Below are 69,974 nucleotides of genomic sequence, written 5' to 3'. Positions count from 1 at the left end.
ACCTAACCTGGAAGATGAGCTATAGAATAGAAGAATATCCATGTATTTTTGGTACACGACAAATGCATAACATTTACTGGCGTTGCACTGGCAGCATGTGGTTCCCTATATTGATCAAATGCATAACATTTACTGGCGTTGCACTGGCAGCATGTGGTTCCCTATATTGATCCTACACCACCGATCATCCCCATCCTGACCAACCATTGTTTCGTTTTCCTTAACCAGAAATGCCACGTGAAGAACAAGGACATCAGGAAGTTCCTGGACGGAATCTACGTCAGCGACAAGGGCGCCATCAAGGAAGAGTAGTGTTGTCGCGACCTATCCTTCCGCAGCCCCTTTGTAGCTGGTAGCAGAAACTGTCCTAGAGTTCTTGGAGCTTGTCGAAACCAAGATCAGAAGCTGTCTCTTCTTCTTTTTTTTTGGCTCGAGTGAATCAACAAAAGTTTGCTGTAGTTTTGTACCGGATCAATTTATCAGGGATGCCATGTAACTGGAGCTTGGAGATGCTGTCTTTACCTGCCTATAAGACCTCTTGTTATCTATGCTGGTTCTGCTTGACTTCATGCTGTCTGCTTTGCCTGTCACTGGCTCCTGGTTCTGTTTTTGTGGAATTCTTCCCTGAGATTTTCATAAGGATAATCAGTAGGTTGGTGTCTATTATCTGTGCTTGTGGGCCCTGTAGTTTTATTTCAAGGAATTGTGGGCCGTATAGTTGGGCTGTATGGGCTGGTGCGAGGTCAGGTGAGTGTTTTCCAGCCAAGAATGAAGAGCAGAGCATGGTCCGTGCTTTGGTGAAACCAGCCAGTCTCCAGCGGGCGGGCGATGACCTGTAGCGTCAGTCGCCGCCGTTGTCCCTGCCCAGCCGGGGAATTTTGACTCATCGGAGTGTTTTGCAGCCGGAGAATTTGACTCATCGGAGTGTTTTGCAGGCCGGGGAATTTGACTCATCGGAGTGTCAGTCGCCGTCGTCCCTCCCTGGAACCAAAGGGCATTTCCCCTAGGCGTGTAAGCTTAAACTATATGGGCGCACTGATTCCTGTGGCAAAACTGAGCAATAGGAACCACCTTCATAAACCAACCAGTATCTTCTCAATGTGAAATTGTGTACATGGAAGACCTATTTACAGTTAAATTTTCTCGTTCAGTGAGCTATGAATATGATAGTATCTTATCTTTCTTTGTCAACTACAACTACAGCGCCACATCATGGACAGTGGGTGAAGCACACATTGTATAATTCAACTATTGTCAGTGATCCACAAAGTTAACGATAAGGAGGGCCCCATGTCATTGTCATGTCATCCTTGAAATCGAAGTTGGTCAATTTTACCGGCGCGTGGCGCTTTCCATTTCCAATAATAGCAGCAATACTGTTTTTTTGTTTTGGAGGTTATCTGGCCCTTTCATTTTCAACGATAGATTAAAGTTGACTGAATCAACTAGTGTTTTTTAGGTCGGCAGACGAAATGCCTATATAAGGCTCATGCTTGGAGACCAAAGTGTATAAGCTGCCTCTGTTCTCCAACCAAAGCGCACGACGTTCTTCCTCATACAAGAGGAAGAGGTGCACAGGCACTGTGAGTTTGCATACTCAGGTACTGTACCATTTATTTGCTGAAGCATTTCTGTAAAGGGGAGGAGAAATGTATTGTTTGCTGTGAAAATCGGATGACATGCTCACACTGTTTAATTTTAGATCCCTGCCTATAGCTGTTGCCCAAATGCCAAAAGCTAGCTGATGGAATGATGGCAGCCTAGCTTAAGGCTGATGGAATGATCCCTGCCTATATTCTCCATCGGCAGTAGGTGTTTGTAATTGTAAGTAGTCTTTTATGAGGATTTTATTTTTGTGTGTGTGCATTAGCAAGCTCCTTAAATATACCTGCGTGCAAGAATTTTAAAGAAACCGTCCGATTTGTCAGGTATCATATGCTGAATTTACACGATGCTGTTTTCTCGCAGTCACTTCGCCTTGCACTCCCTCCGTTCCTAAATATAAGTCTTTTTTAGAGATTCTAATATAGACTACAGAGGGAGCAAAATGAGTGAATCTACACTCTAAAATATGTCTATATACATACGTATGTAGTCCAAATTGAAATCCCTAAAAAGACATATAGGTAGTATTTTTTTAGCATCATATTAATTCATGAATAACCAGCATATATGTGATAGGAAAACAACTGATTAAGTCTTATGAAATTGCAGGAGTTTGAAGAAATATTGCTACTCAGACTGGAAGACAATAGTTATAGTACTTGCTGAAGGAACTTTGAGCATATTCAGATTCCACAAAGAAGGAAACTCTCAAGTGCAACAAAATAATCTGCTCTGCTGCCAGGTACATCACATACCACAAATGGATTCTGCTAAGCGCCTAGTTGGTTACTACCTAAAATCTTCCTTGTTTTTATCTCTGCATATAGTTAACCACGGTCAGTTGAGCAAAGATGCCTGGCCATCCATGCATGATGGTCACTACAGCACGACAGTTTGTGATGGTGCTCATGGTGGCTTACAGTGTGCAGACCATGATCTGTAGTTCTTTGCATGGAAACGAGACCGATCGGCTGTCGCTACTTGAATTCAAGAAGGGGGTCATGCTTGACCCACAACAAGCCTTGATGTCGTGGAACGATAGCACCCACTTCTGCCACTGGGAAGGTGTCTCGTGTGGGACGACAACCATCCCTCCTCGTGTTATTTCGCTCAATCTTACAAAACGAGGTTTAGCAGGGCAAATATCTCCTTCTCTTGGAAACCTTACATTTCTACAGTCTCTATTCCTACCAAATAATTCATTCTCCGGAGAGATCCCTCCATCCCTTGGTCATATGCATAACCTCCAAACCATCTACTTGAATTTTAACAGATTGCAAGGAAGGATACCTAATCTTTCCAAACCAGCCTAATGATGCTTCGGCTGGTTGGGAATAATCTAGCTGGTAAATTTCCTAATTTACCTAGTCATCTGCAAGAGCTGCGCCTCTCTGGCAATGATCTCATTGGAACCATCCCTTCTTCTCTTGCCAATATTACAACACTAAGAGGTATCACTTTCACGTTTAATCACATTGAGGGCAATATCCCAAATGACTTCGCAAAGCTGCACAAGCTGCAGGTCCTATTAGGGGCTGTCAATAAGTTGACGGGCACGTTCCCACATGCCATCTTAAATCTTTCTGCTCTCAATGTTCTTAGCCTTGCCTTCAATTATCTAGGTGGGGAGGTACCAACCTACCTCGGTAACCATCTCCCTAACCTCCAACTTCTTGGATTGGCTGACAACTTCTTCCATGGGCATATTCCCTATTCATTGATAAATTGTTCTGAGCTGCACTACGTCGACATGTCAAGTAATAATCTTACTGGTGTAGTACATAGTACCATCGGCAAACTTAACAAACTGTCCTACTTGAATCTTGAATTCAACCACTTCCACGCTCGTAACAAGCAGGAATGGGAGTTTATGAGCAGCTTAACCAATTGCACCGAGCTACAGAGTTTCTCAATGAAAGGGAATCACCTACAAGGAAATGTACCAAATTCATTGGGAAACCTTTCTGATCAGCTTCAGAATCTCCTTTTGGGAACAAATAAATTATCAGGAGGTTTTCCTTCTGGCATAGCAAATCTGCGAGGCCTATTCAAATTAGGGTTAGAAGAAAATCAGTTTACAGGTGTTTTGCCAGAATGGCTTGGAACTCTGCACAATTTACAAGGAATAGAGCTAGCTAACAACTCCTTTACAGGGGTTATTCCATCATCCCTTGCAAACTTATCTCAGCTGATAGAACTCTTTCTAGAATCTAACCATTTATATGGAAATATACCCCCAAGTTTGGGAAACCTTAAGGTCCTTGAAAAATTGAGCATTTCCAACAACAATCTTCATGGCAGCATACCAAAAGAGATCTTCAACATTCCTACAATAAGTCGAATTGGGTTATATTCCAATAAACTAGATGGTGCACTTCCTATAGAAATAGGACATGCCAAGCAACTGCTGTATCTGCTAATTTCATCAAATAACCTATCTGGTGTCATCCCTGAGACACTCGATGGCTGCGAAAGTTTGGAAGTCATCGAGTTTGATCAGAATTCTCTTAGTGGAAGAATTCCAACTTCATTAGGAAACATAAGCAACTTGGAGGTGCTTACTGTGTCTCACAACCACTTATCTGGATCCATACCGAAGTCCATTGCTGCTCTGAAATACCTTCAACAACTAGATATGTCATTCAACCGTCTTGATGGTGAAGTTCCAGAAGAAGGTGTCTTCAAGAACACAACTGCCATACGCATCGGCGGAAATCATGGGCTCTGTGGTGGAGTCCTAGAGCTACACCTACCTGCATGCCCTGTTACAATTTCAAGCCCGTCCAAGCACACTTGGCCACTATGTTTCAAAGTGATGATTCCACTAGCTAGCATGGTGCTACTTGCCGGTTTCGTGTCCATGCTACTTTTCTGGAGGAAAAAACAAAGGAGAGAATCGATGTCTCTACCTTCTTTTGGTAGAAAATTTCCCAAAGTTTCTTATGATGATATCGCCAAAGCAACTGAAGGGTTCTCCTTGTCCAACGTAATCGGCAGTGGAAGGTACAGTTCGGTATATAAAGCCAAACTGTTTCGAGATGGAAATGTGGCTGCTGTGAAGGTCTTTGCTCTCGAGACAAGGGGAGCACAAAAAAGCTTCATCACAGAATGCAATGCTTTGAGGAACGTGCGGCACCGCAATCTAGTCCATATCCTTACTGCATGCTCTAGCATTGATCCTAGAGGAATCGACTTCAAAGCACTAGTCTATGAGTTCATGCCACAAGGGGACTTGCATAAATTTCTACACTCTGCTCGGGGTGACGAAAGCTCTTCAGATTCGAACTGCATTTCACTGGCTCAAAGGTTGAGCATCGTGGCAGATGTATCAGATGCAGTGGCGTACCTTCACCAAGAGGGTATTGTTCATTGTGATCTGAAACCTAGCAACATTCTCCTAGACGATGATATGGTAGCTCATGTTGGGGACTTCGGACTGGCAAGGTTGCCGATTCATACCACAACATCGTCTTCTGAATCAACTTCGACGTCTTCGGTTGCAATAAAGGGAACCATAGGATATGTTGCTCCAGGTACCGTCCGTCCTTGCATTGGTTTTTCTTTCTTCATATGAACATTGACAATTCGCCCATGCAAATGAATCGGAACTAAAATCTTGCTGGATCTACAGAATGTGCAGGGGGCAGTCAGGTTTCAACTGCTGCGGATGTTTACAGCTTTGGAGTCGTCCTCCTTGAAGTATTCATCCGAAGGAGGCCAACGGATGCCATGTTCAAGGACGGATTGAGCATTGAAAAGTTTGCAGAGATCAACTTCCCCCATAAAGTGCTGCAGATTCTTGACCCAGAACTGCTGCAGGAGCTGAACCTCTGCCGGGAAACTCCGATGGATGCTGTCGAGAAAAATGGAGCGCAGAGTCTCATTTCTGTGATTAGTATTGGGCTGTGTTGCACCAGGTCGTCCCCAAGTGAGCGCATCAGCATGCAGGAAGTGGCTGCCAAGCTGCATGGGATCAGAGATGCGTATCTCTTTACACAAGATTGAGACGAAAGCTAGATAAGGATTTGTCTATATAATTTATATGTCAAATATAACAACGAGTGTTTGCCTTCTCTTACTATATTTGGTCCTTTGTTTGCTCGAAATGAGAAACTAAGCATGTAACCGATTGGGAAAGAATGGTACTAGTATTTCTTGGTAAAGTTTTGATATTACTTTTCCCAAACAGACCCTTATTGTTATTCTTCTTTTGACTTTCACCATCACTAATTGATTCACCATGATCGAACCACCTTGTATAGGTACTGGACATACCATTGTTTAGGTGAGTCTTAACTATCCTTGAATTATGCCGCATCAAATCCTGGCATTGGATGCATGAGCACAAGATGGCACAAGATTGAATCACCTTCATTGTTGTGTTCACGTGTGAATTTCATAAACTCCTTAACACGATTTATGTATGGCGGGGTAAGCTTGATTAATTTAGTCATTCAATCTCGATCCATAGCCTGCAAAACATTATTGGCATAACAATGTGTGTCAACTAATCGAGCAGATCGAAACACTTTTGCTATGATGTATGTTAATAACTGGATCACACCTGAAATCGCTTGTGCTTCGCCGTGCCGTCCTCGCGTCGGGGACATGGTCGTTGGTCTTTCCGTAGGCCAATATGGGGATGTTCCCAATTCCTTTCTTTACAAGGGAACTGAACGATCCCTATTCCATGCAATTTTTGTCTATTAACAATGGACATGCCACAAAATAATTCAGCTACAAATATAATCACTAATTTTCTATTATATTTCCTTTATTAACCCATCCAAGATACTCCGTGCCACTGAAAATCGTCACCGAATAAGTACATATCTTGTGATAGTGAACATGCGTCACCTAAAACCAGAGCAAATGGTCACCAAAAGTGCTGAGGAGGGAGGGGGGGGGGGGGGGGGGGCTGCCTTGGGAGCCCATCAGCTACAGATGGTCACCGTCACCGAAAATGTTTTTAGGGATCGTTAAAACTTACTCACCAGGATTTTCATCACAACAAATAGGGATTTTACAGTGACATCTTTGATCATTCAAATGACAAGGTGTAAGTCGGTGGCGGGTGGGAGTTTTCATGGTAGTTGGGGGTTACTGGAGGAACGGTATTCTCTTCCTAGATATGTAGGGGGAATGGGATTGACCGGAGGTTCGTAGAAGAGGGAGGTGAGTAAGAGGAGGCTTGGACTCTATTTTGTTTGTTTTTACTAAAAAAAACCTAATGTATGGGATAGAGACAGTAAATAGTTGGAGTTGTTGTCCACAACCAGAAGATCATCCTCTTGGACTCAATACAAGATCCGACACTAAATACATATCCACGAGAATATCATGTATATCTATTAAAAAGCTTGTACAGTGGTGCGCCCGCCAAATAGGGGGTGGAGAAAAAAATAACTTGATTCGCAATTGACGAGTCGCCCCCTACATTGTCGCATGGAGATCATGGTGGTCCTTTCACGCCTCTTCTCTCGACCTGCTAGCAACACCTCAGTGATGCTGATGTGGCTACCTCCTGACGCTGGTTCGGCAAAAGCGACAGAGGGATGGGGTTCAATGGTACTATGGTAGGAGAGAAGGCGTCCGCCGCAATTAAGGTTGGGGGGGGGGACCCCAGATGGAAGAACGACAGATGGGAGGAACCACGATGGCATCTTCATCACCGATGCAAGGGAGGACATGTTCTATATCCCGTACTGCCTTCCCCGGCTCACTGGATGCCGATGCAACCACGGCGCCTGCCGATCCGAAGATGACGCCGATTTGGGAACCTATGGGCGGGACATGCATGGAGCTACCGTCCAACTCAGAGGACACTCGAGGTCTTCATCGTCAAGGGTTTCATGGTGCTCTAGACATGCGAGGTCGAGCATGTGGAGGCGCGAATCCTACTCTTATCCGGAGTAGTGTCCTATGACTGACACCGACATGCCTACAAGAATGAGGGGCTAATGCAGGTCTTGGCAGTAAGGCCATGGTGTGGGTTGGATCTGGCGACACGACTCTGTATTAGAAGGATAAATCACATTGATTGGGGCGATGGTAGACGACGCTAGGGTGGTGGCCCCGGGGACATGGTGGGAAGATCCGTGAGGTGGCTGCAACGACGACAATCTACATGGTGGTTGTAATGGTGATTGGATCTGAAGACCATCCTACGTCCAAGAGACTCTTACTCTCCCATCATCAGGGATTGAAGGAGGTGCGACGGTAACCAGAAGTAAGACGGCATGGTCCTCAACCTGCATCCACCATCCTCTTGAGCGGTGCGGGATGGCTTTGGGCTGTCTCGGTGCTAGGATTTGGCTAGCGAGACGGCGTCATCTTTAGAGGCTGCTGGCAATGACAGACATGCCATCAAATATGGCCGTACTTCGAGTGAGAACCCAAGATCTTCTCTTTATGGCTAGCTAAGGCAAAGTCAGTATGCGAGCGTCCCTTGTTGAAGGTGTTAGCTCGAAGCTTGGCTTTGTGGTTGAAAATTCTATGTCTGGCCTTTGGTTGGACTGGTTAACATCGGCGCACGTATGACGATCTTTTCTTGAAGGTTTTGTCTGGGAGTAGCATATTTCTGAGTTAATTTGGTCGCATGTCATAGTGTTTGTGGTAGGATTATGAAGATCTTGTCACAAGACTGATCCATTTTGGATAGCCTTGTTTTTTCTAAACCGAGTCATTCGACATCGATGCTAGGCTTACGTTGACATTATTAAATAATCAATAATATATGAATTTGTGCATTAATCGATGCAGAGGCCAGAATGCGAAATAATGCGATTAAAATAGTGGCATGAAAAATGGGCCATGCGGTGTTTGTTTAACAAGGGCTCAAAGAAAAGTAGAAAACGTCAAGCACGTGTATAAAATGAAGCCGTAAGTGATATAATGGCAGACATCATGTATCTTTACATCATTGCATGAGCAAAGCTTAAGCCTAATCAAGAGCGGCAGCAAAGTGTTTGCATATATTAAAAGGTCGTTTTTAAAAGAAAATGAACACACGAAAACGATTTTATTTAGTGGTTACAAAGTTGCATTTGAGCACATATGGCTCCACACATAACCAAGGTTTGTCTTATGGAAATACTCGTTTGTGTCTTTTCTGAAAAGAAGTTGAGACCCTTGGCCTCTGCATCCTGAGTGATCCACACATCCATGCAAACGTAAAGTGCGGAAGTATGTGGGTGACTGTTCATCACATACTGAACGACTGGAGGCCAGCTGATCCACGTGTACGTACGGTGATATGGGCATGAGGAGTGGAATCATGTGGTCATGCACTCCTGAAAGCTTCCGAGTGAGGGTTTTGGACACCGGTTTGGTCACAGCCTTCCTGGTATTTTAAGACTTGATGTAATACAACCGGTTAAAACAAAAAGGTTGGAACATCAGGCCGAGTGTTTGAAGTCATTGTGTGTTGAATGTGCGTTCATTGTGTTTGTATCCTTTTAATACTTTATTTTAAATCAAGAAAATCTATCTTTGTCGAAAAATAATACACTTCCGGGAGCCCAATGTACGCAAATACCCGCCAGCCAAGAAAAAGGGTAAAAGTGACCAAAGGAGGATGTGACGCAACCAGTGGAGAGTGGCATCCATTGCCGAGGCAGGCTATGCCGTTGCTAGTGCTGGCACATCCGTCCGTCCCTTTGTCGGCCTCTCGACCGGCTCTGCTCTCGGGATGAGATTTTGCTGCCTGCTTAATCTCTTCTTGCATTCCACCGCAAGTACAATACGAACAGTATTTTCTGGACCATCCAACGAAAAGAGTATTCTCGTGTCACCCGAAAGCGTCGACATTACAGCTAGCTGCTGATTCAGATTAGCAGCTAATCTTGGTTAATTATCGCATGCACGCGTGCATCGATCCATGTGGGGGTCAGAGTTAAGTAAACGCCGATACCTGGGGGACCATTCACTAATTTTTTCAGCTCACGGCGGGGAGATCTAGCGAGCGAGCTAATTATGTACTCCCTCTGTAAAGAAATATAAAAGCGTTTAGATCACTAAAGTAGTGATCTAAACGCTCTTATATTTCTTTATAGAGGGAGTATGTATGTTCAACAAGCGAGTGCGTCGCATGCTCCAAAGAACAGCTGATCATCACAAACAATCCAGCAAGTTAAGCACGTACGCTAGAGATCGATAAGGTGAGACATTGTTGTCAAAAGTTGGTAGATTAGCAGGATGTAGTGATCAAGATAGAAGTATATAATGTTTTGGTAGGAATAAGTGGAATCATTTTCTGGCCAAATGATGATGCTGTGTGTCGCTGCAGAAGCAAGCAGCATGTCCCTGGAAAGCTGCGAACTAAAGGGCATATGTGTCGATCAAAGTATGCGCCGGAACCAAGGGAAAAAACAGTGCACTACATCAAAATAACGTCGGCCTCAGAATACGCTATTAGCATGCTATATCACGCTATAGCATGTTATTAGCGAGATATTATACTAATTTATTTAGATAGCAAAAATATTAATATGTTATAGCACGCAATTAGCGACACTATAACATGCTATTTTTTCAGTGACCGGAACCGATCGGATATCGAATATGTTAAGTTGTAATCCAAATTTCAATAAAGGCTAACTTCTGACGGAGCGAAGCTGAGGCCTATCATCGGTAGGTATCGGCCGTAGCAGAGTGAAGTGTAGCCCCTGTGGTATGGATCAGTTACGATCTAGGTCAACACTGCTATATATATCGTTGTTTGTAAGTTACCGCACGGGTTAAAATCATTGTTGTAAATCCCTAGCATTTGTAACCTCTTCCAGCACAGTGAAGCTTCGCTGGCTGGCGCCCGTGTTTTTTTTCCTTTGCATTGGAGGGTAGTTACCGCACGGGTTAAAATCATTGTTGTAAATCCGCATTTGTAACCTCTTCCAGCACAGTGAAGCTCCGCTGGCTGGCGCCCGTGGTTTTTTTCCTTTGCATTGGAGGGTGCTATCTATTGCCTGTCGCATCTCTACCGGAATATACTAAAGTGTCCCGCTCTCTGTGCATCTTGTACCGTTGCACTACCTAGCTAGCTAGTGTATGTGTGTGCGTGGGATCGACATATAGATCGAAACGATTGAACGACATGCATGATTCGATCTATGCTGCCCTGAAAAGGGCCTTGATCAGGTTCGAGCATGCATTTCTCCGGTTTCCTCCTTTTCCAACTTTTTTCACCTTGCCTTTTGCATTCTTAATTACTATCCGTGTGTCACCCCTAGCTCTTTTCACCTGCTTTGCTGAACCGGTCTTAGGTAACGGAAGGGACCAGCACATGAGTATATATTTATATATTGCTTCTCAACATAATGCAGATACATCGACACATATCAGAAATTTATATGTCCTCAGACCAGAAAGAGTCAGTTTCAGATATATATACACATGCGTATAAATTTATATACTGCTTCTCAACATAATGTAGAGCATTCAGATACATTATCAGGACCTACCACTGCCAGTATGGTAGTATTGGTGGGTGTATGCCCCGGAGAAGACATACAACAAATGCACGCACACAAATGATAACTTCATCCTTCAATTGGTCTAATCATTTAGCATTACCAACATATTCTAGTCTTGCCCTCATTTCGATCCATCACTCTCTCCTTCGCTTTGTGTCAATCGATCTGCAGTTAGTGGAGTGGCGCCAAACGAAATGCCATTAAACATACCAGTCCACTGCTGTCTCTTCATCAACTCGATCTTCAGCAGTTGCTAAAGCGAGTACCGACAACCGAGAGCTAGCATGGCAGCAAGCATGTAACTACAAAGGACAAATGACACACACAAAACATATCACTTCACACAAACACTAGCGAGTGTAACTTTGCATGCGTCGTATTAATCTCGCAACTGGTTATAGATCTTAGCTTGAACGTGAATTTCATTAGCACCACTATTAACTCAGCGCTGTTTCTTCTTCATCCAAAGAAAGTAAATGCATGCCTAGGATGTCAACCATACAATTTTCACATCTATGATCGAAGTAGTGAACAATCATTCAAATAGTAGTTTTTCTAGCGGGCAAAAAGTAGTTTGGACTTGTTATTTTCTTCAATAAAAAAGACACCCAAAGGGCACCTTATATCTAATAATTGTAACAATACGGATCCAGTATGATCCGAATCTTTGTGTGTTGGAGTTCCTGAAACCCGCAGTGCCGTCGAGCGACGACGTATTTGTTCGAAAGGGATGCATGCAGTGGGTCGAGATGGCAAGGCACGAGACGGCTGATTTACTCAAGTTTGGGCCCTCCGGGAGGAGGTAAGACCCTACTCCTACCTTTGGTGGTTGTATTTCTCGAGTACTTTCCGGCAATCAGGAGGATCGTCGGGGAGATTGGTTTATTCGGTTCCAAGCTCTCGATCTTGGCAGCGGAGAGGAAGAAGATAGTGGTAGGTGAGATCCTAGCCCTACGATCATCTAGGATGTATTGGATCTCTATGTACCCACCCAAGCTCACCTTATACACTCGATCGAGCTAGGGTTACATGACTCGGGCCGACTTAAGGTGGCCTCGCGCCACTGGTTTCGCTCGGACCCCCCTATCGCCCATCTTAGCAAGGCGATGGTTCAGCGAAAGGGGGCTTAAACCATTTGCATAGGACACATCTACACTAGTGGGTGTCCCAGACATGGTCGTGCGCGTCGACATCCCACTCTTCTATCTGTGACATGGTCAGGTCCATCATGCGGAGGCATAAATCATACTTCTTTTCCGGAGTGGTGTCCTACAGAAGGCACCGGCGTGCCTGCGAAAATGGCCGGCTTATGCAGGTCTTGGTGGTGAGGCCCTGGTGTGGGCAAGATCTGGCGGTGTGAGCTTGAATAGAAGGACCAATCCCATTGATGGGGCCGATGGTAGACTAGCCGGGGTGGTGGCCCAACGGACGTGGTGGGCGAACCCGTGAGGTGGGCGAACCCGTGAGGTGGCTGCAACGATGAGAATCTGCATGGTGGTTGTAATGGCGGCCGCATATGAAGACCAACCAACGTCCAAGAGTCCCTTTGTTTCCCTTCATTAGGGATCGAAGGAGGTGCAACCATTGGTAGAAAAAGGGCCTATAGTTCCGGTTCGTAAGGGCCTTTAGTCCTGGTTCCGGAACCGGGACTAAAGTGTCGGTACTAATACCTCCCCCCTTTAGTCCCGGTTCAATCCAGAACTGGGACTAAAGGCCCTCCACGTGGGCAGTGCGCAGAGCCCAGTCAGGAGACCCTTTGGTCCCGGTTGGTGGCACCAACCGGGACCAATAGGCATCCACGCGTCAGCATTTCTGTGGCTGGGGTTTTTATTTTTTTTTGAAAGGGGGGGGGGGGGTTGGGGGTTTTGGGGGGTTAATTTAGGTGTTTCATATATTGTGTTAGCTAGCTATAATTAATAGAGAGAAGTGTCCTCTCTTATGTCCGTGCTTGGTCGACGCTACGTACTATACATACGTATAGAGAGGACTAAACACGCTGGCTAGCTAGTAAGCAAACGAAGGAAACAGAAGATCGTCATGAACATATATGCATACAGAGAGAAGTGATATCGACCACCTCTCCTTCTCCGAGAGATTGGTCGAACAACAAGTTCTCGTATATCTATCTGACACTACCGGCTACATATATACAATAATTATCTCTTACAAATATAATCATACGGACTCAGGGTCCACATAGAATTCTCCGTCTTCATGGATCACGTGGTCAAGAAAGAATGCCGCCAATTCCTCTTGAATTGCTCGCATGCGAGCTGGTGCTAGGAGTTCATCCCGCTTCCGAAACATCTAATTTGAAGAAGGGGTCAATACATACATATATATATATATATATATATATATATATATGAATGAATGAAACTCAACACAAATGATGGTAATAAAATAAAATTGTGAATGTTGTTATTTACGTACTTCATATTGTTCGTTAGAGTACCCGCCCCGCTCACAGGTCGTGTGGCGGATGGACTCGCAGATGTAGTATCCACAGAAATCATTCCCTTGTTCCTGCCACAACCACTTTACAAGAAATAGAGGTCAATCAAACTGATAAGCAAGAATGCTAAATGGTATTGATGAAACTAGCGCTTGAATCACTAGGAGATGCGCGGAACATGCTACTATAGTACTTACTTTCGGGTGTCTAAATTCCAGCTCCTTCGGCAGTCCCGGAACTGTTTTGGTGAATTTTCTTCAAACCCTGCCGGACAAAGAAAACAATTACTTGATATCAGGAAATGAACAAAGTTGCTGATATGGTGGATAATGATCGATTTAACTTACTTCTGGAGTATTTGAGTCATGTCTGCATAGTCCTGGGGATCTTTTCATTTAGAGTCTAAGACGGTTACTACTCTCTGCTAAAGCTTAATCTCTAGGAGAATATAGTGGAAACTGCACACACATGCATAACTCATCAATTACATTACTATAACCTTGACTAATATATAAGGGAAACCGAATACGCACAAGACAGTAACACTCACCTGAAGTTGTAAGGAAAGAGTATTATATCTTTGTTTTGATTTATTACGAACGATCGTAGCAAGTTGGCCTCGGTAGCTGCGGCATGAAGTTTAACCTCAGTTGCATCTACGAGATATGTGTTAATGAACCCAATATCACCGACTTTTCTTTTCTTCAATTCGGCGATCTTCAATCTGCATAATATAGTGAGGATGATTATAAATACATGCAATGAAAGAGCTAAGCTATATAGAGAAACTTAATGACAGAAGTAGTACTACTTACAGACAGTAGCAGGCGACCATTGTTTTATCGAGGGCCAATTGATTGAAAAACTGATAGGACTCCTCAAATGGAACAGGCAACAGATCAATTCCAACGAGGTCATGCTCCTTTTTAACTTTCACATACAAAGTACTCCTCCCCCTAGAGTCTCTGCAGATTTTCAAGTACCAATCATGCAATCTTCGCATCATCGTTGATAGAGATCTTTCATCTTTGACGAGAGGCTTCCCGTACTCGTATCTTTGTATCTGCACGTCCATGGGTTCATAATGTACTTCGTCGGGCAGGTAATCTGCAAGATTGCTATAACCGGGCACCATCCTCGGATCATTAGCGACGTTGTGGCTAGGCACCTTGAGCGGGGGGCACGATTGCTTCGCTTGTTCGCCGAGCTGGGCAATTTGTTTCCCAGCTCGTCGTTCTTTCAGCCTTTGATCACTGGCAGTACTTCCCGACCGCTCCGCTTCGGCAAATTCCTTTTCAATAATGCGGTCATAGTTTCCTTTCGGCGGATCAGACTTCGGTGGTTTTGTCAGGGCATCCAGAGTGCGCTTCACTTTCACCCGATCTACCTTCTTCTCCGGAGGTGGATGTTTCTTTGCTTTCACCCCTTTAAAGAAGTTCCTCACTTCTTCTCGCGCGATCTCGGCGTTCTCCTCCAGGGTCCTCTCATATGGTAACTTCTCTGGAGTCTTCAGAGAAGGACCGAATCTGTATGTCCTCCCGCCTCTGGTTGTACTGCTAGACGCCGACCGAGCAGACGTAGCGGTTGTCTTCTTTACTTGCTTAAGAGGCGGAGGAGAAGGACTACGACGCGCCAGAGCAGCTGGAGTGGCGGCAGGTCTCTTCCGCCCTTGCTGACGAGGCGGAGAAGGAGGAGGTTGGCTGCTCGGGCGCGTCGGCGCAGGCGGAGAAGGAGGCGGAGTGCCGCCACGCGCCGGAGAAGGAGCCGGCCGAGGGCCCTGATCGTCACTCGCCGGAGGAGGAGGCGATGGAGGCGGAGTGCCCTGACTCGCCGGAGGAGGAGGAGGAGGAGGAGGCGGTGGCGTCCAGTTCGGAAGGATGATGAGCTCCTTCCGCCATAGGCATGGAGTCTTCAGAGCAGACCCCAGCCGAGTCTCCCCTTAACCGGTAGGGTGGTCAAGCTGGAGGTCCTCAAGTCCCTCCGTTATCTCATCCACCATCACCCTAGCATATCCTTCTGGAATCGGCCGGCAGTGAAAAGTTGCGCCGGGTTCAGTAGGATAAACAGAGCCAACAGCCGGCTTGACCTTCAAATTCATCCATTGCGTCATAAGGTGGCAATTTTGAGACTCCGTTATAGCATCCACGGGATAGCTGGCAGGAGCCGTCAAGGCATGCTCTGGCTGAAGCAGCTCGGTGGAAGCCACGCTGTTTCTGCGCTGAGATGGCGGGGTAGCTTCGGGGGAGGCTTCGGCAGTACGTTTGCTGCGATTTGCTTCTCGTTCCTCTATCGCGTCTACCCTTGCTTGCAGCGCCTGCATTTGGGTCTGCTGCACTTTTTTCCTCCTCTCATGGGATTTGTAACCGCCTGCGTCCGGAAACCCAACCTTCCACGGAATGGAGCCTGGCGTGCCTCGTGTCCGTCTAGGGTGCTCAGGATTCCCGAGGGCCATTGTGAGCTCGTCGTTCTCTCTGTCTGGAAAGAACGTCCCTTCCTGCGCTGCTTCGATATACTGCTTAAGCTTACTGACTGGTATGTCCATTTGATCGTTCGTCCAAATGCACTTCCCTGTTACAGGGTCCAGGGTTCCGCCAGCCCCGAAGAACCAAGTCCGGCAACGGTCTGGCCAGTTAATTGTCTCTGGTTCGATCCCTTTATGAACCAGATCATTCTCAGTCTTGGACCACTTAGGCCGGGCTACGAGGTAGCCACCTGACCCCGTGCGATGGTGAAGCTTCTTCTTCGCAGCATTTTGCTTGTTTGTCGCCGACATCTTCTGACTCTTTTCCGATGTCTTGTGGGCCACAAATGCGGGCCAGTGATCTCTGATCTTCTCATATCTGCCCTTGAATTCTGGTGTCTCATTATTTTCGACAAACTTATTCAGCTCTTTCTTCCAGCTCCTGAATAGTTCTGCCATCCTCTTCAGAGCAAAAGACTTGATTAATTTCTCTTTAACTGGGTTCTCTGGATTATCCTCAGGCGGTAGGGTGAAATTTGACTTCAGCTCAGTCCAAAGATCATTTTTCTGCATATCATTGACATAAGAGACCTCAGGGTCTTCTGTAGCCGGCTTAAACCATTGCTGGATGCTTATCGGGATCTTGTCCCTAACCAGAACCCCGCACTGAGCAACAAATGCGCTCTTTGTCTGGAGGGGTTCAATAGGTTGGCCGTCGGGCGCGATTGCTATGATCTCAAACTTTTCATCCGAGCTCAACTTTTTCTTCGGGCCTCGTCTCTTTACCGAAGTTGTGCTCGATCCAGAGGGCTAGAAAAAAGAACAAAGACTTAATTAATATGTGTACATACCAAAACAATGAATGCATCAATCAGCTAGTCAGCATAGGCTTAACTAATATATATACCTGGCCGGACTCGGTTCGGTCACCGGAGCCGTCCTCATGTTCTTCTTCTTGCACCGGCATTAGGTCACCGTAGCCAGCTTGTTCACCCTCTCCTTCCAGACCATCGGTTTCGTTGAGAAACAACGAGATGGCATCACTTCCTTCTGTGATTATGTCCCTCAACAACGCTTCTTTTGTTGCTTCGTCTAGGGCGGTGTCCATAGTTTCTACAAATATTTACAACATGGCAATTATTATTCAAACATGACAGATGGATATATTAGTGCCAAACGTAGAACTAGCTACCTAATCATAGTAAGCTATCGGGAGGGGGTATATATCGAGAATAGAGGAGAAGAACCCTGGAACCCTCGACCCCTAGACGACCCTCTTCTTCCTCTCATGTTCGAGAGGATCCCGAGGGGTCGGGAGGTTGCCTAGTGTCAAAGGATTCAACAAAACCATGTCTTCATCATTAGGCGAAAGTAACATGTGCATGATGGTACGAAGCTCTTCAAAGTTCTTCTGGAATGGAGTCCCAGATAGGATAATTCGCTTTTTGGTACAAAGTTCAGCAAGAGCCTTCCGAATATCGCTATTTGGAAGGCCTTTGCTGAATTCGTACCAAAAGGCGGATTATTCTATCCGGGACTCCATTCCAGAACAACTTTGCAGAACTTCGTACCAACATGCCCTGGTTACTTCCGGCTAATGATGAAGGCATGGATTTCTTCAATACTTTGACACTAGGAAACCTCTCTCGACCCCTCGGCGATCCTCGACCCCTCGAACCCTCGACGACCCTGGAACCCTCGACCCCTAGACGACCCTGCTGGAACCCTCGACCCTATAGGAAAAAAAGAAGAGAAAAAGAGGAGAAGAAGAAAGGAATAGTGGAGAAGAAGAGAAAATAGAATATATTCTATTTTCTCTTCTTCTCCACTATTCCTTTCTTCTTCTCCTCCTCTTTTTCTTCTTTTTTCTTCTTCTTATTTATTTCTCCTCTTCTTTTCGGTAGAGGAAACCCTAAATAGCTAGCAAGTATCGTGGGTGTGAGATACATGTGGCCTTCGGTGTCGGACACTACATCCACGTCCCACAAGTGACGTGGGCGTCGAAGCCCGCGCCACTTGTGGGATGTGGGTGTAGTGTCTGACACCGATGGTACATGTATCTCACACCGACGATACTTTCTATTTAGGGTTTCTCCTCTACCGCTCGGCGACCCTCTCGATGACCCTCGTTCCCGATAAAATAAAGAGGAAGAAGAAGAAGAAAAAAGAAGAGAAGAAAGAATAGAGGAGAAGACTTCCTCTTCTTCCTCTCCTCTTCTTCTCCCTCTTCTTCCCCTTCTTCCTCGCCTCTCTCATGAATGTCCGACGTTCTCGACCCCCCCCCCCCACGTGTCGAAGAAAAAAAAGAAGAAAAAAAATAGGAGAAGAAGAAAGGAATAGAGGAGAAAAGAGAAAATAGAATATATATTCTATTTTTCTCTTCTTCTCCTCTATTCCTTTCTTCTTCTCCTCTTCTTTTTCTTGTTTTTTCTTCTTCTTATTTATTTCTCCTCGTCTTCCTCTCCCCTCTCGGCGACCCTAGACCCCCTCTCGACCCTCGACCCCTAGGCGACCGTCGACCCCTCTTTTTTTTTCTTCCTCTTCTTTTTTATCCTCTTCTTCCTCTACCGCTCGGCGACCCTCGACGACCCTCGTTCCCGATAAAAAAAAGAGGAAGAAGAAGAAAAAAAAGAGGAGAAGAAAGAATAGAGGAGATCTTCTCCTCTATTCTTTCTTCTCCTCCTTTTTCTTTTCTTATTCCTCTTCTTTTTTTATCCTCTTCCTCCTCTCATGTTCGACGACCCTCGACCCCTCGGCGACCCTAGACCCCCTCTCGACCCCCTCTTCTTCTTCCCCTTCTTCCCCGTCTCTCTCATGAATGTCCGACGTCCCCCCTCCCCCCCTCATCATCATCTATCATCCCCCCTCTCATGTTCGAACTTTTCTGAACATATATAGCCACACATACACATAGCCACATACACATACATAGCCACACATACATATAGAACTTTTCTGAACATTCATATAAACTTTTCTGAACATTCATATACACATACATAGCCACACATATATATAGCCACATTCATATAAACTTTTCTGAACATATATAGATGATTTTCTAAAAATGTAACTTTTGCATATATGAACAGGAGAGCAGCGGCGGCAATGGGTGGCATCGTCGGCGACGGGGATGGGAAAGGGGGGAGCTCACTCGGGGCGGGCGGCGACGGGGAGAGGAGGCCAGCTACGGGAAGGAGGACGGCGGGCTCGGGGACGGCGTGCGCGGGGCTCGGGGACAACGGGCTCGGGGTGGCACATGGCGACGGGGACGGCCGCGGGCTCGGGGAGGCACACGGCGACGGGGACGACGGGCTCGGGGTGGCACATGGCGACGGGGACGGCCGCGGGCTCGGGGCGGCACACGGCGACGGGGACGATCGAGGAGGCGGGGCTCGGGGCAGGGCGCGCGGACGGCAGCGAGCTCAGGGCAGGGCGGCCGGCGACGGGCAGGAGGGCGCGACGACGACGACAGCGACAGGGCGCGGCGACGGTGATGGGGCAGGGCGCGGTGACGACGAGGAGGAGGACGAGCAGCCTGGCGGCGTCGGCGATGGGGAATGGAGCAGTTGGCGAAAATTTCCAAAGTGTGGGCTTATATAGCAGAGCCTTTAGTCCCGGTTCGTGGCAGCAACCGGGACCAAAGGTGTGCATTAGTCCCGGTTGGTGCCACCAACCGGGACCAAAGGCCAATTTTCGGCAGCCCAAAGGGCGGGAAGCGGCGGCCTTTGATCCCGGTTGGTGGCACCAACTGGGACTAAAGGGGGGCATTGGTCACGGTTGGTGCCACGAACCGGGACCAATGCCCCCTTTAGTCCCGGTTGGTGCCACCAACCGGGACCAATGGCCTTGTGCTGCCCCGCGCCCAAAAGTTTAGTCCCACATCGCTAGCTGAAGGGCGCCGGCACTGGTTTATAAGCGCTGGTGTGCCTCCCCATTCGAGCTTCTCTCTAATGCAGGCTTTCGGGCCTAAACTTGCTACTGCCTGTGGGCCTATTGGGCCTTCTGCGGGCCTGAATCCTGACCCATGTAGGGTTTCTAGTCGTATTCAGGCCGTGGAGGCCCAGTAGGAGGCATTTTTTTTGGTTTTTTCTTTTTTATTTCTACATTTTTTTGGTTTTTTATTTTTTATTTCTACTTACAACTAAATACTTACAGTTTTTTAGTGATTTATTTTTGCTTTTAGGTCACAAAAATTTATAAACTTTCTGTTAGTGCCATTAGTTTTAAATTTTGAATAGTTTAAATTTGAATTTTTAAAAATTTGTGTGAATCACTAGTTTATGAATAACTTTACTATAAAAATAGAAATTTTTTCTATTTATTTTTTATTTCTACTTACAACTAAATACTTACAGTTTTTTAGTGATTTCTTTTTGCTTTTAGGTCACAAAAATTATAAACTTTCTGTTAGTGCCATTAGTTTTAAATTTTGAATAGTTTAAATTTGAATTTTTAAAAATTTGTGTGAATCACTAGTTTATGAATAACTTTACTATAAAAATAGAAATTTTTTTCTATTTATTTTTTATTTATACTTACAACTAAATACTTATAGTTTTTTAGTGATTTCTTTTTGATTTTAGGTCACAAAAATTATAAACTTTCTGTTAGTGCCATTAGTTATAAATTTTGAATAGTTTAAATTTGAATTTTTAAAAATTTGTGTGAATCACTAGTTTATGAATGACTTTACTATAAAAATAGAATTTTTTTTCTTCTTTGCTATTTATTTTTTATTTATACTTACAATTAAATACTTATAGTTTGATTTTAGGTCACAAAAATTATATTCTTTTTGCTATTGAAGAATACTATAGTTTTATTTTAGTTGATCATAACATAATATTTTAATTGATTGTTTTTATTTTCATAAAAGTTTTGTAGTTTATTCTGTTTGCTATTAATTCATTCTTTGAGCTAAATGACTCTGAAATTGGAAAGCATTTCAAAATGAACTCTGGAAAGGTTGAAAGTTGGCATGGTATCATCATTTCACCCACATAGCATGTTCCAAAAAGTAGAGAGGGTTACGACAAAAACTTGATGCACTTATTGTACAAAATGGACAATCACTTTCGAAGTATCAAAGTTTCGAACCATAAGACATGAAAGCATTTCAAATGAACTCTGAAAAAGTTGAAAGTTGGGATGGTATCATAATTTCACCCACATAGCATGTGCATGTACAAAACGGACAATGGTAGCATGTTCGTCTGTTACAAATTTGGCATGGTATCATCACAATAGTTGCAGGAGAAAGTCTTCACTTTTTCTTCGCTTGTGTCATTTGCTTATTGCGCCGTAACCATGGATAATCTTCATTGTTTATCAGGATGCTTAGGTCAGCCTTGACATTGAAGGGAGGAATTTCATGAAACTTTTCATAATCTTCAGACATGTCTGTCTTGCCGTCCACTCCCAGGATGTCCCTTTTTCCTGAAAGAACTATGTGGCGCTTTGGCTCATCGTATGATGTATTCGCTTCCTTATCTTTTCTTTTTCTCGGTTTGGTAGACATGTCCTTCACATAGATAACCTGTGCCACATCATTGGCTAGGACGAACGGTTCGTCAGTGTACCCAAGATTTTTCAGATCCACTGTTGTCATTCCGTACTGTGGGTCTACCTGTACCCCGCCGCCTAACAGATTGACCCATTTGCACTTAAACAAAGGGACCTTAAAATCAGGTCCGTAGTCAAGTTCCCATATGTCCACTATGTAACCATAATATGTGTCCTTTCCGCTCTCGGTTGCTGCATCAAAGCGGACGCCGCTGTTTTGGTTGGTGCTCTTTTGATCTTGGGCGATCGTGTAAAATGTATTCCCATTTATCTCGTATCCTTTGTAAGTCAATACAGTCAAAGATGGTCCCCTTGACAACAAGTACAACTCATCACAAACAGTGTTGTCACCTCTGAGACGTGTTTCCAACCAACTGCTGAAAGTCCTGATGTGTTCACATGTAATCCAGTCGTCGCACTGCTCCGGGTGTTTGGAGCGCAGACTGTTCTTGTGTTCATCGACATACGGGGTCACCAAGGTAGAGTTCTGTAGAACTGTGTAATGTGCTTGAGACCAAGAATATCCGTCCCTGCATATTATTGAGTCTCTTCCAAGAGTGCCTTTTCCAGTCAGTCTCCCCTCATACCGCGATTTAGGGAGACCTATCTTGTTAAGGCCAGGAATGAAGTCAACACAAAACCCGATAACATCCTCTGTTTGATGGCCCATGGAGATGCTTCCTTCTGGCCTAGCGCGGTTACGGACATATTTCTTTAGGACTCCCATGAACCTCTCAAAGGGGAACATATTGTGTAGAAATACGGGCCCCAGGATGACAATCTCGTCGACTATATGAACTAGGACGTGCGTCATGATATTGAAGAAGGATGGTGGGAACACCAGCTCGAAACTGACAAGACATTGCGCCACATCACTCCTTAGCCTTGGTACGATTTCTGGATCGATCACCTTTTGAGAGATTGCATTGAGGAATGCACATAGCTTCACAATGGCTAATCGGACGTTTTCCGGTAGAAGCCCCCTCAATGCAACCGGAAGCAGTTGCGTCATAATCACGTGGCAGTCATGAGACTTTAGGTTCTGAAACTTTTTATCTGGCATATTTATTATTCCCTTTATATTCGACGAGAAGCCAGTCGTGACCTTCATACTGAGCAGGCATTCAAAGAAGATTTCTTTCTCTTCTTTCGTAAGAGCGTAGCTGGCAGGACCTTTATACTGCTTCGGAGGCATGCCGTCTTTTTCGTGCAAATGTTGCAGGTCCTCTCGTGCCTCAGGTGTATCTTTTGTCTTCCATACACGCCCAAGAAGCCTAGCAGGTTCACGCAAAGGTTCTTCGTCACATGCATCACGTCGATTGAGGAGCGGACCTCTAGGTCTTTCCAGTAGGGTAGGTCCCAAAATATAGATTTCTTCTTCCACATGGGTGCGTGTCCCTCAGCGTCATTCGGAACAGCTAGTCCACCGGGACCCTTTCCAAAGATTACGTAGTGTAAATCATTGACCATAGCAAGCACGTGATCATCGGTGCGCATGGCGGGCTTCTTCCGGTGATCTGCCTCGCCTTTGAAATGCTTGCCTTTCTTTCGACATTGATGGTTGGTCGGAAGAAATCGACGATGGCCCAGGTACACATTCTTCCTGCATTTATCCAGGTATATACTTTCAGTGTCATCTAAACAGTGCGTGCATGCGTGGTATCCTTTGTTTGTCTGTCCTGAAAGGTTACTGAGAGCGGGCCAATCGTTGATGGTCACGAACAACAACGCCTTAAGGTTAAATTCCTCCCATCTGTGCTCATCCCACGTACGTACACCGTTTCCATTCCACAGCTGTAAAAGTTCTTCAACTAATGGCCTTAGGTACACGTCAATTTCGTTGCTGGGTTGCTTAGGGCCTTGGATGAGAACTGGCATCATAATGAACTTCCGCTTCATGCACATCCAAGGAGGAAGGTTATACATACATAGAGTCATGGGCCAGGTGCTGTGACTGCTGCTCTGCTCCCCGAAAGGATTAATGCCATCCGTGCTTAAAGCAAACCATACATTCCTTGGGTCCTTTGCAAACTCATCCCAGTACTTTCTCTCGATTTTTCTCCACTGCGACTCGTCAGCGGGTGCTCTCAACTTCCCATCTTTCTTTCGGTTCTCACTGTGCCATCGCATCAACTTGGCATGCTCTTCGTTTCTGAACAGACGTTTCAACCGTGGTATTATAGGAGCATAACACATCACCTTCGCAGGAACCCTCTTCCTGAGGGGCTCGCCGTCAACATCACCAGGGTCATCTCGTCTGATCTTATACCGCAACGCACCGCATACCGGGCATGCGTTCCTATCCTTGTATGCACCGCGGTAGAGGATGCAGTCATTAGGGCATGCATGTATCTTCTCCACCTCCAATCCTAGAGGGCATACGACCTTCTTTGCTGCGTATGTACTGTCGGGCAATTCGTTATCCTTTGGAAGCTTCTTCAATATTTTCAGTAGCTTCTCAAATCCTTTGTCAGCCACAGCATTCTCTGCCTTCCACTGCAGCAATTCCAGTACGGTACCGAGCTTTGTGTTGCCATCTTCGCAATTGGGGTATAACCCTTTTTTGTGATCCTCTAACATACGATCGAACTTCAGCTTCTCCTTTTGACTAATGCATTGCGTCCTTGCATCGACAATGACCCGGCGGAGATCATCATCATCGGGCACATCGTCTGGTTCCTCTTGATCTTCAGCAGCTTCATCCGTGGCAGCATCATTGGGCACATCGTCTGGTTCCTCTTGATCTTCACCAGCTCCCCCCGTTGCAGCATCACCGTATTCAGGGGGCACATAGTTGTCATCATACTCTTCTTCTTCGCCGTCTTCCATCATAACCCCTATTTCTCCGTGCCTCGTCCAAACATTATAGTGTGGCATGAAACCCTTGTAAAGCAGGTGGGAGTGAAGGATTTTCCGGTTAGAGTAAGACCTCGTATTCCCACATTCAGTGCATGGACAACACATAAAACCATTCTGCTTGTTTGCCTCAGCCGCACCGAGAAACTCATGCACGCCCTTAATGTACTCGCGGGTGTGTCTGTCACCGTACATCTATTGCCGGTTCATCTGCGTGCATTATATATAATTAAGTGTCCAAATTAATAGAAGTTCATCATCATCGAGAGGAGAAAGCTTAAGTAGTGTGGCTCGGGCATTCCATCGAACACCTCATGTGCATAGGAGGTGAGCTAGAGCACCACAAAGCCCTCTCCCCCTCGGCCAGAAAAAACAGAGCACTGTGCTCTGCTCTTGCGCGAGGGGGTATATATAGGCACCTCATTGGTCCCGGTTGATAACATGAACCGGCAAGCCACCAATCGGGACCAATGGTGGTGGGCCAGGAGCGAGGCCCATTGATCCCGGTTCGTCCCACCAACCGGGACCAAAAGGTCCAGACGAACCGGGACCAATGGCCCACGTGCCCCGGCCGCCCCCCTGGGCTCACGAACCGGGACCAATGCCCACATTGGTCCCGGTTCTAGACTGAACCGGGACTAATGGGCTGAGCCGGCCTGGACCATAGCCCTGTTTTCTACTAGTGAACAGTAACCAGAAGAAAGACGTCATGGTCCTGAACCTGCATCCACCGTCCTCTCGAGCGGTGCGGGGCAACTTTGGGTTGTCTCGGGGCCAAGATTGGGCTAGCAAGACGACGTCATCTTTAGAGAGGCTGCTGGCAGTGACAGATTTTACGACAAGTACGGACGTACTCAGGGTGAGAACCCATGACCGTCTCTTTTTGGTTAGCTAAGGTATGTTGTCGTGCGAGAGTCCTACCCTTGTTGAAGGTGGTTGCTCAAAGCTTGGCTTCATGGTCCTTGGTTGAACTAGTTAACATTGACGCACGCACGACGATCCTTTCTTAGAAGTTTTGTCTCGGAGTAGCATATTTTTGAGTTAATTTCATCACATGTCATAGTTTCTGGAAGGATTATGAAGATCTTGTCATGAGGCAGATTCATTTTGGATGGCCTTGGTGTTTTTAAAATGATCCATTGGGAATCGATGGTAGGCTTCCGGTGACATCGTTAAATAATCAATAATATATGAATGTGTGCATTAATAGATGCAAATGTGGGGTGTGTGTGGAAATCCCCAATTAAAATTCTGTCACGAAAAGGGGGCCTGCGGTATTTGTTTAACAAGGGCTCAAAGAAAACGCCAGGCACATATATAAAACAAAGCCGGAAGTGATATAATGGCAGACATCATGTATCTTTACATCATTGCATAAGCAAAGCTTAGGCGTAATCAGGAGGGGCGCAGCAAAGTGTTTGCACATCTAAAAAGGTATTTAGACAAAAATGAGCACACCAAAGTGATTTTATTAAGTGATTACAAAGTTGTTTTGAGCATATATGGCTCCACATAATGAAGGTTTATCTTATGTGAATACTCCATTTGTTATTCTTGAAAAGAGGGAGAGATCCATGACCTCTGCATCGGAGTGATCCACACATCCATGCAAACGTAATGGTGCGGAAGTATGTTGGGTGACTGTCCATCACATACTAAAGAGTGGGTAAACTACGCGAGGAGTAAATCAGGCGAGCTGATCCATGTATAAGGTGATTTGGACACGAAGAGTTAAATCATGTGGTCATGCACTCCTGGAAACCCAATACACGCAAAGACCGACTGGACAGGGAAAGGGTAAAAACGACAAAAAATAATATTTTTCCAAAACAGGCGCAAAAGATTTGCCTCACGGATTAATTAAGAAAGAATATAGTTTGTTACAAATAACCCTTGGTTGTCACATGAAGGACTACTCGCGTAATAGAATAGACCCTAATTTCTTCGTCCCCACAGCGATCCACAAGTTGGCCCCGGTCATGATAATATTATATGTTGAGAAGGATTGACGGGAGGGGCGCTCTTGTGGCGGAAGACCCTAGCGTTATGCCCATTCCAAATGATCCAAGACACAAGCATGGTAAGTGAAGCCATGTCTTTTCGGTGAGGCATGCCCACGCCAGTTCTTCTTTCCCACCAATCCTTCATGGAATCGTCCGTATGTCATGTACATGTGTCGATGTCTTCAAGGTGGGGCTTCTCGATGACCAAGTTCCAAAGCGCTTGAAGTAGAGATGTGCCCTGCATTTGGAATCCCTCTTGCGAAAGGGGTGAAGACCTTAATTCGTCCAAACATGGTCTTGGATTTCCAACCAAGCAAATAATTTAACATTGGACGGCGCCCAAACCTTTCAGACCATGCGCTCCATGCGAGATAGCATCAATCCTAGGAATTGCGCCTTATACGTGGAGGCCGCCGAGTAGTGTCCACTAGCCTTGTGCTTCCACGCAATGCCGTCCTAGGCATTCTCATCAAGGTGGAAGTTGTGATCGAGCATCCGAATAGTGAAAATTTGGTGGATGTGTGGATGACGGTGGAAGGGTTGATCTTGGGGTCATATGCTGGCCGCAAAAATTGGTAGGTCATATGCGAGTCACACGAGTATGGTGGCTTTGGGGTTTTCAACACCGACAAGTTTGGTCATGCATTACCATTGAGATGGTTTTGGTACGAGTGGAACGAGCCAAACAAGTTATGAGTTGGGATTGGAAATCCATGCGACAAGGGGGGCCTTAATTTTCTCTATGCCTTCGCAACAATTACTGTGAGGAATGAAGCGAAGACCCCCTTTTGAGGCGCACATACAACGAAGGGATGTGACGCAACCGGTGGAGAGTGGCGACGACGGTGCGCGCACCCATCGATGGCGCGTTTGCCCCGGCGTGCTAGTGCTGGCACATCCATCCCTTTGTCGGAGTATCGACCGGCTCGGCTCCCAGGATGAGATTTTGTTGCCTGCTTAATCCCCCTCTCTTCTTCTTGCATTCCATCATACGTATTTGGACCATCCAAAAGAGTGTATATTCTCGTGTCACCCGAAAGCGTCAACATTACAGCTAGCTGCTGATTCGGATTAACCCTACTCTTGGTTAATTAATTATATCACATGCATGCGTGCATGTGGGAGTAGGAGACACCTGGGGGACCATTCAAATACATTTTTAAGGTAACAGCGGGGAGATCTAGCGAGCTAGCTTATGTTAACCAGGCGAGTGCGTCGCATGCTCCAAATAACAGCTAGCTAGCTGATCCTATCGATCATCACAAACACTCCAGCAAAAGTTAAGCATCTCCGCTAGAGATCGACACGGCGAGACATTGTTGTCAAAAGTTGGTAGATTAGCAGGCTGTAATCGTAGTACTAGTACATGCACCCGTGGTAATTAAGATAGAAATAAAAAATTGTAGGAAGAAGTGGAATCATTTCCTGGTGCAAATGATGATGATGGTGTGTGTGTCGCTGCAGAGGCAAGCAGCACGCCCCTGGAAAGCTGGGAACTAACTAAAGGGCATATGTGTCGATCCCACTATGCACTGGAACCGATCGAATCGAATATACTGAAGTGTCTCCGCCCTCTCTGTATCTTGCACACTGCTGCACTACCTCGCTAGCTAGCTAGCTAGTGTATTGTATGTGTGTGTGTGGGATCAACATGCATGCATGATTCGATCTATGCTGCCCTGAAAAAGGGCGGCGATCAGGTTCGAGCATGCATTTCTCCGGCCTCCTCTTTTTGCAACTTTTCACCTTGCCTTTTGCATTCTTAATTACTTTCCGTGTCACCCCCTAGCTCTTTTCACCTGCTTTGCTGAACTGGTCTTAGGTAACGGAGGGACCAGCACATGCGTATAAATTCATATATTACTTCTCAACATAATGCATATGGAGTATGTATCATCAGACCAGAAAGATTGAGTTTCAGAGCATTCAGGTACATTCTCTAGGCCTAAGAAAAAAGTATTGCAATATTGGTGGGTATACGCCCCGCCTCGGAGAAGACATACAGTACAACAAACGCACGCACACAAATGATAGCTTTTTTTTGCGGGTGAATGATAGCTTTTATTAGTCTAATCATTTAGCATTAGAAATATATTCTGCTCTTTGTTGGTCCTGCTTACATGTATGACATTGTGGTTTCTTCCAATAGAAATCTCAGAGGAAGCTCTCTTTATCAAAAAAGAAATAAGCATTACCAATATATTCTAGTCTTGCCCTCATTTCGATCAATCATTTTCTCCTTCGCTTTCTGTCAATCGATCTGCAATTAGTGGAGTGGCGCCAAACCAAATGCCATTAAACAAGCTAGTCCACTGCTGTCTCTTCGGCAGTACGATCTTCACCAGTTGCTAAAGCCACTACTGACAACCGAGAGCTAGCAGCAAGCACATGTAACCACACAGGACACAGGACACATGACACATGACACACACATAACATAGCACTTCACAGTTCAGTGCTCACACAAACACTAGCGAGTGTCACTTTGCATGTGTCGTATTAATCACACAAACACTAACGTGAATTTCATTAGCACCAGTGCTACCTCAGCCTGTTTCTTCTCCCTCCATAGAAAGTAAAAGCATGCCTTGCATGCCAACCATACAATTTTCACATCTACTCCCTCCATCCAAAAATTATTGTCGCGGATTTGGTACAAAGTTAGCACAATTTTGTATTAAATCTGTGACACATATTTTGTGATGGATGGAGTTGTGTTTTTAATGGGCAAATAGTAGTTCACAGTTGTCACTTTCTTCCAAGAAAAAGACACCCAAAGGGCACCTGACGATATCTGATAACTGTAACGACCCAGATCCAATACGACCCGAATCTCTGTGTTTCACTGTATGTTCTTGAGACCCGCAGTGCCATCAAGCGACGAAGTATTTGTTCAAAGGGGATGAAAGTGGTGGATCGAGATGTAAGGCATGAGACGGGCGATTTACTTAGGTTCGGGCCCTCCGGGAGGAGGTAAGACCATACTCCTACCTTTGGTGGTTGTACGGCTCAAGTACTCACCGGAGATCGGGAAGATCGCTTGGGAGATTGGTTTCTTGGGTTACAAGCTCTTGGTCTTGGCGGTGCAGTGGAAGAAGATGGTGGTAGGTGAGAATCCTAGCCCGAGGATCATCTAGAATATATTGGATCCCTCCATACCCATCCTAGCTCACCTTGTACACTCGATTGAGCTAGGGTTACATCACTCGGGCCGGCTTGACGTGGGCTCACTCCACTGGTTTCGCTCGGATGGGGCAACACGCCAGTCAGCTATTTTGTGCACACCATAAAAGGACAAAGTCTCAGTTCCTCCATCGCACACCTTCTCTAATGAGCACATTTTGTGCACATCACAAAATACCTATGCGAAGATGTACTGGAGACGAAATTAGAAGGAGAGACGGGTAGACTACTCAGGACGACGACATAGTATGAGCACATCACAACAGTTTTATTTTTGTAGTTACAACTTCGTTTCATATGTTGCCAGGAAGTGTGTTCAATGTACTCCCTCCGGTTATTTTTACTCTGCATATAAGATTTGTCTGCAGTCAAACTTCGTAAAGTTTGACCAACTTTATAGAAAAAATAGCGATATTCACAATACGAAATCAATATCATTACATGCATCATGAATTTAATTTTCATAATAGAGTATTGTAGATGTTGATATTTTTTCATATAAGTATGGAGTAAAAAGGACTGGAGGGAGTACTGGTTTGGACACCCAATTATATGCTTGTGTGTTATGAAAAGCAAAGTACTTATGTGAATGAATGATGTGTGCCTGCGTATTGTGTCTGTTTGTTTTCTGTCAATTTCATTTGCATGACTGGTAACTAAAAATAAGTGCTCAGCCCAAAAAAGGTAATGGATCAGAGTTATTCTCGTTGACTGCCTTGTCTGTGATACCGAAGTTATCACTGACCTAGAACCGCCCCTGGGCCTCAAGATGACCTATTTTGACCCGTGAAAGGTATATCGACCTATACTAGTGCCTCCCCCAGGCTGTCTTTCGACACAAGCTCTCTTTTGTGGCATAAAAACATTCTCTGATTTTTAGACATGCAGAAATACCTGTTTTTTTCTGGAAATATTACTAGACATAGAAACTGATACTCTTGCACTATATTAAATATTTTAGTACGAAAAATCATTAAAATATTTTATATAATTATGGCATGAAAACTATAAAAAATTGTAGATATATTCATGGAGTATCATGTATTTTTATTTTTTTGTGGGTGAGTATCATGTAATTATTAAATGCAAGACCTACTGGACCTCAGAAAAATACGAGAAAATCCAGGAGGTCATAACTTCAAGAAGGAGCAAAACTTCCAAATTGAGTGTAGCTCAGACTATTAGGTTCATTGTGATGGAACAAACCCGCCAGGGTTCAAGTCCTACACTTGGAACTCACGGTCGCATTTTCATAAATTTATATCAGCCCTTTCGGCGATGTGCCTTCAGTGGCCGAAGGGACTCACGTCGACTACGAAGGCGTCATACTACTAGCGAACCTATGAACAAAAGTCCAATTTTCTACGTAAGAAACCTTCTCCAAACTCATTTACATTCATTTGTTTACAAAAATTTATTATTCCATAAATAAAAAACACTTCAAATAACATATCTTTAACCAATTGTTGCAAACTGGCAAAGCGAATGAGATTGACAACTTCACTAAAACTATTGGGACACAAGAAAAAAAATCTTAATTTGTATTGTAGTACTGCTCAAAGAAGTTAGGGTTATTATCTCTATGGATTGATACCTTGATTTCTCAACCGAGCAAAAAATTATCACTTCTTGCAAACCTGTGCACTTGGAGACTCAACAACTACTGCCTAGCGGTAATTCCTTGGAATAGCATGAGTTAGTCAATGAGACCCGTCAGCTGTGTGCCACACACGAGCAGCCGCCTCTCGTGATAATAACTGGAGGAACTAATTTTTCTTTTAATCATGGTAGGAGTGAGGATTGGTGTCTAGTACACCATCCGTGGCCCTACTGCCTTAGCCAGTAAGCCCTAGGTGACTTCTCAGCTTTTCTCATTTGTTCGTTCTTTGGAGACAAGATAATGGCTGCCCCTTGTTCTATACAAGTGTTGCTATTGCTTCTTGCAGTTCAAGAAACATAGCCTGAAAGTCCAGCTAAACAAAGCCGGCAACAGTTTTCCGCAAAAGAACAGGCCAGCAGCGGTTGGCCAGTGAAGATCGCAAGTTGTTCAATTTTGCAGCACACAGAAAACTATAGCTTGCTAAAGTGTGTGTGTATTTCCATAGGAGGTACCCAAGTGGATCGTACCTACGACATTGACAGCTCTGGACAAATACTAGACTTCCGACTGTGATCTCAGGAACCTTGAGGCATGATAGGTGTGTGATGAAATGGTCGGTCGGCTTATGCCTACACATGAAGGTCTTCTGCAACCCTTGCTCACTTCACTGCCAGAGCCAGACCATTACCCTGACCTCTAGCTGAGTGTCATTCTGGAGCATGCTTACAAACCTACTCCCTCTATTCCTTATATAAGGTGTGTCTGTTTTTTTTAAGTCAAACGAGTACCTGTTTGAGTGTCACTAGAAAAATGTTACAAAAAACTATGTCAATTGAAAGATGTGAAATCAACATATTTCACTAGAACCTATTTAACCCAAATATGAAACTGAAATGTCACCTTGTGAAACTGTTTATTTGGAATGAGTGAAAAATGTATTTATGAAATCTATTTGGAAATGAGTAAAATATGCTAGTATGAAATGAGTGAAATATGTTATTTATGAAATCATTGTTGAAATGAGTGGAATATGTTATTATGAAATATTTTTTGAATATGTTATATAAAATGGGAGAAATTAGTTTTAAAATATGTGAAATCTATTTTAAAATGAGTGAATATGTTGTTATGAAATCTTTTTTGAAATGAGTGGAATATGTTATTATGAAATATTTTTGAAATGAGTGAAATATGTTATATGAATTGAGTGAAATCTGTTTTAGAATGTGTGAAATCTATTTTAAAACGAGTGAAGTATGTTATATGAAATGAGTGAATTCTGTTTTAAGATGTGTGGAATCTGTTTTAAAATGAGTGAAATATGTTATTATGATTTTTTTTGAAATGAGTGAAATATGTTATATGAAATGAGTGAAATATATTATTATGAAATATTTTTTGAAATGAGTGAAATATGTTATTATAAAATATATGAAATGAGTTAAATCGGTACTTTAAACTCGTTCAAAATTTTATAATAACATATTCAAGGTCGGTCTTGTTTTAACGGTTTATTCACCAATAATTCAAATATGTAAAATCTAAAAAGTTGCAAAAACAAAATTTTGGTACCAAATTTATGAGCCATTCAAAATGATATAAAAATAAAATAAAATGTAAGTCTTTAGTTGGAGAGGGAACTCTGCGCATGCCACGCTTCTCTCCTTCCTCATCTGACACAAAAAACTGTTACTATGGACCCCTCTATGTTTGTATTGATGTTTATTATTCGTGTAAGGAAAAGATTGACATCTTATAAAAAAAGTACTCTCCTCTGTAAATAAATATAAGAGTGTTTAGATGACTACTTTAGTGATCTAAATGCTGTTATATTTCTTTACGGAGGGAGTAGCACTAATCTTGACGTAGAGAGGAATGGCTAAAGATGTGCCGGTACCTAACGGTAGCGCGCTATTTTCCGCTTGGGAGAAACATGGCCTGGAAAGTTCAGCTGAACAAAGCCAACAACGGGTTTCCTGGGAAAAAAAGGCAGCAGCGGTTGATGGTTGTCCAGTGAAGAACTCAAGTGGTTCAACTTTGCAGCACGCACAAGACTACAGCTTGCTAAAGGTGTGTGAGTATTTCCATGGGAGGTACCCAAGTGGATCGTACCTACGACATTGACAGCTCTGGAGAAATACTATACTTCCGACTGTGATCTCAGGAATCCTGAGGCATTCATGATAGGAGTGGGATGAAGGGGTCGGTCGGCCTATGCCCATGCATGAAGGTCTTCTCCGACCAACCATTGCTCACTTCACTGTCTGCCTCTAGCTGAGTGTCACTCTGTAGCATGCTTACCTACTGTCCAAGTGGAATGTCGTCTATATAGTAGACACCCCTGGCTGCACTTCTCACTCACCTCATCCCTCCTGGCCTAGGCCGTCCTCTCTCTCGTCTCTCAGCGTCACCTCGCTCCAGCAGCTTCGAGCTCGATCTCAAGCGAGGAAAGGGCAGCAGCAATGGCGGACGCGGTGGATGCCCGTCGGGTCTGCGGGATGCCGGAGAAGGCGCAGCTCCACGTGGCGATGCTGGCGCTGCAGTTCGGCTACGCCGGCTTCCACGTCGTGTCGCGCCTCGCGCTCAACATGGGCATCAGCAAGCTCGTCTTCCCCGTCTACCGCAACATCATCGCGCTCTTCCTCCTCGTCCCCTTCGCCTACTTCCTCGAGAAGAAGGACCGGCCGAGGCTCACCCTCAGCTTCGCCGTCCAGTTCTTCTTCCTCGCCCTCTGCGGCATCACCGCCAACCAGGGCTTCTACCTGCTCGGCCTCGACAACACCTCCCCCACCTTCGCCTCCGCCATCCAGAACTCCGTGCCGGCCATCACCTTCGGCATGGCCGCCGCGCTCCGCATCGAGAAGGTGCGGCTCGACCGCCGCGACGGCGTCGCCAAGGTGCTGGGCACGCTCGCGTGCGTCGCCGGCGCGTCCGTCATCACGCTCTACCAGGGCCCAACCATCTTCGCCCCTGCCGACGACAAGCCGTCGTTGCAGCAGGAGGTGCCGTTTCTGGCGGCCGTGGCTGGGGAGGGCAAGAACTGGACGCTGGGGTGCGTGTACCTCATCGGCCACTGCCTCTCGTGGTCCGGCTGGCTGGTGCTGCAGGCGCCCGTGCTCAAGAAGTACCCCGCGAGGCTGTCCGTCACCTCCTACACCTGCTTCTTCGGCGTCATCCAGTTCCTCATCATCGCCGCCTTCTTCGAGAGGGATGCCGGCGCCTGGGTCTTCCACTCCGGCTCCGAAGTCTTCACCATCCTCTACGCCGTAAGCATATTCATTAGTATCTTATATAATTTCGCAGTTAAGAATTAACTACTCCCTCCGTCTCATAACATAACATAAGAACGTTTATATATTAGACCTGGAATCTCAATCACGTACTAATTACTACTCTCTATCTGTGGTGCAAATGATACGATAATTTGCTAAAGGAGTAGAGGTAAACAAATTGATTTAAAAGTGGTGCAATGCAACAACCTGTACACCTCTCTGTCAGGATCAACGATCTGTAGCAGTACTCCTTTAGCAAATTATAGTATTATTTTATTCAGTGTAAATATATATCAAGTCAGTGAGTGGAAGGCATGATGATCCATGTCTCAGATCTTAAGCTGCTTGCTTTTGACTCTCAAGAGATATGGAAATGATTATGCAAACGGAAGGTGGCAGCTGACATGGCAAATGAAAACGGTAATATATACATGCAGGGCTTCATCGCGTCCGGCGTGGCGTTCGCAGTGCAGATCTGGTGCATCGACCGCGGGGGCCCGGTGTTTGTGGCGGTGTACCAGCCCGTGCAGACGCTGGTCGTCGCCATCATGGCCTCCCTCACCCTCGGCGAGAAGTTCTACCTCGGCGGGATCATCGGCGCCGCGCTCATCATCACCGGCCTCTACCTCGTGCTCTGGGGCAAGAGCGAGGAGAGGTCGCGCATCAGCAAGGAGGCGGCGGTCATGGCCGCAGCTTCCTCCGGCAGTGGCGAGCGCGAGGTCCGGAGCGCCAAGCTGGCCTCCTCCATCACCCAGCCTCTCCTCCCGCCTTCCTCCACCACCTCCGACAATGTCTGAAACTTAATTGCTACTGTACCCTACTGTCCTTCTCAACGACCGACTGAGAGGAACTTTCTTGTTTAAATTTTAGGCGGGCATGCATGCACGCCTAGCTATGGTGTGGTGAGCGAGTATGCAGACGGATTTGATTGTTAAAACTAGCTAGGATTGTTTGGGTCGTGCTTGATTATGGTGTGTGCATTAAGGCTTGTTAATTAGTACTGTAGATCAGAAAACTTGCGCTTGATGTATTGGTACCTTACCTAATTATTATTATCACAACAGGGTTTGTTCACTATGAAGGCACCTTCATGTTTACACTAATTTTGCAATCAGTAATTAAGCACTTTCTCTTTAGAGAAATATAAGAGGTTTAGATCACTACTTTAATGATCTAAATGCTCTTATATTTCTTTACGGAAGGAGTACCTGCCGAGCTTCACACGGACAAAGACATGTGGCAGGTCCTCCTCACCATTTTGTGGAAAATTTGGAACTCAAGAACGCTAAAGTCTTATGCAACGAGACTCACCACCCTCACCTTACTTTGTGGAACATTATTGATGATTCCACACTCCAGACTCATGGTCATAGGTTTAAAGAACTTAGTCAAAAGGCAAATGCTTTGTTTTGACGTCACTACCTCTCCTTGGGCCTACCTTGTAACCCTTCTAACATGAACCCGTGGTTCACCCTTGAGTAATATTTACCGGTTTGGCTATATACCAAACACCCAATTTTTTTTCTTTACGGTCAGTCGATTCCTTAGGTCGACATAGTTGGGCTCGTCTCATGAGCTGCAGCCACGTCCTAGACCAAAACGATTTCAACACGTACGAAGTTTTTTTTTGACGGGGTATGAAGTACTGTCTGTATTACATACTAATAAAGAGATGACTGCTTTTACCCGTCGATCATGCATTTTGCAGAAACCCCCTGCCTTTTCTGAGAATCAACTTGTGGTCTAGTTTTAAATCAGATTTTTAGTATTGCAGAAAACCCCTTGATGTTTCTATTAATTAACCCGCAGTCCAGTTTTATTCAGTGTATATAATATAATCCATGTCTCAGATCTTAAGCTGCTTGCTTTTGACTCTCAATAGATATGGAAATGATTATATGCAGACGTATGCATATCTCACGACTAAGCTAGCAGCTGACATGGCAAATTAAAGCGGTAATATATGCAGGGTTTCATTGTGTCCGGCGTGGCGTTCGCAGTGCAGATCTGGTGCATCGACCACGGGGGGCCGGGTGTTCATGGCGGTGTACTAGTCCGTGCAAACGCTCGACGTCGCCATCATGGCTTCCCTCACCCTCGGCGAGAAGTTCTACCTCGGCGGGGTCATTGGCGCCGCGCTCATCATCACCAGCCTGTACCTTGTCCTCTGGGGCAAGAGCGAGGAGAGGTCATGCATCGGCAAGGAGGCGGCGGTCATGGCCGCGGTGTCCGCCGCTTCCTCCGGCGTGTGGCAGGTCCTCCTCACCATCTTGTGGAAAATTTGGAACTCAAGAAACGCCAAAGTCTTCCGCAATGACACTCACCTTCACCTTTCTTTCAGGAGCATTATTGATGATTTCACACTCTAGACTCATAGGCTTAAAGAACCTAGTCAAAAGGCAAACACTATGTCTTGACGTCTCTACCTCTCCTCACATACCGGCGCTACCTTGTAAATCTTGTAACTTGAACCTATGGTGCACGTACCATTGAGTAATATATACAGGTGGAGATCCTCTACCCTATATGACTTAATAAAAAATAAATCATGCAATACAATGTTGACCCTCTAGTATAATGTGACCAAAAAATGCACAATATCCTCAATCATGGACATCACATATCTCGGTTTTGTAAAGCTAGAAACAACCATGTTCATGTAGAAAGATAGTTGTTGGGCTGGAGCTAGATAGGTAAAAACTGTTGTCCATGTGGCAGCCTGTCAGCCCAAGAAGCCACATCCAGCAGCCATGCTGACCGAGAGAAAGAAAAGTTCTCCGAAAAAAAGAAAGGAAGAGAAGTGGGAGGAGGAAAAAACTGCAAATGGTGCACGGGCACCTTGGAGCCCGTTTCCAAAAAAATCATTTTCTACGAGCAACTTTTTTCTTTGAAATTATGTGTAAACACATATACACATATATACTACGTATGTGCAAAATTTCACAATATTATGCTTCCACACGTGGTGTACAAAGGAAAGACAAATATGTATTTTTTCAAATGGGTCACTTTTTTTGCTTTTGGGCCGGATTTTTTTTGTATAGTTTCGAAATTACATTTTTTTAAACAAATGGGTCACAATGGGTCAGAATGCAGGTGACTATTTTTAAAATAATTCCTAGGGTCCCCTATAAAAAGACCTTAATATTTGGGTCCAGGGAGTAGCTTCCAATGAACGATTTCGTTCGCTAGGCCATGATTCTAAATATATAATTATAAAAATACCATGATTCTAAAAATATGATAAATGCCATGTTACTTTTTAAAATCATCATTTTTCTAATTTATAAATTTACAATGGTATGAATAAAAATATCGTGTGATCTGCAAAAAAATAAATTTATGAAATTGGCCGAGGAGATGTTTCAGTGTGCAAAAATGCCATGTTTTTGGGGAACATTGTTTTCTTTATTTTTTCCATGTACAGAAACAAAAAATGCTCATGTGTAATTTTTTGATTTATTTGGCACCTTGTGCGATAGTTCATAAAAATTGCAGCAGCAATGAAAATAATAATAATGACGATCAAAAATGAAATTGTCATGCAAACAATAATAAAAATTCTATCCTCTCAATAATAAAACCGCCATCCTATTAATAATTAAAAAACCATGGTCTTAGCAATAAAACCGACATCCACCTACTTTTTTCATATTATCAATAAATAAATATCTCATGCTCTTGATAGTAAAACTACCATCCTCTCATTAATGAAAATACAATTTATTTATTATTGAAATTCAATGTTCTGTATAGCAAAACTGCCATGTGAGAAATTAAAAATATTTCCAAAATTGCCATGAATAAATGAAAAATTACGGAAGTTTGCCATGGGGCATTGCAAAAAGATTTGGAATGCAAAAAATGTTATGGATTAAAATACAAAGAAATTGCTATTCCACCTATAATTAAAAATGCATGTGGAAAGTTTCACAAAACCCCCTCTAAAAATAGTGATTTTTGTTCTATAAAAAATCAAAAATATTCGGGATTTATAGAAAATTTTCAGAAGAAAATCCAAATTTGAAATAAATTTAACTTTAAAATACATACAGCAGTTTGGTCCCAAATGTTCACAAAACCCTACTTCAATCGAGTGGTAACTGGTAAGTGGCCCTGCCCCATGCGCAGGAGGACGTGAGTTTGAACTCCTCCTCGCGCACCTTGGTTGTGGATTTTTTGGAGAGAAAAACATAAGGAACGTTCGCTAGGAAACGTGCGACAACGAACGACTTCAGCTGATCTATACATGGCGTCGGCCTTGCGCCAAGATCCGTGCAACTGCGTTAAGTCGTTCGCTGGGATGGGCTCCCTGGCCGACGTTTGTTAGATATCATTTCCGAAGGAGGAACAGGGCAAGCATCGTGCTCATTTGGTCAAACCGTCGCTGCCCCAAAGGCGATTAGCTGGCCCACGCGATACCGATGGACTTGACCGGCAGGCGGCATCTGCTGTCTGCTAGCGCCAGTCTCCGGCGGGCGGGCGACGACCTGTACCGTCAATCGCCGTCGCCGCTGGCCGGGTCAATCTAACCGGTCCTGCACGGCCAAGGAATTTGAGCGCCATGTCCAGCCACGATTCTCTCCACTCCAGTCTCCGGTGCCTGATCGTGGGTGCGTGCATATAAGCCGCGGCTACTATTCTTCCGATGCGTCTGTGCTCTCAGTGATCTCTCTGCTCCCCGGCTTGCAAGCTAAGCCAGTAGCGGTGCATACGTAAGGTAGTACTGATTGCGGTGGCCAGACTGAGGCGGAGGAGCCGTGTTCATAAATCAGAGAGCTCCCAGCCGGCGGGCGACATGGCGAGGCTCCTCCTCTTCGCCGCTGACCACACCGCCGGAGCGCCGGGGGCGACGAGTCTCGTCCTTGTCGTCGTTGTGGTGCTCGTGGTCGCGGCGGTCGTGGTGTCGCTCTGCACCAGCAGCACGCACGAGAAGCTGTGGGGGCAGCAGCGCGGGTCCTCGTCCGCGCCGCTGGCCAAGGCGGACAGCAGCGTCGGCGCCAGCAACCGGAAGCACCTGCTGTCGGCCACGCTCAGCGGGATCGGCGGCAAGGCGGCCAGGATGGTGTCGTGGAACAGGCGGTCTCCGTCCGGCAGCAGCGACGACGACGAGGAGGCGGTGGCCGCTCTGGGGCCGGAGGACGACGAGGCCGTGTGGAGGAAGGCCATCATCATGGGGGACAAGTGCCGCCCGCTCCAATTCTCCGGGCACATCGCCTTCGACTCCGACGGCAACCAGCTGCCGCCCCCGCCGGCGGCGTCCATCAAGAAAGCCGACCCTGACGTCCAAGCCAAGAATTAATCAACGTCTCGATCACCACTGGATTGATGCTCGCGCGCGTCAACTAATCAAAGAGTAATGCTACACGTACAAACGAATTACAAAGGCAAGTTTATGATTAATCAGTAGATGAAAAAAAATCTTAATCAGCGTATAATTGGGTGTAACTCTTATATGTTTAGCATTATTGACTAATCAAATCAAGTCGCCGTTTTTTCTGCTCGATTTTGGTGCGCGTGTACATACGCGCGCGACGGCAAAGGTTGACGACGCGTCAGGTGTATGACCGTACGTCAGTCAGATGCGACAGAGCGTAGTACATACGTAAGTGTGTAATCAGTGTGTACTACTACTCATGTCGTGTCCATTTTTCTTGAAAGGCCTTAATGCGATTGTTAGATAATAAACCTTTTCTTTCTATACAAAAAGCTTAAGGCTTCACAGGACCTTACAAGTACATTTTTCTTGAGCCCGAGACAATATGATGGGGAGCTTGCTGTTAACAATGATTCTTTTGTGTCACTCTTAGCCACTCAATCTGGTATTATGGATGGACATGATTGATTGTATAAAAAATGAGCCGTGTTTTGTGATCTATTATGTTCAAATTTATTAGGTCATTATTTTATCTTGTGTTAGTACCACTAGCAAACAAATGATTAATTTTTGTCCCATCCAAGTATATCAAAACATAATGTTTTTATTCATAATGATTGATCAAGTTATGATTCTATGATTATTACTCTCTCCGTTCTGAAATAGATGACTTAATTCTATACAAAATTAGTACAAAGTTAAGTCATCTATTTTGAAACGGAGTGAGTACTTAGGTGCATACCATGCAAAATATCTACAAATGCATAATAAACCACAATGCAAATACTAAATTCTAGTAACGTGCATTGCACGTGCACGGTTACTAGTGAATCACAAGTACACGACAATATTAAGACACTATTCAGACGTACGTTTGTGCAATTAAGTAGTAACAACTAGTCTCCGGCAAAGTAGATTTGGTGACCTGCCACTGCTAGCCCAAGACACGTCTCTTCAAGCATTGGCCCATGAGCTTGATGCGGTGTTATACAGGGCTGGCCAGGCTGGCCATGACAGGGCCGGCAGCGTGACGTCCTCTGACTGCAAGACGTTCATGAGCTGCACAATGGACGGTCGCGCCTCTAGGCGTGGGTGCGTGCACCAAAGCCCGACGACCAGCGCATGATGCATCTGCCACTTGCAGTTGTGGTCGAGCTGCTGGTTGTCCCCATGTAGCCTTTTATCCACCGCTTCAAGGATGGTGCCCTTTTTGTACAGGTTCCAGATCCACATGAGCAGCGGGATGTCCTCGTTGATCCGGAGTTTCATCCCCATTCCTGGGTGCTGGCCGGACACGACCTCCAACAGAACGACACCGAAGCTGTAGATGTCCGCTTCAGGGATGGGATGGTGTGAGAGAATAAACTCCAGGTCCATGTACCATAGGGTGCCCTTGATGTTCTTCGTCGTCTGTGGCCCGGCTCCATGATCCACGAGCCTCGCCAGCCCAAAATCTGCTAGCTTCATGCTCCATGATGAGTCGAGGAGTATATTTTCAGGTTTTATGTCACCATGCAACACACATTGATCACACTCTGTGTGAAGATAGCGTAATGCAGATCCCAGGCCAAGGATGATATTGTATCTGTATGTATGTTCGTTCAACATGTCCGTGTTAATAAATTACTACAATGCATATTTACGGATTGATTTGGTCAATCTAATAGTGCTTAAATTAATTTATAATAGTGGAAATGATGGAAAATGAGGTAATAACCATTTGGTGACCCCTGCAAAAAAATCATTTGGTGATTCCAAGTTAACTGAAGTTCCAGATTTTTTTTCTAAGTCGAACCAAGTGCATAGAAAAATGTGATGAGGTCTTTTTTTTGAAAAGGAGGTATACCCCCGGCCTCTGCATCTCTTGATGCACACAGCCATTTATTAAAAAGTATCTTAAAGGTTCCAAACGGAGGTCTCAAAAATAAACAAAGGTCGTACTAAGCCAATAAAAGCCACAAGCGGCCAAAAATGAAAATCACAACTGGCGCCAGAAAGACTAGGAGACTAAACGTCTATCCTATTATTGGACCGCCATCCAAACCGGTTGTAAGTATCCCGTGCAACCATCTCCCATCGGCTGCATCCAATATCCATATGCTCCCTGTGGTCCGCACGACTGAGTAATGACCACGTACGGATCCAAGTAGACGCTCTGAAGATGACCTGCAAAAAGTTGGTAATGGTTTGTCTGTTAAATGTAACGTCATTGCGAGAATTCCATAGAGACCAAAGTAATGCACATGCTCCTACTCAGATATGTGCCGCGGACTTTGGCTCCACTCCAGTCAACCAGTTATCAAACAAATGTGATATCGTGAGAGGTGGAGTGATGTTGAATGTAACATGGATAGTTCTCCAAAGCAGTTTAGCAAGTGGACATTTGATAAATAGATGTTCTATTGTTTCATCCTGACCACAAAAGCAGCATCTTTTACTTCCTTCCCACTTATGCTTAACTAAGTTATCTTTAGTAAGAATGACACCCTTATGCACAAACCACATAAAAACTTTTATCTTCAAGGGCACCTTAACTTTTCAAATATGAACTGTCCTCGGGATGGTCCCGGTATTAATCAAATCCATGTACATGGATTTAACAGAGAAGACCCCTGAGCTGGAAAGCTTCCATTGCAAAGTGTCTGGTACATCCGAAAGGTTAACCTTCATTAACCTACGCACAAGATGTATCCACCTAGTCCAACGGTCGCCAATAACAGACCGTCTAAACTGTATGTTAAGCGGGATAGTACCCAGCACTGTAGCAACGGAAACCTCTTTCCGTTGCGCAATGTTGTAAAGGGAAGGATACTGTAAGGCCAGCGACGAATCTCCTAACCAAGTATCCTCCCAAAATCGAGTATCCCGTCCATTCCCGATGATAAATTTAATCCTGTTAAAGAACGCCACTTTCGTCCTCATAATCCCTTTCCAGAATGGTGAGTCAGTCGCTTTTGCCGTAACCTGGGCTAGTGTTTTGGCATAGAGATATTTGTTACGCAATAACTGAGCCCAAACTCCGTCACTTTCTATGCATAATCGGTACAGCCATTTGCTTAGTAAGCACCTATTTTTCACCTCTAAGTTCTCAATTCACAATCCTCCCTAGTCCTTTGGTCTACAAATAACATCCCACTTTGCCAAACGATACTTAATTTTGTTCTCACCAATTTGCCAGAAGAATCTAGATCGATAAAAGTCCAATCTTTTCCATACCCCAACCGGGACTTCAAAGAAAGAGAGGAGGAACATGGGCATACTTGTGAGTACAGAATTAGTAAGCACCAATCTTCCTCCATAAGACAAAAGTTTGCCCTTCCAGCAACTTAGCCTCTTTTCAAACCGATCCTCGATACATTTCCATTCTTTATTTGTGAGCTTACGGTGATGAATCGGAACCCCTAGGTACGTGAAGAGTAGTGTGCCTATTTCACAGCCAAATAGCTGCTTGTAGGTTTCTTGTTCTTCTCTGGCACGTCCAAAGCAAAACAGCTCACTTTTATTAAAATTAATTTTTAACCCTGATAGTTGTTCGAACAGGCAAAGCAATAACTTCATGTTTCTGGCCTTAACAAGGTCATGTTCCATGAAAATGATGGTATCGTCGGCATATTGAAGAATGGACACCCCACCCTCAACCAGATGGGGGATGAGCCCCCCTACTTGACTGTCCTGTTTTGCTCTATTAACAAGAACGGCCAACATGTCAACCACGACATTAAAGAGAATCGGCGACATCGGGTCTCCCTGTCTCAATCCTTTTAACGTCTGGAAGTACTGGCCAATATCGTCATTTACTTTGATGCCGAAACTACCCCCTTGTACAAATGATTCAACCTGCTTCCTCCAAGCCTCATCAAATCCTTTCATACGTAAGGCCTGCTGTAAGAATGACCACTTCACTTTATCGTATGCCTTTTCAAAATCCACTTTGAAGACCACTCCATCGAGCTTCTTCGAGTGAATTTCGTGTAATGTCTCATGAAGAACGACCACTCCCTCGAGGATGTGTCGATCAAGCATGAAGGCAGTCTGTGTTGGCTGTACCACCGAATGAGCAATCTGAGTCAGACGGTTTGTACCAACTTTTGTGAAAATCTTGAAGCTTACATTGAGCAAACATATCGGCCTGAATTGCTCAATGCGAATCACTTCCGCCTTCTTTGGTAACAACGTGATAGTCCCAAAGTTAAGCTTAAAAAGTTGAAGGTGGCCATTAAACAGATCATTGAACATGGGCATCAAATCGCCTTTAATAATACCCCAACATTTCTTGTAAAACTCAACTGGGAATCCATCCGGACCAGGTGCCTTGTTATTTTCCATTTGGGATATTGCGTCAAACACCTCCTTCTCAGAGAAAGGTGCAGTTATTACTTCGTTCTCTTCATCTTTCAGTTGAGGAATGTCGTCCACCATGCTCTCATTGAGGGCGACATAATTCTCAGCTGGGGCCCCAAACAGTTTTTTATAGTAGTTGGTAATATACATTTTAAGATTTTCATGACCAACAATCGTACCCTCATCTTGTTCAAGTTGAATGATTCTCTTCTTCCTATGTTTCCCATTGGCAATCATATGGAAAAATCGAGTGTTATTATCTCCTTGAACCACCTAGCGCACTTTCGCTCTACGTGCCCATTTCAACTCCTCCTCTCTAAGAAGCTTAGCTAGCAAAACCTCGGCTTCTCTTTTAGACACTCGCTCATCCATTTCCAGCGCAGTACTTTCAGCTTTTATGTCCAGGTCATTGATGATCTTTAACAATCTTTCTTTCTCCTTTCTATAGACCCCGCTATTATTCTTAGCCCATCCTCTCAAGAACTGTCTAAGATGTCGAATCTTATTCTGCCACCGATCAATATTTGACTCTCCCCTTTGTTCCGCCGCCCATTCCCTTGCTATCAACGCAAGGAGATCTTCTCTCTTGAACCACGCAGTTTCGAAAGAGAAGACATTCTTATTGCCTTGGTGAGCCGCCTCACCAGAGTCTACAAGAAGGGGTGTATGATCAGATATTCCCCTTTGTAACGCTTGCACCGTCACAAGAGGGAATTTTTGTTCCCATTCTATACTTGTGAGAACTCTATCAAGTTTTTCATACGTCGGATTTGGGAGATTATTTGCCCAAGTAAATTGCCTGCCTGTGAGATCAATCTCTCGCAAATCCAGGCTTTCAATAATCGCATTAAACATGAATGACCATCTGCCATCAAAATTGTCATTATTTTTCTCTTCTCGTCTTCTAACAATGTTAAAGTCACCACCAACGAGAATAGGTAAGGTATCATCCCCACAAATCCTAACTAAATCTGTGAGGAAGTCTGATTTTAGCTCAGGCTGTGCCGGCCCATACACAGCCACTAAAGCCCAACTGAACCCGTCAGTTTTCGACCGCACATGGAACTTAACTGCAAATTCTCCCCAGAAAACATCAAGCACCTCCAGAGACTCGCAATTGACACCTAGGAGGATCCCGCCAGATCTTCCCCGAGGTGGCAAACAGTGCCAATCAAAATCAAGACCTCCAGAGATCGTTCCAAGAAACTGCGAAGTAAAATTCACCAGTCTCTAGCAACGCAATAAAATCAAGTTTGTAATCCCGGGATGCATCCGCCAAAAACCTACGCTTAGCCAAGTCCCTTAGACCTCTGCTATTCCAAAATATGCCTTTCATGAATCATCGTGAAATTTCTTCTTAAACTTAATCCTAGCACTTCGACGCGCCGCAGAAAGGCCATACACCTTTTTTTGCCGTTTACGCGTTGGAGCCTGAGGGAGAATCAAAGAGTCCGCATGACTAATGTCCTCGGCAGGACCTACAGGTGAAGACAGAGAGGCCGCATGCCCCTCCTCTTCCAAAGTCTCCTCATGTAGAAGGTTTGCAGGAACTAGATCCTCGCATAAACCCTCCAACTCACACATACCCAACTCATTTATCTCACTTTCTTGCATTGGTTGGACTGCCGCTAAATTTGTAAGCATCGCCATTGCTCTATCAGTTTCTAAATCTAGAAGCTCATTGATAGACGTGACTACTTCGCGGTTGTTGGCACCTAAACAAATTCCCAATTTATCTGCTCTATGCAAGATATCATCTTCAGAAAAATGTAAAACTGAAATATCGGTATTTAAAGACAAACCTGTAGAAGCCTCCGTGTCGCGGATTTTGGCCATCTGCATGGCGCGGCCAAGCTGAAACTCATCTGCATTCGGCTGCTCCTGGATACGCCGGCTGGAACGCCTCCACCCTGACGCCGGATCTGGAATACCCCCAAAGGCCACCACCTCTGGGATGGAAGAGTCTGTCCCCCGTCCGGTGAGAGGTGCTGAAGGTAGCACCGGACAGCCCACCATCGGTACCGGTTCCGGACCCGTACCCAAAGCCGGCATCTCCACCGTTGTCGCCTCCTGCGACACTTGTGTAGAAGCCGCATCCTCCTTCGGAGTTAGAGCAGAAGGAAGCCCATACCCCTCCACGACCACATCCGCCTCGTGCGGTCATTTAGGTGAAGGAGTAGCACGCCGAGGTGTGACGTCCGCCGAAGAAGGAAGAACTGGGGCCGCCTGCCTCGAGTCGCTTCCCTTAGATGACATCGGTTCTGCCATAGCATCACCACCGTCGAACGAAAACCGGACAGGAGATAACGGAGGTAAAACATGTTCAACGGGGTCATATCGCTCCATCCGATATCCCCACAGGCGCCCGGGTGCCGAAACAGCTCCAAAAGACCCAAAACGAAGTCCTGACTTGGACTGAGATATGGGGGTGGTACATCTCGCAGCCGTAGGAATCCGAGATGGTGGCACTATCGCCTCCAGCACCTCACAGCGAAGACCTGCTATGGGCGCCGAACCGGAGGCCTTGCCCACCGGGGCCTCGGACTCCTTACCCTGCACCTCGGGAGTATCAGAATTGTTTGCAGGCTGGTCATGGTCCATAAGATCATCCTGCCTTCCGTCACCACCATCAGTCCCACTATCAGTATGATGTTGTAGATGTTGGTCTAAAACAACAAATATATAGTATAGAAATGCAATATAAAGAATCTAATAAAAACAATATGATGTTGTAGATGTTGGAATATTTTTCTATAGACTTTGATCAGATTCTAAGAAGTTCGATTTTGAACAAACTTAAATTCTCAATTAATTTATAGGCGTAGTCACGTACCTTTCTGGCCAAGTGAGCAGACGGTTCTCGCAGTAAATGTGTCGGTCGAGGCTGCCATTCGGCACGAGCTCATAGACAAGCAGGCTTCCCTTACCGCTGTCGGACCAGCCTAGCAAGTGCACAAGGTTCCGGTGCCTCAGCCGGCTTATAATCTTCACCTCCGCCTCGAACTCTTGCCTCCCCTGCGCAGATGATTCCATGGAGAGCATCTTGATGGCCATCGGGCTGTCATGGTCGCTAAGGCCGCCACCCTGGTAAACGCTGCCGAAGCCCCCTTGCCCAAGCTTCCCCTGCTCTGCGAAGTCATTTGTGGCTGCTGCGAGCTCACGGTAGCGGTACCGTCTACCCCTCTCTCGAACTCAGCTTGCTTGTGTTCTTCCTCGTCAGAATCAGCTAGCCTCTTCCATTTCCGTCGCTGGAGGACTACGGCGGCGGTGACAACGCAAACCAACACTAGAAAAGCAACTGCCACTGAAGGCAGCAGCACAACCACTAGTCGACGGCGCCGCAGAATGGTATTGGTAGGCATCGTGGCATCATCTAGAGTGGAGCTAAATGACCAAGATGTCACCTGGTGCAGCGCAGCGCAGAGACCAGTTGATGCCGCGAAGCCGACCGAGACTTGCTGGGGTAGCTCCGTCTTCATGTCCACCGACGTGCTTACGCTGTACCATGGTCCATCACCGTCGATCTGGAGAAGGGCGACCATAACGCCAGTGCTTTTGTCATAGCTGATTTGGGCGGTCATGATGGCGTCATACGAGACCAGGCGCTTGGTCACGTTGGTGTAGGCCCTGGAGTTGAGGGAGTTGACGTCTATGCCCATGTGGTTGTCGCTGGGGTCCCAGGGATTTTGGTAGGTGTCGAACTCTACCGCGACTAACTGTACATCACCGGTGGCGTTGAACATATTGCTGATATTGAAAAGAGCGAGGTTTTCGCCCTCGCTATTGGGAAGGAGCCTCGACGGGTAGTGCGCCAGGAAGAAAGATATACCGTCAGCACTAGCGTCGCTAGTGGGGTTGAGGCTCGAGTTACAAAGGCCAAAATTGTCATCCGAGTTGTTTTGGGGCTTGATCTGGAACGTGAAGTTGGAGGAGAAGCTGGCCACCTCGCCAGTGGCCTCGTCCCAGAGCGGCACCGGGTGAGTGTACGATGCCCGGCCAACGCTAAAGACATTGGCTGCCATGTCATTCCTTGTCAGCTGGATGGCGCCATAGCCCATGCATGCGTCACGTTCGCAGCTGAGCTCCGTGTCGCAGAGGTCGCCGGAGCCAGGGCTGGAGAAGTTGAAGCTGAAGGAGACCGCAATGGCTAGAGCCACCAAGTAGCAGAGGCAAGTGATGATGTACACGGAGACAGAGAGTGTTAGAGTAATCCAAGCATATGTGTTATAGTTTTGTAAGTACTAGTACGTAGAGTCATGCTAGGGTTAGCAAAAGGTGATCAAGCTTGCCTACGTTGGCTTGTGCTAGTCAGGTTAGGAAGGTTGAGTCCGTGCCAGTTCCATTTAATAGTCCGGCTATGTGTCTATGTACGAGTACTAGTTGGAGTCGGCTTTGTAAGCCATCGTTTCTGACTCTACGTCTATATATACCTAGGCAGGGCTAGCTATTGTAAGAAAAAAACGTGAAGAGAAAAGAAAACAGAAAAGAAATAAAGAGAAAATAAGGACACAACAAGGCCCCTTGGCTATCAATATTCCTGTGTGCGTGTTCATCTAGTTTGATGTGATTGATCCTGTGAGTGAATTTCCAACAGAGAGAAGATGGTGAGGGCTCATGATTGCAGCAGCCATTGTTGCTGCTTGGCGAGTGGGGAGACGTATGGCAAGGGGCGCGAGTGCACTCGATATCTACAGAGATGGATTTGGTACCTACTATATATAGAGGGATCGATTTGCCAGCTTTTGTTTTTTTAGTGGAAGCTCTGTATGGCCAGCTTGAGCCACCAGGCGGAGGATCAATGTGGTATGTCTCCTAGCTTTGGATTTAGAATTTCTATGCTAGCGTATTGAATTCCATCAATGGAAATTATGGCATCGATAAATATTTATTTATTTATTTATGTTGTTGTTATATTGATTTGATCCTCGTAAATATATACAATGTGGAAAGGAGATTAGAGTACAAGGCAAGTCATTTTTTTTTGCGGGGGTAAAGGGAGTTTCATTACATATGAATAGAGTTACAGTCGAGGGGCCAAATGTCCTCGATACATAGTGGAGCCGAACCAAGCCGCACAGCCGTAGCTCGTTCGGACCGGCTATATTTCGCCAGACGATCGGCAACTCTATTTTGAAGTCTACTAATCTTTTGTGAAAAAAACTCCCTACTACCAAGCAGATCTTTGATTTCCAGAACGATATGACCGCATCGCGAGTGAACCAACGCACCATTAGTCAAGTTAGACAGGGCTTCCGAGGAGTCCGTTTGCACGACCACTGGAAGATCGGAATGTTGCATGGCCAAGGCCATACCCTGCATGATCGCATGTAGCTCAGCTTCGAGTGGATCGTTGCAATGAAAGATATATTGATACGCGGCCATCAAAATCTCTCCTTTTTCGTTCCTAAGCACCATCCCTGCTGCGGCAGAGCCATCCTCTTGGAGAAACGAACCATCAACCGAGAGCGCCACGATGCCCTGCGCCGGGACTGGCCATGGAGTTGCAGGACGCTCCATCGTGTGCCTCGGCCTATCCATATCCACAGTGGCCATCTTCCCCTTTAGGATATCTTCATTAGAATATCGGCCAGCTAACTTGATCGATTTGTAGTAGCTATCCAGGTACTCGACGGTAGACGGCACCGGGGGGGCTGCCTTCCCATGGGTCATATCATTCTGCAACTGCCAAATCCTCCAAACAAGCAGGATGAGAAAATCACGGACATCTTCAGAGCACCTGGCCAGCAAGGAAACCAGCCATTCTTTTCCATCAGAGATGATAAACTCGTCCCCAGGCAGTGGCCATCTTCGTCTCATATTTATCCAGAAAATTCTTGCATGGGTGCAGGTTACTAATGCATGGAAGGAGTCCTCCACCTCAACACCGGACAGGTGGACGTCGTAGATAGGTGTCTATAGGATTTACACAGCTGTGTAGCTAGTGTACCTGTCGCACACCTCCAAGCCGTAATCTTCATCTTCTGGGGGACCTTGGAGTTCCATATATAGTTCCATCTCAATCGGTTCCCCTCTGGGTTGGTACTAGATGCACCATTTGCAAAGGTATCGTTATGTTCGTAAGTGGCCAGCTTGTAAGCACTTCTTATAGTGAATTTGCCCCTCCTTTCCGGGTGCCAAGACAGAAAATCATCACGTTGGCGCGGCGAGGGTCTGATCTTTAGAATGTGCTCAATATCCATGTCCCAAAAAAACTCCCTCAGCCGATCATACCTCCATGCACCATTGTCATCAAGGAAATCAGAAACCCAGTTGAAACGACAATTCCGTTTAGGAGTGATTGGTCGGAATGAGTGAGGGCGCGGAATCCACGGATCTCGCAATGTCCAGATCATTGTACCATTACCAACACGCCATATGACCCCCTTCTTGATAAGCTCAAGGCCATGCATAACTTCTTTCCATACCTCCGAACTGGAGTTCGGGAAGACTATATCGAGAAACTGACCAGAGGGGTAGTATTTAGCTTTCAACAGACGCGCACATAAGCTATCTGGATTGTCGATGAGCCTCCAGGCCTGTTTGGCGAGTACAAAGTGAAGCGAGACCCGACTGGCAACATCATCAAGCACAAAGCGCGGCTGGTGGCGAAGGGATATGCACAGAAGCAAGGGGTTGACTTCGATGAGGTCTTCGCACCTGTTGCTCGGCTGGAGACAGTGCGCGTCCTGCTTGCCGTGGCTGCGCACCGGAGCTGGAGCGTGCACCACATGGATGTGCGCTCGGCCTTCCACAACGGTGAGCTGGAGGAGGAAGTGTATGTGTACCAGCCAGCAGGGTTCATCGACGACGACGACGACGCTCACAAGGTACTCAAGCTACGGAAAGCGTTGTACGGGCTCCGGCAGGCTCCACGGGCATGGGACGCCAAGTTGGACCTCACACTGCAGTCACTTGGGTTCGCGAGGTGTCAGTTGGATCATGCTCTGTACAGGCGCGGGGACGACTCAGATTTCCTGCTGGTGGGGGTGTACGTCGAAGATCTGATCATCACGAGCACCACTGCTGACGCTATTGAGGGTTTCAAGACCCACATGCAAGAACTTTTCCAGATGACAGATCTTGGATTGCTCAGTTACTATCTTGGCATCAAAGTGAAGCAAGAGCATGGCATGATCACTGTTTGTCAGTCCGGCTACGCAGCCGACATCTTGGAAGATGCAACCAGGTATTATAGCATTATTGGAAGACGCAGCCGACCCATGGAACATCGCCTGAAGGTTGTCAAGAACACTGGAGAAGCGGTCGATGCAACCAGGTATTATAGCATTATTGGGAGTCTGAGGTATTTGGTGAATACGCGTCCGGATATTGCATATGCTGTAGGAGTGGCCAGCAGGTTCATGGAAGAACCTGGGAAGCAGCACTGGGCGATCATCAGACAGATCTTGAGGTATGTTCGAGGCACAGTGAACTACGGGTGCACTTATAAGGCAGGAGAGGGAACTGTTCTGACAAGGTTCAGCGACAGCGACCATGCCGGCGATCTAACAGACAGAAAGAGCACAACAGGTCTGGTGTTCTTCTTGGGGCCTAGTGTCATCACTTGGTGCTCTCAGAAACAAAAGATCGTTGCTTTGTCTTCCTGTGAGGCTGAGTATATAGCAGCAGCTACGGCAGCAACTCAGGCTGTTTGGCTCAAAGGACTAGTTTTAGAAATGCTTGGAACAGAGAAGCAGAAAGTGCAGCTCAAGATTGACAACAAGTCAGCAATCGAACTAAGCAAAAATCCAGTGCACCATGAGAGGAGTAAACACAGTGATTTGAGGTATCACTACATCAGAGAGTGTGTTGAAGAAAGAAAAGTGGAGGTTGAGCATGTCCGAACTGAAGATCAGTTGGCTGATATACTGACGAAGTCACTCGGGCGTGCAAAGTTCACAGAACTCCGGTGCAGACTTGGGATCATTCAGGTCAAGGGAGAGCAACATGATTAGGGGGTGATTTGAAGTACAATCCTAATTGCTCGAGCGAATGCAACTCGTGAGCACATGGTGACGAGGATGTGTTTAAGGAGAAGGCGAGAGACCGAACGATTTTTCAGAATGGAGGTATTACGAAGGATGCATCAGGCCTGATATGTTTTTGCCCCTACGAATTTCAGAGTTTTTATGCTGTTAATATTCCGATTTTACCCTTCAACAGAAAATACTACCCTGCTTTAGCCAAAAATACTCCACAATTTGAGCAGTAGTATTGGTTAATCTTGTCCGTTCAATGGATAAAATGGATGGCTCTTATTACTTTGATCTACTGTAAAAGGTCTCTTTTAGAGCTCGTGCTATAGCCTGCTGGAAGTCTACAACCCGCTTCTCTTCTCTCTCCTCTTCTCTCTCTTCCAAGTCAGCAACAATATAATATTTAAATCCTTCCAGCCGCTTATGTCACCTTATTATACTTGCTATTAAAATGAAGCTAGCTAGCTCTCGCAAGTCCTCAGCCCGTCACCATCCCTTCTCAACCCCCCAGCCGAATAGCAACAGGGTGTGTTTGGTAGGGTGTATGAAGGGTGCATGAGAGCAAAAGTTCCCTTCTCGGCCCACTTTTGGGTGTTTGGTAGAGTGTATGAAGGGTGCATGAGTCCACACTAGTTTAGCACAAATACACTAGGAGCATGCATGAGGAGAGCATGCATGAGGAGGGGTGTTGAGGTGAGCATGCATGAAGAGGGAACAACTATGCTGAGATAAGAACGCAACCAAACACACCCACAATGGCCCGTCACCATCCCTTCTCAACCCCCCAGCCGAATAGCAACAATGGCTACTGTAATAACGAGTCCTCTTCATCACATTCTCTCTGTCTCCATGTACATCATTTGTCTCTTCTACTCACTATCGTTGCAAGTCATCAGTGCACCACCGGGCCTGGCTACCGCGCTCTCCTTCAACTTCAACTTCCCCAGTTCTGCCTCCGGCATCCTCTGTGACACGGAGCTCATGTGCAAGCGTGATGTGCGCATAGGCTCCCACGCCATCGACCTAACAAAGAACAAGATCAAAGGCAACTTCTTCGTCGTCGGCCGGGCTTCGTATCATACGCGCTATTGGTGCCACTTTGGGACAACGCCACTGGCGAGGTGGCTAGCTTCTCCAACTTCACATTCCAGTTCAGCCTGAAAAATGAGACAGACGAGATGCTTAGAGCATCTCCAGCCGTTGGCACCCCCAAAAACATCACCAAACCAAAAAAGTTGGTGTCTTGGGGGTCATCCGGCGAAATAAAAAGGGCATCTTCCCAGTCACACCTCACCCTAAGCAAAAGTTTGTGAGAAGAATAATTAAGTGGGCCAAGAAAAAGGACATATGATGAGACACGATTCGCCGAAACTTGTGCCGGCGCCCCCAAGAGACCCCAGCGCGCCGGGTTTCGCCTAGGTTTGCCGGCGCTATTTTAACGTCCTGGGGGGCGTTGGGGACGTGGTTGGGCCGTTTTTCGGCGAAAAATGCCGTCCAAACCTAAAACCGAGCTTAAAAAGGTGTCCTGAGGGGCGTCCTGGGGAGGCTAGTGGAGATGCTTTTAGTCTCTGTAACTTAAGCTTCACACCCAACGACAAGTTGGTCGCTCGACTCCAGATGGACAGTGATGAGTCGGTTTACAATGTAAACACGTCCGTGGACATAAAATGGAATTGCCCCAGAAAGTTTCAGTCGGCTCCGCTGCATCAACTGGCACGTGCTTCGAGTTGCATGAAGTGTTGTCTTGGCCGTTTAACTCCACTCTAGATGATGTCACGATGGCTACAAGTGCCCATGCTAGTACCTTCCACAGTAGTAGCATTTCTCGTGTTGCTCTGCGTCGTTGCCATTGTAATCCATCCGCGACGCGTGTGGGAGAGGTTAGATGATTCCGACGATGAAGAACGTGAGCAAGCTGAGTTCGAGAGAGGAGTAGGCCCTAGAAGGTACCGCTACCGTGAGCTGGCCGCTGCCACCAAGGACTTTGCAGAGGAGGGGAAGCTCGGGCGAGGGGGCTTCGGTAATGTCTACCGAGGCGACAACCTTAGTGACCATGACCGCCTGGTGGCCATCAAGAAGTTGTCTGCAGAATCATCTTCGCAGGGGAGGAAAGAATTCGTGTCGGAGGTGAAGATCATAAGTCGGCTGAGGCACCGGAACCTTGTGCACTTGCTAGGCTAGTCCGACAGCCGCAAGGGGCTCCTGCTCATCTACGAGCTCGTTCCTGAAAGCAGCCTCGAGCGACACATATACAGCACTAGTCGTGTCCTCAGGTGGTCAGAGAGGTACAAGATCATCCTTGGTCTAGGATCTGCACTACGTTATCTCCACACAGAGTGGGATCAATGTGTGCTGCATGGCGACATCAAACCCAGCAACATACTACTTGACTCGTTATGCAATACCAAGCTCGCGGATTTCAGGCTGGCGAGGCTCGTGGAGCATGGTGCAGGGCCACGAACCACCAAGGTCATCTGGGCACCGCGGGGTACATAGACCCGGAGTTCATCCGCACCCGTCGGCCGAGCACCGAAGCCGATGTCTACAGCTTTGGTATTGTCCAGTTGGAGGTCGTGTCCGTTCAGCACCCAGACATGGAAATAGAGCAGTCAGGCGACAAATTCATTCCATTACTCAGGTGGATCTGGGATCTGTACGAGAAGGGAGCCATTGTTGAAGCGGTGGATGAGAAGCTAAAGGGAGTAAACTGGCAGCAGTTGCTCGATGATGACGGCAACTATAAGTGGCATATTCACCGCGCGATTGTCGTGGGGCTCTGGTGCACGCACCCCTGCCCGTGTGCGCGGCCATCGCTCATGCAGCTCATGAATGTCTTGCAGTCCAAGGATGTCACGCTGCCAACCCTGTCACGGCCGAGATCCGGCGTCTCCCTTGGAATGCATGGAGACAATGCATTGTCATCAGCCAATGTTTGCAGCGGGTGTCTTGGGCAATAAATGGCAGATGACCAAATTTACTTTTTACTTTACTTTAGAGTTTGTGATATAACGAAGGGTCACTAACAAAAGAAGCTTCGCCGCCTCCTGAAACTGGTGCCATCGTCTTGCTATATGGTCATTTAGGGTTGATGTTCTTGCAGTTCTCATGTTCCAGTTTTTCAGTAATGTCGTGAGTGAGACGTGGCAGAGTTGTACATATAAGTGTATGTATCGATGTATGTACTACTACTACCACGCAACCCCCTCCTGGTCGCGTCCTAGAGGCGTGTGGGCAATGGGGGTGGGAGGCTCCTGGGTCCATCGGCCAATGCTTTGGCTAGAGTTACGTTAAGAAACTTACGAATTATAGTTACGGGCCTCATCTTATTGGGTCACGTTGGGCCCCCCACTGGAAATCAGGGAGAGAGAGTTTAGCTGGGGGAGGACACGTATGTCCGTACGACGAGTCCGTAGCGAGTAGTCCGTAAGTGTAGGATTTTTGGCCTCCGACTCCATCTTGTCCCGAAACTTCCTCAAATAATTTTCTCTGTTTCTCTGGTCCTTGGAAATTTGTTTTATCTGAAAAGTCCAAAAATAGAAAGGAAAATTTTCATGTGACACTGAATTATAATTATATCATTGGATAAGAAAACTATATATAGATACATCTAGAAGGTATCAGCCAGCCAGCATTTGAAAATTTGTACACTATACATTTACTCTCAGGCCTTGGAACACCAGCAACAGGCTATTTCCTTATGTTTGACCCTTCATGCCCGTGCAACAATGGGCTTCAAGCTCCACCACTGATTGTCGGTAACACATATGGACATTATTGGTAACTCTAACAGTACCGCATGATAACTTTCGACCGAAAAGACCATTGAAATGTTGCAAAAAAAAATCATTTTTCATGCCCGGTAGCTTGTGCGTGAAGAGCTTGGTAACTTGCATAGCTTGTTATCATTTGACCCCAAGAAAAGTCGTATGTACTCCCTCCGTTCCTAAATAGTTGTCTTTTTAGAGATTTCAAATGAACTGCCACATATGGATGTATATAGACATATTTTAGAGTGTAGATTCACTCATTTTGCTTCATATATAGTCACTTGTTGAAATCTCTAAAAAGCAAATATTTAGAAACGGAGGGAGTACATACTAACTTTTGTCACGAGGTATTTAATGGTAAAAATGGATTAAGAATCAGGAAACAGTTTACATTTTTGAAATAGGATTAAATCTTGCTGACATCAGCGGCTTTGTCTTCTTTTGGGAGTATAGGCGCAAAATCCTTCGGCACTTCCCCTATTCTCACAACAGTCGTTATATATAGCAAGCTCCCCATATAAATAGCATCACTGTTATTGAAGATTTACAGTTGATGATTGATGTCTGATTGTCTATCTAGTTCCTCCCACTTGAGCAGACTGGAAACTTGAGGAAGGGCCGTGCGGCCGTGCGTGACAAGTCCGCTTGACCAGGCAAGGAAAGGAAGGGACGACTGCGAGTCGTCGCCCGCGTCCCCGCGGGAGACCTGCGCTAGCTAGCAAGACAGTAACTGTAACCGCGTTGATATCGATCATTTGTGACATTTCTCCCATGCACCTTCGTTGATGGATGCTTCCCTGGCCCAACCGTACTGTGATTGAAATTTTCAATAGCTTGCATGACTTAACAGCACACCTGGAAGCAGTCACGTACGTACTTCCATGGCCAGCTGGAGTAGACTGACGGAGTACACTGTCTTATAGTAGTGAAGTCATGTGCTACCGTCTAGTATACCAGTGGCTTGCATCAGTATCATTGGAATATTCAGGCCATGATGTTGCCTGGTTTGAACAACTTTTGTTGGCTACTCCAGTGTAATTGGAATATTCATTCATTCATTCATTCATTCATTCACCGTTTACTTTGAGAGAGTATCCGGTGACACGGGAGGCTAGGTGCTCCCATGATACGAGATGACGCGACCCATTGGATCTGAAATCCAAAAGTTAGACCATAAGCTCCTGAATTTTTTTAGAAAAGACCTCCAGAAATCTGATGTTCACGTGCAAGTCTCGGAGCTCGTCCTGTGACCCTTGGATTTCATATCCAACAACCCAGGTCGTCTCATATCATGTGATGCATGGGAGCACGTAACCTTCGGTATCACCTCATACTTTCTCCCCTTAGGCTGGTTGTAATGGTAGTGTCATATCTAGTATCATGCATACTAACTAGGCAATTTTGATGAGGTGTCATAAAATTAAATAAAGAAAGAGAGAATTGGGTATCATATCATAATACTGTTTAAATGTTATGCTACTATGTGTCATGCATGACAATAAGTAAAGTACTACATACATGATACTACTAACATATGGTACTGTGAATTAGGGAGGTAGTATCATACACTAGTATCATATGCATGATACTAGTATACGATACTCTACAGGCTTACTTTTCTCACATCCAAGTCATCATCGGCCGCCGGCTGGATGAGACAGGATTTTCAGCATCCGGGTGCCCTACCCCCTCTATGTACAGTAAATTCAAAACAAATTCAAAAACAATCAAAAAAATCTGAAACTTTGGGACATCAAACATCATGAAACTTTTGATGATCTTGCAAAGTTTTAGTTAAAAATAACATTCGAAGAGCACTCAAATAAAAAAAACAAAATCATTGTTCAAAGTTTATGTACATTTTTAGCAATGATTTTGTTTTTTTCTGTGAGGGCTCCACGAAGATTATTTGTTGCTGAAACTTTGCAGGAACATCAAACCTTTTATAATCTTTGATCCCTGAAAGTTTCAGATTTTTTTGATAGTTTTTTAATGTTTTATGAATTTACTGTTGATGAGGGTGTAGTGGCATTTGGGAGCTGTTAGACATTTCTCTCGGCTGGATTGGGTCATTACATATTACTACTACTTAAACAACTCGTACCCAGAGCATGCCGTCCCCAGCGACGCGCGCAGCAACGCAAGCAAGCCCTCCATCCACTCCATGCCGTCCCACAGATCAGCAGCTGCTTCTCTACTGGCAGTATGGCTCTGCCTCGACGTAGCACTGCTTGGAGTTGGAGCAGCACCGCCGGCACCGCCTAGGCCTAGCAGCAGGTGCCAGAGAGAATGCGGCGGCGTAGACATCCCTTACCCGTTCGGCATCGTCGGGCCCGGGCCCGAATCGCCCGATCCCGACAACTGTGCCATGCCTGGCTTCGGCCTGACCTGCAACGAGACCGGGGTTAATGGTGGCCGCACGCCATTTTATTATGACCTGGAGGTCGTCGACGTCTCGCTGCAACAGGGTCAGGCCCGGATGAAGATGAGCATCTCCACCTACTGCTACAACAACGCCACCCAGGGCATGGACCCCGTCCCGTGGGGGCTCAACCTCACGGGCACGCCCTACAGGTTCGCCGACACCAACAAGTTCACGGTCATCGGCTGCCAAACGCTGGCGTACATCATGGGCGAGCAAGCCGGCGATTACACGAGTGGGTGCGTGGCCATGTGCCAGCGGGGAGGCTACGGCGATGTGAGGTCGGCCCTCAGCAACGGCTCCTGCTCCGGGATAGGGTGCTGCCAGACTGCCATCCCCAGGGGGCTGCAGTACTACGAGGTGAGCTTCCCCTACACCTTCAACACCACGGAGATCCACGACGTCAGCCCCTGCAGCTACGCCGTGCTCATGGACGTGTCCAACTTCACCTTCCAAACGACCTACGCGACCTTGCCGGGGTTCAACACCACCTACGGCGGAGTAGCGCCGCTGGTGGTGGATTGGGTTGTCGGAGAGGAGAGGTGCGACGCGGCGCGCAAGAACTCGTCCTACGCCTGTGTCAGTGACCACAGCGAGTGCTTCGACTCGCTGAATGGACCAGGCTACATCTGCAACTGCTCCAAAGGCTTCCAAGGCAATCCTTACCTGCAAGATCCAGAGCACGGATGCAAAGGTACGTAGAAACTCAAAACAATATATATGGCTAATACTCATCTATATATCTATATGAGAGTTAATAGAGTATCATCTACTTCTCTGTCATTTGAATTTACGGCGTAGATTTCAGTGGATTTATTTTTCCATTTGATTGATTCTGTTTTTTATTTTCGGTTTTCGGTTTCATTCTTTCAACACTCCACATGGCTATACTTACACGTCCGTCTAGAGCGCACAACTGCTTGCCCATCGGTGATGCGTAATTGCCATTAAACGTCCACCAATTTATTTATTTATTTGATATTTTTTTGTCTTTTTCCATGGCGCAAGCAACTACACTTGCACGTCCGTCAGCCCACGTGCAACTTCAGTTGCACCCCATGCATCTGCGTGCAACTATAGCTGCGAATCTGCAGCAGATGTGCACAACTGCATGTCCATTGGCCGCGTGCAACCGCGGTGTGCGTCCACCGAATGTGTGCAACTATATTTACCATTTTTAAGAAATACAGTAATAATATCAAGACACAAAAAATAAGTGAAAGAAGAAGAGAAAAGGGAACAACAACAAAATCCCGTGTTGATGTCACCTAGATGAGATTTAGTTAATTCTCGTCTAGACGAGAGCTAGCCACACACCTCATCTAGATAAAAATTAACAGCCTTATCTTATCAATCAGATCTAGCAATCTAAGATTAATTACACATGTAAGTGAAAGATCCTTACTCAATCTTGTAGGAGTATACCGTTGATGGGGAAATTAAAAAAATCTTTACAGAAAATAACAGAGCTTTGTGTTGTTTCCTATCATTTTTTTACCTATACTAACTAGATGATTGGCAATAAAAAATAATTAATTTGATCTTTGGTGGCAGATATTAACGAGTGCATGGACCTGGCGAAATACCCTTGCAATGTGCCTGGAACTTGCCAAAATTTTCTTGGCGGATTCGAGTGTCGTTGCCCCAAGCATACCAAAGGCGACGCCCAAAATGGGACGTGCGAGGGAAACCGCACATTTGGTCTTGGAGAAAAACTCGGTATTGGTACGTCCACATCTCAAATCACAATATATCAACATTATACCACAGCAGTGTCTTTAATTTCACGTTAGTGCAAATTAATTCAATCTTTTAGTCAAATAAAAAAACATGTTATCTTTCACCCCAAATGAGAAATGATGACTAACCGTGGCATCTACTCTTCAGGAGCCTTTGGCGTTGTTTTGGTTGGCCTGGTTTGTATCCTCGCAGTAGAAATCATCCGTCACAAAAGGAGTATCAAAAGACAAGCTCTGATTAGACAGAGTGACGAATACTTTCAACAGCACGGAGGCCAGATACTGTCAGAAATGATGGGGGTAGAGCGTAACATCGGGTTCACCATCTATGCTAGAGGAGCGATCGATGCAGCAACAAACGGGTTCGACAAGGAGAACATCATCGGGGAAGGAGGGCAGGGGACCGTGTACAAGGCGGTCCTCGACGTCGAAGGCAAGGACACACTTGTGGCAGTAAAAAGATGCAAGGAGGTGGACGAGAGCAAGAGGAAGGACTTCGTGCAGGAGTTGGTGATACTCGGCCGCGTCGACCATCCCAACATCGTCAAGCTCCTCGGTTGCTGCCTGCAGTTCGAGGTGCCTATCTTGGTCTACGAGTACGTGCAGAACAAAACCCTGCTGGAGCTACTGCATAGCCAGCCGACCTCGTGCCGCGCCATGCTGGGGACCCGTCTGAGGATCGCCGCGCAGGCCGCTGGAGCGCTGGCGTACCTGCACTCGCTGGCGCACCCGATACTCCACGGCGACGTGAAGCCCGCCAACATCCTGCTCGGTGACGGCTGGGTCGCCAAGGTGTCTGACTTCGGCTGCTCCACCATCGATGAGAAAACCCAGGTGGTGGCCAGAGGCACACCGGGCTACGTTGACCCAGAGTACCTGCTTGAGTACCAGCTCACGGACAAGAACGACGTCTACAGCTTTGGGGTCCTCCTTCTGGAGCTCCTAACCGGGAAGAAGCCGCTGTCAAAGCAACGGAAGAGCCTCATGGTGATGGTTCAAGAGTCTATGGGGGATGGCACGCTCCATCAACTCTTTGACAGGGAAATAGTCGATGATGCTAGCATGGGAGTGGCCGTTCAGGCTGCAGAGCTGGCGACTCGATGCTTAGTTATGCCGGGGAATAGGAGGCCGGCGATGAGGTGCGTTGCTGAGGAGCTCCATCAATTGGCAGACCAAGTGCAGCAGCCGTTGGTTTTGGAGTGTCATAGCCTCACTATCAAAGATATGGAGAGCTCCATGTCATCTGAGAGTGACACCACCGGGGTTTTCAGCCTTGAAAAGAAAGCCGCATTGAGCATAGAATTCGCTAGGTGATATCATGAGAAACATATTAGAAACGATTTGCTAGCTATACGATCCATGGTTGTATCACGTTTGTAGGTCGTTGCTATGAAATCCACCTTAAGCTTAGCACCAAATAATTTACGTATTTATAAGCACTCACTTGACCTCCTACGTATGTAAAGCAGGTTTGCAACAATTTTAATTTGCTACAGTTTAAATATATTGTCTGCCCTCTCTTCATCAGCTCATATGTTCAGATGACATGACTGGAGCATGAATTCAATATCCAATTAGAGCCAATAGGTCTCCAGTTCAAGACCATGTTAACATCATGCTAAAGGAAATGATTATGCGGCCTACATCAATCTCATGTCTAAGGACTAAAAGAAAGCCTAGATATGAGGGCGGTGCTGAAACATATATTGTCTTTGTCTCTCCATTAATTCGGAGTTTTGGATGAGCTAGCTAGAGTCGTGAATTCAATACTTGCACTATTTGGTGGTACACTAGGGGTTGGGGCGCGCCCATGGCGCGCCTCCTGAGAGGAAGTTGGAGCGTTGGAGGGACCCGCCCCTTCCACTTTCTTGTTTGTACCACGAGTGTTATTTTCGGTTGGTTCCTTCAATGTGTGGCAACAAGAAATGGTTCTGCTATTATTCTTCCTATAGACTAAAATATCTGAGAAAGTGCAGGCATGAATAATAACACATCTCAACTCAAATTTTAGCTTCTAGCTTGTACACATCAACCCTGCACACAACTGCTACCTCCACTCAGGCTTAATCCATCTTAGTAAGAAATTAAGTTTGGTTAAGCAAGCATCACTCAGGCATACAATCTTCTGCACCTTTTGTACTTGCACCATCTGGGGAAGAGAGGTAACATGTTAGCATGTTCACAAGAGCTGAGACATTTCGGTTAAGCAACCATCACTCGAAAAAATAAACAAGTAGCATGTGTCTACATTAATAATCATATAATCTGCACCAAATAATAAAGAGTGGTTAAGAGAAAATGGCAGTTATTTTCGAATTATTATCTTCGCATAAAGAATAAGCCAAGTACCAGCAGCCAACAGTGATACCCATGATGGTTCAAGCAACAACTTCAGGTTGATAGTTCTACTGACTGCATGCTGGTTCAAGACTTACTTGTAGAGATACTTAATTAATTCCACAAAGAGACTGCAGCGTGTGGCCAAAAATCTCCTGAGCTGTAGTTGCTTGTGCATAGTACGCAAAAGCTGTCTCGCAGAACTGAAACACATTGCTAAGTACACAAGCACGGAAATTCAAGAGAGGACTTCTTAAAGAACAAGTAGTTTGCGTTCATACAGAGGCCATTATTCACCCACGAAGCAGTGACCGTAACTATGGCACAGTTATAGCAGAGGATTTGGACCCAGGCCCAAGTTATATACCCATGCTAAATCAATGCTTCAGGGATGTGCACTTCCAAGTATTCACTATTACTGACTAATAACAGAAACTACTGTCCTAATGCTTTGTGGAAACAACTTCTTTAGATCTGCCACGTATCTCCACTACATTCTTTAATTCTTGTAAATTTACAGCCTTCAAACATTTCATTGCAAGTTACAGTAAGACATGGTCGGACCCTTCCCCAGACCCTGCGCAAGCAAGAGCTACATGCACTGGGGCTGCCCTTACAGTAAGACATGGACTTCTAACAGAAGACATCGGTAGCATACCTGATGGAACAAAGTAGGATCAGTCCAACATTAAACAGAAAAGAGTTCATCAGCGTTCCTCCCCATCTGAAACAAGTTAAATGTTTCTTATTAAATGTCAAAAAAGGACAGCGCAAAGAAAATAGTGTCATGGCACGAGTCAACTACTTCATTGGGTGAATGCTGATGAAAACTAATTTCAGGCCAAGCATCATTTCTCCAGCAATCACTGCGATGAGGAGATAGCAGAAGAATGCAAAAGCAGCAGTCCCAGGCAGACCTGGTACACAAAACAAAAGATTAATCAGTTTACACAAAAAAAGATTAATCAGTTTATTCACAGAGAGGATAACTGGTTAAGTTGAGAACAATATCAAGGATCAGAAATGTACCCCAAACACTGTCCAGCTTTATGAAGATCTCATTCAGGAAAGAAGATACAATTATATGATAATATGTGCTACCCAAGCAATCGATACAATTAATCTAAGATTATAAATAATTGTCAGACGAACCCAATTGCAAATCATTAGACTGAATGAATGTACGGTTCAGATACATATTTACACTTACCCAACAATGCCGAATATGAGTTTTCCAATGTAATCAAGCAATGTAAAAGCCCAGGTAGCCTCAGCCTGCACTATAATGGATGTCAAGACAAGAGTAAGTGACAACCATAAAAAACAATGAATATAAGAATTCACAAGTTACATCTCTTCTAGAGCATTCATGTAAATTTCCAAAAGTAACAACTGCTAATAATTAAGATGGAAAGTTAAACATAATATTAGTTAATAGCATAACAGAACATCACAGAAAGATGTACAATATATTAAAGAGAATGGTTCATATGAATACAATTAAAGATTCAAAGCATATCATCGGTTTGAAGGACAAGCATACCTTCTCGACAGCCTTCATGTTTTTGCGCCATTTTCTGCCTTTGTTCCCACTTCTCTCTTCTTGGTGAAGGGCTTCCGATGCCTTCTTCAATTCCTTGGCCTTCTTACCTAATTCAGTAGCTTCCTGAAGGACACATTTTCAAGCTCAAGGTCAGATCGATATCTAAATCACACAATAATTACGTCACCAACTCCATACTGAAAACAAAGAGAGAGGCGGAGAGGGCACCTTGTCCATGGGGTTGGCACCATGGTCAGAGCCATAGCGAGCACCCCCTCCCTCTTCACGCGGCTTGAACCTGCACATCGAGCCGCTCTCGCCGCTGTGGCCCAGACCTGCTGCTCGATCTGGAGCGAGGGTGGCAGCAGCTGTTTCCTTGTCACTCGCAAGTTCCAAGGCTTAGGGAGCATGTGTTTAGTTGAATTGATCTGCATCCATGTGTTGCATATTAGCCAGAACTGAGCCTTGTCAGGTTAATTGGATGCTTGGCCTCCACGTGTGAAAGCCTGGGGTGTGTGAGCCAAGCCAAATCATACCACAGATGACCATGTTCTCTTTGACTGTACCTGATCAATCTCAGAACATCCGATGCTTTGGAAATTTCTGGTGACGTATATACACTTCGCTTGCATCAGTTTTCCTCAACGCAAGTTGTCGAACTCATATGTTTTCTCTAACTCTGTGCAAAGACTATAGCAACAGCGGTGCCTCACGGCCCGATAATACAGTTATTCTGAAGAACTATAATCCCTAGATTATAAGGAGCATGCATATGATCTGAGAGAAGTCAGTGGTGAATACATACCTCGGTGATGGACCAGTCGATGACCAAGGAGCTCACCAGGATGTATGTCCTGGTCTGCAAGGTCAGTAGCTTGTGTGCAGTAGCAATAAGAACAGAGAGAGACACCGTGGGAAGCACTTGTCACCTCGGGGAAGCTCCAGAGGATGCCTGATGATGAGGCACGGACTACTCTCTAACTACAGATGCAGCAAACCAGTGAGATCGCATCACCAATACATCTCCATCTAAAAAAACCTCTGTCTTTCAATCTATGAAATAAATGTACACCTAAAATGTGTCATGCGTCATCCTTTATTTTTATGTACCCAATAGAAACCCTGAACACAAGCGACATCAAACACTATGTGCATACCATCAAACTAAGTAAGAGACATCTACAAAATTTAAGAGCTAGAATGGACGGACTTCCCAGAACATAGTTTATGTAACTTGAGAAAAAACTGGTGCCAACAGACAAACAATCACTTCAATTTGATTTTATCAACCCAGGTTCTTTGCAAAATTGCAAAAAAGGGATATTAGATAAAGGAAACTAATGCACCAGAAACTGGAAATTTATGCAATAATTCCAAATCTTTTAATGTGATCAAGTATGACAAGCCTTGGAACAAGGGGGATATTCATAACTCTGACTGCACTGGAGGATAATGCAAGACATATGTATTTTTTCATCAATTGAATGGTAAATTTCAGTAAGCATATGGCCATTTTGTTATAGAAAAGATTGATTCTTTTCGGTAATTGCAGGAACTCAATGGAATATTAAAAACATGTACCTTTCATTTTTAAAAGGCAATGTTTCATCAGTCAGAAGACCCTTCTTGAAATTCTTTTCATAGTTTTGAAGTCCTAATTGGTTCAACATATTATTTCAGAATAGTTAATATCTTCATTGTGTGTCTTTGTCTTTGAGAATTTCTGCCAACCTAAAATCGAGATAGATTGACCATAAGAATTAGAGCAGTACAACAACAATGGATAAACTGAGGATAGATTGCCCTATCATACTGATATATAACTGTGAAGTTGCAATGCGATGTGAAAGGCTAAAACCTAGAGACATAATTCAAGTGGAACAAAATGGTTTTCATTCGTAGGAAACATGTACAACTATACTGCAAAAGCCATACCAGCTGTAGTTGCGTTAACAACTGGATTTGGGGTTCTCATTCCACTTACAATGGAGAATTGAGCGCCAGAAACCAAAGCTGCTGCCATGCTATAGAAAAGAGTGTTGGTTGATCATGTAGTTGAATAAAATACGCAGATTGCAGTTGTATATGTCCTTCAAGTACTGAATGATTGTCATCCTTGTTCCTCTGTCATCAACAGGATATCTAACAACAACAAAATAACATGACTAAAACAACATTAGAGAGAGAAAGTAACCACCATGCATTAATGCTAAAAGGACACTATAGGGTAAACATGCATATGGGAAATTGCACGGGTACCATTTTACACACTAAAACAGACCATCACTATGTTACAGAAATAAAATGCATGAGCCTCAGGTAGAATGATGTATACAAAGCTACTGACATACCCAATGCCTCACACACCAACACCAACAAACAATCAACAAAGGCCCCAAGTCTATAAGCCACATCTTTCCAGCAAGACAATGGGCTGGTTTGTTGTTCTAGAACATAGAGAGTTGTGATGACGGCTGGACTAATCGGATAGGATTTTAGTCCTAGCGCCCAGGGTTGGCGCCTAGCGTTGGGGATACCCTAAGGGGATGAAGAACGCACCCAGGAGTTGGTTTTGGGAGGCGAGGAGGGGTTCGTACCTCCTGCCTGCTCAGTCCCCATGGCCAAAGAAGGGCTAGGATTGGGGCTGCTTCACGATAAGAGAGAGATGCTCTCCTGCAGCAGAGAAGAAAGGAGCTTCATGAACAGAGAATCAACTCCAAATCGAAAACAAAATTGATGGAGAGGGCACCTTGTCCATGGCGTCGGCACGAGAGTAAGAGCCGCAATGAGCACCGACCTCAAGCGTCTTGAATCTACATCGGGGCACTCACACCGTCGTGGCCGTGGATCCGAACCTGCTGCTCGATCTGGGGCAAGGTGAAGGGGATGAGCTCACTGGTGGTGGGGATAATATGAGCGCAGGGAGAGAGGGCTGGGTTGCAGGCTGTTGGGGTGGGCTCTGGTGGCGGCGGCGGCGGCTGTGGCGGAGGGCTGTGGTGAATGGCGGCGGCGGCGGCGGACGAGGAAGAGGGAGATGGAGAGGGAGAGGAGGCAACGAATAGGGAACGTGGCACGTGGGCTAGCTCCCTGCGTTTCCACCTTATCCGGTAAAAAGTATCGGCACAGTAAATCAGGACAGGTGGAACGCGCGAGCAGGCGCTATTGTCGCGCCTGTTAAAGGGTTTAATTAGCCAGAATTTTGTCAACTACAATAAGTACTCCTTCCGGACAGATTTACAAATACGATTCAAAATTTCCTTTGAACGAAGGTTTGTCTCATATCCCCATAACTTGACTCTAATAATGAGGTGGTGGGTGCAACCCATGAAATCTTATCTATATATCTACTATATACAATTAAAATCATAGTTCAGATTAAGTATACACGCACCATATGAAAAGTGTGGCCCAGATTTATGGGAAGGATAATAGCAAAGACGATGTAAGCAAGAATTTCACAAAATCATTCCCTATATGTACAAAATGGTTCATCATAGTTTCACTAGTGCAGAACCGGGCAATAGCACCGGTTCGTAAGGCCCTTTAGTGCCAGTTCAGGAACCGGCACTAAAGCCCCCCCCCCCCTTTAGTACCGGTTCAGCACGAACCGGTGCTAAAGGGGTACCACGTGGCACGAGCCAGCTCCGGGGGCCGGGAGCCCTTTAGTACCGGTTGGTAAAACCAACCGGTACTAAATTGTGGGTTTTTGTTTTATTTTGTATTTTTCAATTAAATTTGTGTTATCAATTTAATTTAGGATTGTATTACGTTATAATGAGTTGTAGTCGTCGTCGTCATCATCATCATCATCATCGCATATTAATAAATAAATAAACTCTAGCTAGCTAAAAATCATCGTAGTCGTCTAATTACCACTATTTAATCATCATAATCATTACCGCTAGCTATGTAATCATCATCAACGTTGGCTAGCTTAAAGAGGAAACATTCACTTTGTAACAGAAGCAAAGAGATATCATCAAGTTCAACATAATCATCACCAACATCGAAGTTCAGGACACGGATCCATGAGACAAGTACTAATTAAAAGCATGAAGTAGTAGCTACTGATCCTGCTGCTCCCTCTCAGGTAGAATAGCATAGAACATGTATAGCTCTCCTGATTCATCATACTGGAGCATGCAGATGAATCTGTCTCCTAATCTTGGGTTGCGCTTCTCCTTACTGCCCCCTAGTACTTCTCTGCGATCGTTAACAATTTTGCTCCAATCTTTCACTATTAAGCATTCTTCGCTTTTAGAAATCCTGAATGCACTCATGTGCAATGTAGGAAATCTTGGTCGTAAGCTAAGCATTGACATGCGACCTTTTGTCTCGATCCACTGAGGCAGAGCTGTCATCGGAAGTCCCTGTTGAACAACATCCTATAGTAATTAATATACTAAGCAATGAAAGTTTAGCTTCAAAAATAATGTATGCAAAAGATGCACTAATTAAGGACAAATATTTAAAATCTTACCATCTTTTGATTATAGATGTAACCGTAGTTCAATACGATCACCATTGGTCGCACGTTTTGAGTACTAACATTTCTAAGTTTAGGAAAAAAATTTGTCTTGACAGTATTAAGATCCTCAAGCCATGAAACATAATGACTTATCTCCTCGCAGTTTAGTTGAGCCCCGGGGCAGTAGTAGGTCCTGTCTACCAAGCGTCGGACATGTTTGCTTGAACCGAAATAAGCTGACAATACAAATTAGTTGTCAACTATTTTTGAATAAACTGTATGAAAGACATAAACATATGCATGCATATGGTTGAGAAAAACTCACCAAATGGTAGGACTGGAGGCGTTTGCACATCGACCCAGATGTCTATATTACCTTCAATATCATCTTCCGGACGAATATCAAAGGTGATAACCATATCAGGCTCAAATGCATAAGCCTTGCATAGTGCTTGCCAAGTTTTGCATTCAAAATGGGTGTATGTGTCTCCATTATATAATTTGACGTTGAAAGTATACCCATGCTCCGTCTTCAAGTAGACTCTCTTTACCTCCATATCATCTATAGCACTAAAACCTATCTTATCCAAGACAAAAATTCTTGCATGGCAGAGGATGCGCTAGTAGAATAGTGAAAATTTAAAATTATAAGTTGAAGCAAATGAAGCATAAGTTTTGCATTCAAATAATAATTGACAAAGTGACTTACTGTATCAACTTCGAATGTCTCATCCAGCTTGATGCTGAAGCGCCTACCATCAACAAGGAAATTTTGGTCGCACAGGCCGCGCTGGTCTTCACAGTGTTCGCACATAATAAAATCTTTTTCGTCGTCAGATGACATTTCCTATGTTCATATAGGTGAAACATTAAACACCTATATCTAGCCAAATATATATTCATCTAACATTTGACATTAATATATCTAACTATATATTCAATTGACATTACTATATATTTAACTTTTCTATCTAATTCATCCAACATTCGACATTAATCTAATATTTATATAAACTCAAAATATATAAAAAATTAAATAAATAGAAAAACTCATTAACAATTAATATTTTAATTAGATCATCAAATCTCATATACCTAAATTTTCTTACTAAAAATAAACTAGTTATATTAATTATTCAACTAGTTCTAATCTCATATACCTAAATTTTCTTACTAAAAATAAACTAGTTATATTAATTATTCAACTAGTTCTAATCTCTAGTTCGACAATTTTTCTATCTAGCTAGCTAATTCATCTAACATTCGACATTAATCTAACATTCGATCATCTAATTAACTTTTCTAAAAAACAGAAAATAAGTAAAAAAAATGTGTGTGTATGCATGTGTGTGTATATATACGTATATGTGTGTACGTATGTGTGTATGTGTGTGTGTATGCGTGTGTGTATGGTATATGTGTGTGTGTGCGGCCCCGTACGCCGCCGCCCCGTACGTACGAGCGGGGGCGCCGGCGTACGGGGCGGGGGCGCCGGTGTGTGTGTGTGTGTGTGTGTGTGTATGTGTGTGTATGT

At 45.3% G+C, this 69,974-nt stretch overlaps 6 protein-coding genes and 2 pseudogenes across 18 annotated transcripts in view; 6 read left to right on the top strand and 2 right to left on the bottom strand.

Moving 5' to 3' along the window:
- LOC125542249 (large ribosomal subunit protein uL6) overlaps nucleotides 1–569 on the top strand; it is a 2,007-nt gene extending 1,438 nt beyond the window's left edge. The window contains exon 3 of the mRNA XM_048705207.2: nucleotides 229–569. Within this exon, the coding sequence (XP_048561164.1) occupies nucleotides 229–312 (84 nt within the window). The 3' untranslated portion in view covers nucleotides 313–569. The remainder of the gene's footprint in view (nucleotides 1–228) is intronic.
- A 2,196-nt stretch (nucleotides 570–2,765) lies between these two features.
- On the top strand, nucleotides 2,766–5,807 carry LOC125542250 (uncharacterized). Its single transcript, XM_048705210.2, has 2 exons — nucleotides 2,766–5,138; nucleotides 5,237–5,807. Exons 1-2 carry the CDS (start codon nucleotides 2,918–2,920, stop codon nucleotides 5,608–5,610), a joined length of 2,595 nt encoding a protein of 864 aa, XP_048561167.2. The 5' UTR covers nucleotides 2,766–2,917; the 3' UTR covers nucleotides 5,611–5,807.
- A 27,649-nt stretch (nucleotides 5,808–33,456) lies between these two features.
- Nucleotides 33,457–35,547, top strand: WAT1 (Walls Are Thin 1). Its single transcript, XM_048705211.2, has 2 exons — nucleotides 33,457–34,464; nucleotides 34,908–35,547. Exons 1-2 carry the CDS (start codon nucleotides 33,661–33,663, stop codon nucleotides 35,265–35,267), a joined length of 1,164 nt encoding a protein of 387 aa, XP_048561168.1. The 5' UTR covers nucleotides 33,457–33,660; the 3' UTR covers nucleotides 35,268–35,547.
- A 3,487-nt stretch (nucleotides 35,548–39,034) lies between these two features.
- LOC125547448 (uncharacterized) lies at nucleotides 39,035–39,969 on the top strand. The gene has a single exon (XM_048711313.2). The coding sequence runs from the start codon at nucleotides 39,269–39,271 to the stop codon at nucleotides 39,770–39,772; it is 504 nt and encodes a 167-aa protein (XP_048567270.1). The 5' UTR covers nucleotides 39,035–39,268; the 3' UTR covers nucleotides 39,773–39,969.
- Nucleotides 39,970–40,124: 155 nt separating this feature from the next.
- Nucleotides 40,125–48,819, bottom strand: LOC125542208 (L-type lectin-domain containing receptor kinase IX.1-like; annotated as a pseudogene).
- A 4,194-nt stretch (nucleotides 48,820–53,013) lies between these two features.
- On the top strand, nucleotides 53,014–55,132 carry LOC125542209 (L-type lectin-domain containing receptor kinase IX.1-like; annotated as a pseudogene).
- Nucleotides 55,133–58,032: 2,900 nt separating this feature from the next.
- On the top strand, nucleotides 58,033–61,421 carry LOC125542252 (wall-associated receptor kinase 2-like). The gene is made up of 3 exons (XM_048705213.2): nucleotides 58,033–59,047; nucleotides 59,908–60,078; nucleotides 60,241–61,421. The coding sequence occupies exons 1-3, from the start codon at nucleotides 58,096–58,098 to the stop codon at nucleotides 61,404–61,406; spliced, it is 2,289 nt and encodes a 762-aa protein (XP_048561170.2). The 5' UTR covers nucleotides 58,033–58,095; the 3' UTR covers nucleotides 61,407–61,421.
- A 582-nt stretch (nucleotides 61,422–62,003) lies between these two features.
- Nucleotides 62,004–67,064, bottom strand: LOC125542253 (LIMR family protein Os06g0128200). Of its 13 annotated transcripts, none has more exons than XM_087545838.1 (11): nucleotides 66,532–67,062; nucleotides 65,957–66,114; nucleotides 65,554–65,703; nucleotides 64,778–64,953; nucleotides 64,539–64,662; nucleotides 64,201–64,400; nucleotides 63,973–64,095; nucleotides 63,640–63,709; nucleotides 63,235–63,346; nucleotides 63,088–63,153; nucleotides 62,004–62,241 (listed from the first exon to the last, which is right to left on the bottom strand). In XM_087545838.1, exons 6-11 carry the CDS (start codon nucleotides 64,276–64,278, stop codon nucleotides 62,202–62,204), a joined length of 489 nt encoding a protein of 162 aa, XP_087401964.1. In that variant the 5' UTR covers nucleotides 64,279–64,400; nucleotides 64,539–64,662; nucleotides 64,778–64,953; nucleotides 65,554–65,703; nucleotides 65,957–66,114; nucleotides 66,532–67,062; the 3' UTR covers nucleotides 62,004–62,201. The 13 variants fall into 13 exon arrangements, 12 of the variants coding, with proteins under 12 accessions (XP_087401964.1, XP_087401957.1, XP_087401961.1 ...); XM_087545831.1 differs by having other exon boundaries at nucleotides 64,539–64,953; nucleotides 66,532–66,645; nucleotides 66,722–67,062; XM_087545835.1 differs by having other exon boundaries at nucleotides 64,539–64,953; nucleotides 66,570–66,645; nucleotides 66,722–67,062.
- Between the last annotated feature and the right edge of the window lie 2,910 nt (nucleotides 67,065–69,974).

The sequence above is a fragment of the Triticum urartu genome, chromosome 3A, assembly GCF_056163025.1.
Source record: "Triticum urartu cultivar PI428250 chromosome 3A, HENAU_Tu73, whole genome shotgun sequence".
Lineage (NCBI taxonomy): Eukaryota > Viridiplantae > Streptophyta > Magnoliopsida > Poales > Poaceae > Triticum > Triticum urartu.
The sequence above is the reverse complement of the archived record's forward strand: the minus strand, read 5'-3'. Positions and strand labels throughout refer to the sequence as shown.

Excerpts from the sequence above, each read along its gene's own strand:
- LOC125542250 (XM_048705210.2), top strand. The coding sequence starts at position 2,918 with ATGATGCTTCGGCTGGTTGGGAATAATCTAGCTGGTAAATTTCCTAAT. Across the intron at positions 5,139-5,236 it reads CATAGGATATGTTGCTCCAG|AATGTGCAGGGGGCAGTCAG; the intron begins GTACCGTCCGTC and ends CTGGATCTACAG.
- WAT1 (XM_048705211.2), top strand. The coding sequence starts at position 33,661 with ATGGCGGACGCGGTGGATGCCCGTCGGGTCTGCGGGATGCCGGAGAAG. Across the intron at positions 34,465-34,907 it reads TCTTCACCATCCTCTACGCC|GGCTTCATCGCGTCCGGCGT; the intron begins GTAAGCATATTC and ends ATATACATGCAG.
- LOC125547448 (XM_048711313.2), top strand. The coding sequence starts at position 39,269 with ATGGCGAGGCTCCTCCTCTTCGCCGCTGACCACACCGCCGGAGCGCCG.
- LOC125542252 (XM_048705213.2), top strand. The coding sequence starts at position 58,096 with ATGCCGTCCCACAGATCAGCAGCTGCTTCTCTACTGGCAGTATGGCTC. Across the intron at positions 59,048-59,907 it reads TCCAGAGCACGGATGCAAAG|ATATTAACGAGTGCATGGAC; the intron begins GTACGTAGAAAC and ends CTTTGGTGGCAG. Across the intron at positions 60,079-60,240 it reads TGGAGAAAAACTCGGTATTG|GAGCCTTTGGCGTTGTTTTG; the intron begins GTACGTCCACAT and ends TCTACTCTTCAG.
- LOC125542253 (XM_087545833.1), bottom strand. The coding sequence starts at position 64,278 with ATGTGCAGGTTCAAGCCGCGTGAAGAGGGAGGGGGTGCTCGCTATGGC. Across the intron at positions 63,154-63,234 it reads ATCAGCATTCACCCAATGAA|ATGGGGAGGAACGCTGATGA; the intron begins GTAGTTGACTCG and ends AACTTGTTTCAG. Across the intron at positions 62,242-63,087 it reads ATCCTACTTTGTTCCATCAG|ATGGTGCAAGTACAAAAGGT; the intron begins GTATGCTACCGA and ends TCTCTTCCCCAG.